This window comes from Trachurus trachurus (genome assembly GCF_905171665.1).
Source record: "Trachurus trachurus genome assembly, chromosome: 20".
NCBI classification, from domain to species: domain Eukaryota; kingdom Metazoa; phylum Chordata; class Actinopteri; order Carangiformes; family Carangidae; genus Trachurus; species Trachurus trachurus.
In genome coordinates this window covers 6,925,283-6,997,371 of record NC_139911.1, presented here as the reverse complement: position 1 = coordinate 6,997,371, position 72,089 = coordinate 6,925,283, and the positions used below count along the sequence as shown (strand labels likewise).

The window sequence follows — 72,089 nt, the reverse complement described above, 5'->3', positions numbered from 1 at the left end:
ATGCAATATTTCTAGAATCAGTCTCAAGGACAATTTCATCTGCCCTTCCGTTCCTCCTTATTCCACCCAACATCACTGAAGTATCTCTGACTCGCACCGGTTTCTCCTGCGTTAATTCTCAAATGTACAGTACAGCTCCCAGCAAAATGAACTGAGTAATTGAGGCTGCAGAATGGCACACTGCTTCCATGTGCTTATCTCCCATTATAACTCACTCACACACATGCAGACAGACAGGGAAGGTGAGTGAACAGGAAAAAGCCTCAAATATGGCAACTAAAACAAAGCGTGAAACAATGGTCACAGCCTTGGACATCACTTTACTCTCTCTGCAGGTTCCCACAACGTTTCCACTGGTGAGATGGCTCAACCTCTTTTACCCTGCTGGCCATCCTGTGACATTTCCCTGTGTTACTAATGAGACAGGCTTGGCGAGGAAAGCCTGTGCTGAGACCAGCAACCTGGCAGAGTTTGGCCCCAAGGGCCTCTCACTGGACCCTGATTCCTATTTACCCCTGTGAAATATTCTGCTGCTGTTTTATTACATAAAGGTAAAAAGCCTGCTTCACACTCGCCGCAGGTCATCAGCACTGTAGTTAAAAATTAAAAACAACAAAAAAGAATTGGTGTGTCAAAAAAAACAAAGCTTGTATTCAGCTCATTCCATGTTAAAGGAGAATTACGGTCATTTTCTAAGTAGCGCTCTACAGCTGAGTGTTACCATAGGAAAAAATCCAAGAAAAATATGGATTTAGGAGGAAAAACATGATTTTGGATGGGGGAAAAAAAGCAGTTATATTCATATTGCTGCTTTTATTTCCATCCAAAATCTTTTTTTTCTCCTCCTAAATCCATGTTTTCCTCACGTTTTTGTCTTTGATGATATGGAAAAAGTCCCGAACTCGACAGTCGACTAGTAAGGTAGCTAGAGTAAACAGAGGTACGTGATAAAGAGTTATGCACACTCAGTGTTGTGTGGTAAGGAACTGGTGGATGTTGCAAAGCATGTGTTGTGATATTTTGAGCATTATATAAAGGCCAAGTCACGTTTAGAAGAACTGCCCCCATTACTTTGCTTTATAACCGCAGTGTAGTGCAGCTAGCAGGAGGAGAGCTAGGTCCGGTCTGCACATATATTTCTCAGATCTTTTCCTATGGTCGAACTCTGGGTCCTAGAGCGTTACTTAGAAAATGACCGGAATTCTCCTTTAACTGTCTTTTAATGTGTCATATGCATCAGTCCTCAACACACAGTGGCTTCTTATCGAGACCTATACAATTCAGATATTTGTCCACAAACAGTACCAAGAATTTCAGCAAAATGTCTTTAGTATCTGAGCATCTGAATATCGGAGACATCTCACTGGTGTAAGTGCTCTTGGCTCGGGGAAGTGACAGTTTGCTGAGCAGCAGAGGAGGAGTGATAATGGTGGTTAAATCAATCTGTGAGAGAGAAAAGAAGAAGAAGGGTCGAGAGGGAACGTTTAATGCTTCAGCTAAATCCGATCACTACAGTACAAGCGGACAGACACACAACGGTGAAACGACACACACTGTAAAATTCTTTGTAAATCTGTTTCTGCTCTTTGATACTAATGATCATATAGGTTTCAAACAACACATGAGGCACGATAAAAGCACTTCCTTTCCCTTTATCTTTCATGATCTTGTCTTTGGCATGAGGCGTGAAATCTCCATTGAAGGAGCAGACACCTAACAAATGTCTGCATTCGGTTGCATCAGCCTTATTTCCACTTCAAGTGTTTGTGCGAGCATGTGTGTGTGTGTGTGTGTGTGTGTGGATGTCTGTCAGGAGCATGCCACTGAATAATTATATCACCCTTGTGTGGCTACATTGTGTTTTAATATCCTATATGATCTCATGTGTGTGCCTATGATCCATCCTGACGATGCATATTTACATGCGTGGTCACGTGTAACAGAGCCATCGGTGACTCAGCGTGCCGAATGGAAGGGGTTAACCGGACTTCTCCTTTTCCAGGTGGACGCAACCTGTCTGCTTCTCATTCCTCTCAGTCACAGAACATCCTATAATGTCTAAGAACGTCTCTCCACACCCTCGCGGCTGTGACTCGGGGCCAGCACATTTTCTCTGGACACAGCGCAGCCACAGGGAGACATCAGAAGTCGCGGTTCGCCCCCCCCCCTTGGCTCGCCTGTGTGTGCTGATAGCTCTGTGTGTGTGCCCAGCATGTTTCTCTTGGACCGTCGGAGTTATTGTGACTCTGACAGGAATCCGGGTGGGAAGGGGAGGAAGGGAGGAGGGGAGTGGGAGGGAGAGACCTCTACCATGCAGTCAGACTATTCTACCACCTCGGAGGGGGCATGTTCGCGGGAAGAAAAGAGAGAACAGCCCATGGCACTCAAGCTGCGGGGTACGATGGAGCTGGAGCTGCGGATATAAAGGCCATGATCGATTTTTCAACACTCTCTCCTGTAATGTTTTACTTCTCATCCGACTTCACGGTTTTGTTGTGGATCTGTTTAAAGTGCAGTGACCTGTTCCCCCTCAATTGTTAATATTTTCAGTGTGTGTGTGTGTGTTTGGGTGTGTGTTGCATCACAGCAGCTGCAGGTTAGAGGAGCTTTACTTGAAATGAAGATACTGTGGTTTTAAAGGTGAGCTGTCTGCATAGTTTTAATCAGCTTAGCAAACCCACCCTTTATTTCTGCTTTTTTTTTTACTTGTTATGCATCTGTGGAATACTAATGAGGTGTTTAAACCCAAACACCTACGTCTCAAATCTGCAGGTGATAGTACAGAGTTCTTCAGAGTTCAGCCCTGTGCAGCAGATTCACTTTATTTCACAGTATTTTGTTATTTGGTGGAAAGATTGAATTCAAAATTCATGTTTCAAGTCACAGTAATTAGATTAAATTCCAAAAAATGACACTCAAAGCAGCGAGGTGTTAACACGCTGCTTTGATGCTGGACCCTCTTCACCTCAGCTTTCATCGGCGCCCCGTGTCATTTGGTGCCGGTCCTGGAGAGTGAATCAGCTCATCAGTCTGAAGTGACCACTTTCACCGGCCTGGAGAAGAGATAGTAGCAACCAGCAGGTAAACTGTGGATATAAAAGCCTGCAAGGACGCTTTTCACTACAAACATAACAAAAGTCAGTCATGTCATGCTGCACCATTACGCACCGAATGGGGAAAGTGAAGATGTTTTTCTGAAATGACAGAAAGATTTTGATTTTCTCATCATTGTGTTTCCATTTATGTCTCAGGGACAACGGGATAATGCTCATTGATCTGCATAAATAAAAACTGGTTAGAATAAGAAGAAATTAGCTGATGTTACACATTGGTGACATATGTAAGTTAATATACATCCACCATTTTAACATTTTTTGCTGATTAAGGCAATGGGCTGGATCTAAGTGCTCTCTGCTGAAGGACATGGTTTCTTGAGGCGCTGGTGATCGTGGCTCGCTAACACCTTCACACATACTGTAGAGTTTATAATTCTCTGAGCAGCTCGAACTTGACTCTACAGGGAATTGCTGTCATAAGACAGATGTTTTGGCCTGACCACGGCTAGCTGATTAGCATGCTAACTTCAGAAGAACCTCAGAGGAAGCAAAATAAGAGTCCAGGTTGATGCTTTACTCTTGGCAAGTGGGGAAGGGAAGTTCTAAAGAGCCTCAAATGCTATAAAAATATCTCCTTTAAACTTAAACCTGTAATCATCTGTTTGGGTTAACACCTGAACATGTGGAACAAAAATCTTCTCTTTTAGCATCGCAAGTTACCTATGACAACATTTGTGGACCATGTAAACCTCACTAAACTGCATCAAACTGGCCTGCAATCAGTTCTCTGCCACTAGCTGTGCTTCTAGTCAAAACTACAAAAACATCTTGAGTGTGATAGAATAATGAAGCCGATTATTCAATTCTCACTGTTTCTGCTTCCTGGCTTTATCCATCAGACATTAGGTTTCATAAGATGTGTTCAGGTGCCACAATTTGATTGTGGTGCAACAAATAAACTGGTAAAATACTATAATACTGTTGCTCAGTGTGGAACAGCTCCACTACAGAGTACTACCCCATACTCCATGTGTTTTCATTTGTAGAAACCGTGTACTGTAATTTATTCTCCGTGAGGGCAATGGTCAGATTTTCATTTCTAGTTGAACTGAGGTGTTGCACACCACGGTCGAGTTTCACCGTTTCTAAATGTTACCGTTTCCACAGTTTGGAAATATTTCCAGATATTTTAAAAATAATGTGAAGAAATGACTTATCCGTCGTGTCAAACTATTTCCACTCCTGGCTCACTTCCTCCTACTCCGCTGTCAGAATCCTTTAATCATCTTTAGTCATCCACATGCATGCATACGTCAGATATTCAATTATTTAATGGCTTGTGGAAATAGATGATTATTCAGTCTATAAATTCAGTTTGATTAGTAAAGCTGCTGCGGTTACAAATGATCGGCTGCAGGTTTCAGTGCAGCGTAAAAGCTTTATTAGCGCTCGTCGTGCAGTATTTGTATCGGGTAAATAAAACAGGAACACATTGATTTTTGGTTTACAGAATGTGCCCTCTTTATTGCCGTACTGTCTGTTTAACGGATCTGGATCTGATGTAGGGGAGAAAAAAGGAAAACGCATGCAGCTCTCTGCCTCTGTGGTCCAGTGACTGATAAACAGTGGCCTCCAGTGCACAAATGAATATCTATTCCCTTGTGAATTGTCATCTGTGCCTGTAACTGTCACTTGAGAACAGGAGGCAACACATCACCTAAACAAGTTCAACTACATGAATAACTGATGAGCTGCAGAGTTATCATGAAACCTTTCAGTTTAGATCACAGTGACCTTGAGGCCATATAATTACCCCACCATGAGGCCCGCGTTGTGCTTGCATGATAAATACCTCGCGCAGTAAATCGTGGGAACTCTTTTCCGCTCAGGCAGACAATGAGAGGGACCTTTTCCGCGCATAAAGCTCCGGTCAGCGGCGCCATAATTGCTTTTCATACGGCAAATTTGCTTTTACTTTCTCTCAGTTAATGAAATTAAACCAGAACATTCTTCGCACAATCAGCGGCACAGTAGACCTAAATGTCAGTGGCTCCTGGATTTCTTCATTCAATTTGAGCAAACACCCAGGAGAGAGAGAGAGAGAGAGAGAGAGAGAGAGGGTATATGGCATGAATTGATTGACAGAGTTCCATTACAAGGGCTTATCAGACCCCTGTCTGCAATTATCCAGGTTCAGTGTGGCAGTGGGATTTGATTTGTGCCGGGATTATAGTCGCTAAGATGTGTGCAGAAAGGGGTACGGCTCCACATCGTGACCCCTTCCATAATTTTCATTACCATGTTCTCCCTAGTGAACGCCCGGGCGACGCTCGCTGCCAGCTCTCGGTTTTGTCATGTATTTTTTCTGGCTTGAATCGTATCGTTTTTTTTTTCTTTCCCACAGACCTTTTTAGGTCAATTTTGATATTTATATTTGACATTTGCTTCATGGTTTTGTTGTCTTTATGCAACCTTTGGCTGTGAAAAGTGTACTGCCCGGGTGGTTAGCAAATAGCGGCGCATGAGCAGAGCAGAGCGGGCTGCAGTCAGCAGAGGCACAGTGGCCAACTAAAACAGAACACATAGAATTGTTCTCTGTAGCGCTGCGAACATGAAAGAAAATCCTATTTTTGTTCTTCTTGAATTAGTCATAACTCAGCTACCCCCTGCAGTGCAAAATTAATGCCACTTTGAATAGTTTCCCAATTATAAAAGACCTCTGGTCACCTGGTCGACTGCTACAAACACTTGCTCCTAATGTGGAGTTTTGTTCTTTTACTTTCCCTTTAAATCATCCGTTAGATTTCAGCAGGTACATGCCAAGTCATCAGCTCTAAAATTAAACTAAACATAACATGTGAAGCTCCCTGAAAGAAGGAAAAAGCACAGTGTTCTCTACTTGACCTCCCGTGTACAGGTAAAACACAAGAAGCTGAATATCATTGGACCAAAATAGAGATAGATAGAGAAATGAACTCAAATATAACACAGTGAGACTGGTTAACTGTTAATATGTCTGGTCAGAAAACCAGCAGACTCACTGCACTGCAGCTTCTATCCAGTCCAGGCTAAACAAAGCAGACAGCTCCTGACCGTCAGCCACAGGAGCCTTCATTATCAGTTTAAAGTCAGTATGAAAGAGCGGCTTTCACAGCTTAATGCTACTGCACTTGGGAACATCTTACACAGACACGGACGGCCCAAATGGCAGCGGATAGGTGTGTGTCTGAATTTTGAAAACTTCATTATGCAGAAGCGATCGTGTTGATAAGTGTTCTTATTATAGCTAATTTAGGTGAGAGGTTGATGGAGTTGGAGAGGAGACGGTTAGTCCAGCTTGGTCTCTGGACTCATTATCATGCTAAATCCTGAAGTAATCGTACTGTCCTTTGGTTTGAGTGTAAGACGGAGAAGGCCGAAATCTCAGCACTGGGCCTGAGTCACGGGAATTATAGTGGTAAAACCTACAGTACTTACTGCACCTTTAAAGTAGTGCAATGTTGCATTTTGAGCTTCAATTTCTTTTCTCCTTTCTTGCTTTTCAAGTCTCAACGGTTTCTGTATATCTGCACATCCTGCAGCTGGACCTTTAAAAGAGAAAAAGGTATTTGACTTCAGTTCTTTCCCCCTTTTTTTGTCTCCTTTGCAGCTGGTGCATTTTTTTTTCCTGCAACATGTCCTGTGGTCAGCACAATTACAGCACGCTGAGGCCAGTGGCAGCTTGATAGGCTGAGGAAATAAATGCCTCCAGTCGCAGATGCAACCAGTTGTTGAAGGACGGCACGGTGCCTTGCAAATCACTCAGAGGGAGCAGGAGGGGCCGCGCTGATGTGGTTGGGTCAGCAGATAGGGGGCAAGTGTTGGGCAGCACCGGAGAGCACGGTAAGTAATAGAAAAACAAACACACAAACAAACACACACACTACTACTGTATATTCAAGAGCAGGCCCCCCGGTACACCTTTATACATTCATACATGCACAATCATACAGCAAACATTAAAGGGATAGCTCAACATTTTGGCAAATCGGCCCATTGCCATAATCGCTATAGTTTTAGCAGTAGGTTTGTTACTTTTAATTGTCAGTGCAAGTTATTTTCAGAACGGTGGAGCAGAGTCGCGAGCTGCTCAGAGCTACGCTACGGAGGCTAATGGGATTTATTGGTTTCTCTTATCAAACTCATCAAATACACAATCCAACAACTCCAAAACGCTCTGGTGGACAAGTTGTGACCTGCACATTCACCACGCTTTAGAGGTAAATTCATGCAAAACCGCTTATGTGCGTTGCCTTCAGAGACAGTTTTTCATCAAGCAGTCTCTGTATTTACCTCTAAAACAACTCAGTCTCGTAACATTCTGTTATTATCTCATAGTGTGGTGAATGTGCAGGTCACAACTTGTCCACCAGAGCGTTTTGGAGTTGTTGGATTGTGTATTTGATGAGTTTGATGAGGGAAACCAAGAAATCCCATTAGCCTCTGTAACGTAGCTCTGAGCAGCTTGCGGCTCTGCTCCGCCGATCTAAAAATAGCTTGCACCGACAACTAAAGGTAACGAACCTACTGCTAAGACTATAGCGATCATGGCAATGGGCCAATTTGCCAAAATGTTGAACTATCCCTTTAACACACACTATGTTAACAAAACACACAGAGGCTTTATGTTTACACACACAGTAACAACAAGCCAGAGGGATGCTACAACACACGCACACACATGCACACACACAGAAAGTGCAAAGATCATCTCTGGAGACCTTCAAACACAGAGAACAGGAACAGAGAGAATATAAAATGTTAATTTTTTTTGTCTCACTACATAAAAATGCAGCCAACACAGACAAAATGTATTTCCATAATGACTCTGGCTTGGTGTGCATACGGGGCGTTAGCTTCCCCCTCGGCAGGCGCCGCATGTGGAATGAGCTGCTGCTCCGGCTGCCTCTTTCATGAACTCACAGGGGGGGGGTCGGCGAGGGGGGTTTCGTCTGTCCACCAGCGCTCGCCGCTCTGACATTAAACGCAACAGCTCCGAGCCAGACAGGTGGGCAACTTCATCCAACATTCATGACGTCTGTCCGTCCCAATTTCAAGACGGCCGGCCGAGGCGTGGAGCAGAGCTGAGCACACGTGAAACATTTGTAGGAGGGAATCGCTGTGAACATTTTTTTTGTTGCTCATTTTAATTTCAGCTTTAACTTTTCAAAGTGTTTGTCTCTTTGCAGGTATTCAGTTTTTTGATCGCACCTTGATGAAACTCACTCTGTTCTTCAGTTTTTTTTAAATTGAGCTCTCTAGCTTCTGTTTGCTTTCTCTTAACCAAACAGATTTTTCTTGCGTCCCCCAAAGGCATCAGAGTGAATATAGCTCTCACCCAAGCAGCTGCCACTTATAAATTATAATGAATATATTATGAAAAGAATAGGCTTCCTCTGTTTTATGTCTCTCACTCTAAGTCTAAGTTTGATTATATACAGCCGACTGAGTTCAGGGTTTGCGAGGTTGTCTCGTCTAATTTGATGTTTAATTGTGCTGGAATATTCAAGCTGATGGTAAACTGACACAGGCTGGATCTCGTGACTACTGCCACAGAAATGCTGCTTTATAATTCCTGCTTTACTGGAAAAGTCAATAGTGTTGCTTTGCTCATCAATAAAGTCATTTCCACCAGGCCTGCAGCTTTCCTTACACAGAATGGCGACTAATTATCTGAGGTTGATAATATCGACAAGACAGTTTCCCTGCAAATGATACAGACACATGAGAAAAGTGAAACAAGATATTTCTCAATAATCAACTGACTCTTATTTTTAATACCTCCCCCTCCCCCACCTGTTGCCCCCCACCTCCTTCCATCAGCATTATCTTTGCACTGAAACACTAATTCCCAGCCCCTCCTCATGTGATATATATATATATATTTTTTTTTTTTTAATTGTTCTTAACTGATTTGATGCTTTCTGGCATTTAAATGTTTATGGGTGTTTTATGGCCGTTGCATCACTTTGCTATTCTCAGTTTCCCGTTACACATGGGAAATAAACAGCTCAGCAAAGATTCACACAGAGGTGCAGAACTTGGCAGAGGAGCTGGGGAGGGAGGAAGATGCGAAGGGAAAAAAAAGTGTTCTTCAAATAAACCCCGCTAATGAGCTGGCGAGAGATTTACATAGCCTGATGACTAAGGATCCTGGGTAATTACCCGCGTGCACCTCAAGGTTTAATGTGTGATGAGTCTGGGTCTGGTGACAATGCCAGCCAATCAATCCCTGTCTCGCGAGGTCAACGAGAACAGCACCTTCCCTGGTTTAACATGAGCTATCTGTTGACTTATACAGCACTGCTAGAGATCACCACTGGCTTTATGAATAATTCCTTCATTAGCTCTCCGAGGACAGACAGCATTAATGCAGATGTACCTCGTCTTTGTTAGCGAGGACGATAATAAAATGGCCAAGCAGGAACACCTGAATTAATCCAACATTTCAATGCAGGAAGTGTTGAAAGTCTCAGAATGGGGCCTCGGTCCACCTCGGGATGGGGCTGCTGTGAAAACAGGAATTTCATGACACGCTCTAGGAAACTCAGTCAGTGGCATTAAACTGGCTTCCAAACTCCTGCATCGGCATAATTAAGGTGTATTTTTGGACTCGTTTGGCTACACGTGGGTTTTGGAGTCAATCACATCACGACAAAATCAAATCAAATGTTGTTAAATAGATTGTTAGCATTGTGAAATATCCAAATGCATTTCAAAAAGGCCCAGTTGGCTTATTTGAGCCTTTTTCAGACATATCAGTGTCAGCATATGCACTAGCCAAGGAGAGCACTTTTTTATGCCATCAAAATTTGCAGAAGGACAACAGACTGTCTCGTTTTAATGTCCTTGCATTGGTCGATCAACTAGAGAAAAATTATATTTGTATGATGTTTATTCAGACTGTGGTTCTCTCCCTCACTACACTGAAGGAGTGATGGGGGCTTGTGAAATGCTGTGCCTCCAATTACAGTAATATTTGTCATAGATGTTTGAAACGTGTTTTGGGGATTATAGCAAAAAAATGGGTGTTAATGTAAACATGAGGAATATCAACCAATTAATCAGTAATCTGAATTTTTTACTCACCAATATTGGTATTGGTAGGGCTGCCTGTCACAATCGGAAATTTTTTGTTGAGACGATTAATTGCCATACAAATAATTGTGATTAACAATTAAATTGTCTTTTTCTGATAATTTAATGACCTTATTATAGTATAAGCCTAGACATAGTTTAATAATACACATACACCTATATGAAGAAGAGCCATTTATCGGCATTAAATATTGGAACATATAAATAAAAACTGCATTTCTATTTCACTTTAGGCTTTGCAACTAAATCCATGATGCTAATGTCAGTAGATGCTCATCATAATGCAGTCGTCGAATATTAGAAATTAAGCGCCTTCAGATAAACAGTTTGTGGCACTTCACTCATGTGCGACTAAACCATAGCAGAAGGAGAGGGCACAACGTGAAGATGTCGTTAGAAGAGGACCAGTCAAACCTCAAACGGTTGAAAACGATGCGGAACTAAAGATGGAAATGTGACATTTCTGTTAGTTTCATCCAGCTGTTTTTATACAGATGAATGAAAACCATTCTACAATTATGCAAAATAATTGCAATTAGCTCAAATAATTGGGACCAGGCGATTATGTAATAATTGTGACAGGCATCAGGCCCAAAAATCCCATATTAATCAATCAGGCCCTAAAAACAGGAGTGGGGGAAGGGCCTCTGAAACTGGTCACGTGACAGAGCTGTGGAAACTTTCCTCCCAGCTGTTTGCATGAAGTCATTCGGCAGCTCAAGATAAAGGTGCACCATATGTGTCCTTTAAATCACTTCATCATAACGGTTCCTACTTGAAATCCATACACAGCGTATTGTTTCCTCACATTAGAGGCTAAACATGCAGTCAACTCCCAAACCAGTGCATGTTTTCCATGACATTACTAAAGCCATTCAAGGACTTGACTTCATTTCCAGTGAAAGCATGTCAGATTTGATTGATTGGAATGATATAATGCTTGCCCTGGGTACTACACGACTGTCATGGAAATAGGTTGACAGCTGGGGCAGATACTTTATCAGACTTATACAAACGGATTTATCTGTGGCGCCGAGCTCATGATTGTATTAAAATATGTATCGAAGCTCTGAAAGACCCCAGTGTTGAGAGTGGAGAGATCCACGTTTGTCTCCAAGTGTGACGGCGCCGAGATGAAACTTCTGAAGAAGCTTGAGACACATGGGTTGCCTGGAGATGTGCATGCGCCGTGTGCAAAAAAAAAGAAAAAGAAAAAAATTATACTGGAGTTCAATTTAAGGGCAGAACTTAAAGTTGTAAGAAGTCCTCAGCCCTGTGATCAGATCTTGAAAGAGGAGGCAAATGATGACTGGTAGTCAAATGAATAATAATGCAATCTAGAATGAGCGCTTCAATTATTTCTCTAATTACAAATCGATTCAACGACAACAAGCTACAGTAGTGCAGCGTTTTAGTGTTTTAGGAACATTAATCATGGATAATTATGAATTGCAAGGTTCACAGTTCTCGGTTCAGATTTTAAAACAAGTAAAATTCACACAGCAGGCTGCGGCTGCCCTGATGCTCTGTGTTCAGTTCACCTCACTGATTTCAATATAGATTTCTGGTAGCACAGGTTGTTGGGAGGCTCTGTCACACAGAGGCCCAGTTATCTTTATGCTTGGTTAAAAGTACACAGCAAGTCCATATCTTTCCATCAAGCTTACTGTCATTCACTGGAACATGGACAAACACATCCGCACATGTCGGCCGATGGAAAAATTAATATTCACCAAATCAGGATCACAGCACACGGGACTGTTATTAGTGATGACAGGATCTGCTTATTCAGCAGCCACTCTCTGTATGACTGCTCCAGTTTTCATTCTCTCAACTTTAAAGGAGACATTATTCCCACAAATTCCACAAATTAAAATAGTTCCCAGGTGTCTTAAAGACATGTCTGTGACATGCTTCGGTCAAAATATCCCAAGGATCAAACATCACAGCTCTTTTTATCTTCTCAAAACAGCTCTGTTCAGAACGACTGGTTTCAGTGCCTGTCCCTTTAAATGCAAATGAACCACTGCTTGCCCCGCCCCTTCTACTGGTACCAGGTAGGGGTGATATTATGCAAATTCGAAAGCTAGTTACATCGCTGGAAGACAATTGAGGGAACAGCTCGTAAAACCACGTGGATTTCAACCGAGGGAGCCTGAAAATTACAGATTTTTTTGACAATTCCCACATTTTGGGAGCCAGAGGGCAAGACAAACACCCAAATATATGGTAAAGAGCTTTCAAATAGTGATATTTCCATAATATGTCCCCTTCAAAATTTGTAACATAGTACCACTACAGTATCAGGGGCTGTCTAATTTGAGGAGCTTCATAAAGGAGAATGAGCCATTCACAAGAAAAGACAGAGCAGAATTCAGTGCAGACTACTCCCCCTTCCTGAAAGCATCAACGCAGGCCTTGTATAACCTCCTCCGCTCTGGGTGCGACTGCTCTGTTTTGATTCTTCCTTTCCAGTGGTGATGAAAGACCCACATGTGATCACAATTCCACGAGTAAAGCCATCAATAATTCATAGCTACACATCCGTGCAACCAGTGGTGCTCTACAAGTCAGTTGCTTCTCCCAACTATCCCAACATCACCCTCCCTTTCTTCCTCCCTCCCTCCCATCCCCCCCTTGAGTCTACAGCACATCAATCCGTCCTCTGACCTCCACTGTAAATCTCCGAGCCCAACACTGACACCAGGCGGTGTAGGCGGGTCACTGGGTGATGAGAGGGAAATAAAACAACAGCTTTTTATGGCTCCGGAGGATGCAGCAGTCAGCCTCAGAAAGCCCTGCACTTTATTGGAGTAAGTCACATTTACTGACCACTGATCTCCCACTCCATTAGCTGCAGTACATAAAGGCCATTAATCCAATGCACCTCCAAGCAGGCCGTCCTGACAGACACACAATCCCACAACACACCGACACAGGCATCACACACCGAGGGAAACACCTGCAGGACGATGTAACACAACACATCTGTTTATTAGATTTATATATACCTAATAGATTAATAATTGTAACCACACATTGAATTAGTTAGTCCATTCAGATATTGTATAAGATTTATTGTACAATTTAATATGTTTAGTTGATTCGGTGAAATAAATATTTGAATTATGTTTGTTTTTCCATTTTCAAGCAGAAATTCTCAACATTTTTTGATGTTTTCTTAGTTTTTCTTTTTTCTTTATTGCGTTCATCTTTAGATTTTGTATGAATGGTTGAATAAAATTGTCATAATGATAAAAAATAAAAAATAAAAAATTTTATTTGGGTATAGCTCAGTGGGTTGAGCAGGTGTCCCATATGCAGAGACTAGTTCGAATTGGCCCCCGGTTCGAATTCTGGTCTCTCTCAACTATCCTATCAATTAAAGGCAAAAAGCCTCAAAAATATACTTGATAAAAGAAAAAAGAAAATTAATTGATACTAGAAATAATAATCAGCTGCAGGCCAAATCTGAACCACTGTATTTTGGGCAAAACTGAAGTACAGTAAGTATGGATAAGATCTCAATTCAATTCAAGTCCAGTCCCATCAATCATGTCAGTGTCATCACTCAAACAGGCAGAGCTGTGTCACCCTACAAGGGTTATGATTTTCCCGGATGCTTTGCAGCCACTATGAAACAGCAGAGCTGCACATGGAGGGAGGCTTAACCTCCGCCTGATGGAGGACCCTTGAAGCTGAACACATGGAGCCGAGCCGAGCACGGAGCCTATGCGGAAAGTGAACACTGTGCCACCAGCCAGACAAGCGGTGACCTGGAGGGCTGGTGTGCGAGACTGGATGGAGTCGTGGATATATAGTGCGTGACAGTCAAAGACTCAAGACAACCCAACAGCCGGTGCGTCATCTATCAAAGCGACAAGCAGCGTCTTGAAGAATGGATGGCTGCAGCAACCTTGGAGCCCGTGTAAAAGCCTGACAAACACACATGATGAATCTACGGGGGCGTCGGCTCGAGGGGGGGTTGGGGGGGGGGGGGCTGAGCCTATGTCAGTCTGTGGGCAAAGATCTCATCCCCGTGAACACAGCGGGAAACAGAAACACACAGCGAGTGCAGATCTCTGGTGCTATCGGGCTGACGGGTCTGGTCTGGATCAAGCTGCATGGTCAAAAGACGTATTACTGTACATACTGGTCCTGTTACATAACAAGTCACTGCAGCTTTAATGGTGCAGCTGCATCCAGGGTGTGGCCACATCACTTCTGTTAGTTCAACTGTGTCAAGCTACTTTTCATTAAAGCCATAAAAACATTCAATCTTGCTCATATTGCCACTTTAAGATCATTTACCCTGCTAAATGGGCCCGTGTGGTGATTGTGTGCACATCCTGAATTTCACGGCGTAATGTCGACAGTTATCTGACCTCATGATCAATCTGTTGACACGCGAGAAAAGAAAATTATTTATCGACACCAAACTTCTTTTTTGAGACGATTGGTGTAACTCTCACCCACACCCCACACCCCTCGCCCGCCCAGAGTGTGCAATTATTTTATAACACCAGATATTGTTCAAACACAAATGATGATCAATACCGAGTCACAAGGCAACAAAGATACCCCTGACTGTGTCCAAACAGAAAAGCTGGATTCCTGAGTGATACACACACAGCACAAACACACACACACACACACACAGTACATTTAGTGCCTTGCAGCGTCCATAATCCGGAGGCTGCTTTGAACTGTTAGTCCTGCAGGCTCCTTCCTTAACTGACTGTACAAAGCAGAAAGCTGCAGGGAGGAAGGAGGAGGAGGAGGAGGAGGAGAAGGAGGGGGTGGAGGAGGAGGGGGTGGGGTGGCTAATTGAAACCTGAGTTAGATCAGAGATGACTCTTTGATTCCCAACGACGTGGAGTTATGCATCAGGGTTGCTACTGGGCGATGATGGGATTTGCAGGAAGTGGATGATACTCCCGACTCAGCAGAGCTGGGGCCTGTGTGTCCTTGACAAGTGCACTTAATTAAACTCACAATCATCTGTTGACTGCCACCCCCCCGCCTCATCAATAAAGCAATTGAACCTTCATGCTGGAGCCACTACCTCCTCATGTTAACTCCTCTGTCTGCTCATTTATCACTGAAAACCCTGTTAACAAAACACTGCTCTAAAAATTAAAAGTATTTTTAACCAACAGACCCAATTCTCATTTCCACTAAATTATCTCCACTGATACAGAAGGTAAGAAAGCGTTTGGTACAAAGGACGATGATACAAGAAGCAGTCTGCACTAGGGATGTCACAATGACTTGTTTTCACAATTAATCGCGGTAATAAACGCCACAATTAATTTATCGTAAAGATTCTTTAATACTGTCACTTTCCAAAAAAGATTATGTTGGAAACACAGAGGCAGATGTGCACAAAAGTTATGGTAAATGTAAGAAATACTGGTCCATTTACCTAACGTAACACACGATTGGTAGGAATTTAAATTTTAGCTTCTCATTTGTGATAAAAAACAAACAATTAAAATAAACTTGAACGTTTGGTATAGATCACAATTAATGATTTGAATATTTAAAACACTTCCCCTGGAGGATTAATAATTGGTTATATATGAAAAGTAGATACTTAGAATATTTAGTGTAAAAATGTGTTATGTAATTATATTTTGACACATTGATTTTACACATTCATATGTTGTGAAATTAATTAATGCATAATAATCGCGATAATCGTAATACCGTGATTATTACTCTGACAATAATCGTACAAAGAAAATGTATAATCGTGACATCCGTAGTCTGCACCGTCAGCTCTCCACCAATCATATGTTGTAAAAGGTCGACAATTCGTGTTGTAAAAGTTTACCAATCACACATCAGAGGAAGGTTGTTGTTTTTTTTTCTGCAAAATCAAGAAAAGTTTTTCCACGTACACAAAGTGTGTCGTGCAGTCAGTCTGGTGCCGATCCCGGTGTCATTCATCAAAACTCCACGAGAACATTTAATGGCGTAATTATATAAACAATGATTGGCAGCCTAAATAACATCATATTTCTGGAGAACCTTTCAAAAGGGTGTACATTTGCATAAGCAACATGGATTAATGTGACAGCCGAGCAGCTGCTCTCACTGGGAGGCCCGCACAATAACAACTTTCGGTGATTTGGCGTAATCAGTAAAAAAAGAAAAACTTTGTGTTGTGGGGTGAAATTTGCGAGGATGTGAGAGGAGGTGGGACGAGGTGGAGAGGAGAAGGTTAAGACACGAGAGACGCTCCTGCCAATTTACACCCGCTGAATAAAAGAATACCGTTTGGCTTGTTAACAGGTCTGTGAGCCTTCAGCCTGTGAGGGAGAGCGGAAGGTGTGAAGCATTGAAATGTGATCGACACTCATGGTGAGTATTCTCATTCCTCACAGTACAGTATGTTTTTGTCTTAATGCTAATAATAACAGCAGCAGCTCTGATAAGGCTGATGATAACAGATGTTATTTTAGGTTTTCGGTTGCTCAGCACCATGAAAAATATCATTTTGCTTTTGCTCTTAATAGCACAGAGTCGTGCTGTAAATCTGACAATATCATCCCCTGTCATTTTTTATGTTACATTAAAGCAGTTTTATCACTGCGCTGACCTGGTAACAGATATTTCCTGTTCAACTACAACGTGTTTATTGCGATTTATAGAAAACTGGTCGATTGGAGACTCAAATCATTGGTTACAGCCAGCTTTGGAGAAAAAAAAAAAAAAAAAAGCAATAACAAACACTCCAGCTGGACATTTTTCCAGCTCCCTGGAGAATCACACACAACAGAAAGGTGAAGGTAAATAGATTTCTAGCTCAGTAGTATTTCTCAACCACACCTTGGACAAAGCGGGAGGAGATGTTTGTGAGACTAAAGTCAAACTGTAATGAGTGATCAGAAAAAAACTAATTCTAACAAATATTTGAATTTCATGAAACTTAAAATTTTCTTTGAATCCCAACTTATAAAGAAAAAATGTAAAGACACGGCTCTTTAAGTCGAAATGTAGATTTCCATCTACTCTGTCTTTGTGTCGGAGCGCCCCGGCAAAGCTCACATCACACCTTTTTTGAAAGACTGTTGGAGTGAAACCCGCAGCCCTCCAGCCTACACGAGTATTAGACCTGTAAAATGTCTGACACGTTTCTATTTGACAGTTTCCTCCTTTCTTTGGCATTTCTAATTTGAACCAACTGAAGCAGGTGTCACTCTCTGCCAATCCCGACTCTCGGCCTGGCTTTTCATTACAGGGCCCCGGATTGCACTAAGGTGTGAGATAAATTGGTTATGTCTAAAGTCAAATTATATCCAGGTCTTTGCAATTCAATTCACTTATCGGAAAGAGGAGGAGGGGGGGGGGGTAAAAAAGAGCTAAAAAGGAATGTTCCGTGTTGCCGCTTTCACTCAAAGACAGATTCACAAAGATGGGACTCGCAGCAGATTGCCTGCCAATTTCTGGTCTTGACGTGAGTGTGGAGTTCTTTCACTGCCATTCATGTGATGCTTGACGGAAAAAGGCATGGTTTCAAAATAGAAAAGTCAAGTCCCTCTCAGCAATTATTTGACAACTATAAAGCTGCTGTTGAATGGAATGAAACCTGCAGGCCCATGTGGAGTGGCATTGTAATTTTCTAGTTGTGCTATTCAAGCACTTTGGCTGAACACTCACACCCATCTGCACAGTTTGATTATATTATGGTGGATTTCCTGGCGTTTTCATTATAGGTACGTTTGTCTTTTCATCTCCTGACCCAGATTAGATTTTAATAAGACTGTTATTTTCTTTGTTCTATTTTAAGACATTAGAAGAAGTGCGGCGTTCTCCGATTCAACTGGTCATTGGGAGTTTCATTAACAGAAACATAAAGGGGGATTCTGCGTGTCCAATATGGTGATGGGTGCAGTAAAGAAATTAAAATAACACTTGAATTGAAAATGAAGTTGACTTTAATTTGAAGTGATGGTTGTTCGGGTGAGTGAAAACTCGTTTTATTCTGCTGCCAGAGGAGCAGCATCCAAAAAAAGTGAGCGCAGAAGCCAAATGATATAAAAACAGAGAGCAAAACAGGTTTCCTTGTGTCTCATGCACCAGAACTGTAGTATATGATATTTTAGTTTATACAACTGCATTTAACTACAGCGTTTAAGATTTTGTTTTATTTAAATATTTTTTACAAACCTGCCAAATAACATAAAACTGAATTTTCAGTCCTTTACCAAAGTGATGGATCAACTAACCAGCATGCCGACCAGTTGTCCATCCATTGCTGTGAATGTGGTTCTTTCCCTGCAAATCATGAGTAATATAGAGGAAATATCATGAATCATACCGACTCCTTCCGCACCCATTGTTCTAACTTGTTAATTTCATCAGCAGAAAAATGTTAGTCGTACAATTTAGCATAGTAAAATATTTGATTAATATGACAGAGTTTATGATTAATGTCCCACATTAGGTTGTTTGGTCAGCAAAGCAATTGCATTATTGGTGTATTCAGTGCAGGCCGGGCAGCCGATGCAGTGTTTGTTGTAGCAACAAATGAAATCAATGGCCGAGAGCCACAGTCAACACAGGACAGAGAGAGCAAACACGTCATATTAACGCAAAATCCTCTCCACTCGTACTGTAAAATCGACGCAAAACTATCAAATGAATTTCTTCCACTGCCGTCACATCTCAGTGTCCTCAACTGGAGCGTGTTACTGTATCTTGACAGAGCTCTATCCCTCTCACTAGTGAACATCATACTGCACTGTACTACACAGCTGATGCTTTACTTCAGCAGCTGCAAGCTGTGTTTCACTTGTGTGTGTGTGTGTGTGCCGATCAGTCATGGAGGACGACTGTCTCCGGGGCACGAGTGAAGGAAAGCTGACAGAAAACTTCCTCATCTCCTGCCAGTTCATGACTCATCATCATGACCCGCTCACACTTTCGGCCCTCAATGAGTTTTGCGGGCCGAGCCGAGCGGTCCCTAAAAGGATTTGGTAAATGATTGAGTCATGCCTGCCTGGGGTTGGAGGAGGAGGAGGAGGACGGGGCAGAGCTTCAACAAGGTGATGGGAGTGGGTTGGGGGGGGGGGTGGACTTCCAGCAGAGGAAGGCTTTTTGCTCAGCTTAGCCTTATAAGCTCCACCTCCAGACTGTCATGTATTGTCAGAGCCGGGGCGGCGTATTGACGAGGCCATCGATTTCCTGATTAATGGACCTCTCCGCCATCGGCATTCACCGCTGCCGACATCATTTTAATGTGTGGTTGATCAATAGCTCCATCAACACTGAGAATATCCTGCCGTCAAGCTATGGGGGATTTGTCTGGGCATATGTTTCCATCAGGCCAATCATGGTGAGGTCCAATAGGGCATGGTCTGTGTCAGGTGGGGGGGTTGTTAACGCTGTTCCAGTGGAAATAAGGACGACGGTGACAGTTTGAACTCGTTTCATCTTTCTCACTGCCTCCGCAAGTAGAAGATAATAAAGTAGTGAGGGACGCTGCAGCTGTTGCGGCGGATGCCATGTAAACAGAGTGGTGAGCTTTCTTACCACTGTGTCCTGATTCAGTAATTGTTATGTTGTGCAACTGTTAGCAGGTGTAGGAGAGGTGTCAAAGGGAAAAAGGGAAAAGCCTCCGATGCAGCGATTTGCCCTCTATTCATATGCTGATGGATGCTGTGGCTGCAGCGAGCACTCAGTGTTCAGCTAAAGATGTTCTAACACAAACAGCATATAAAAGATGTTCCCACCCAGAGGGATTTCTACTGTATTCTTACAGGCTCCATCTTCTCTCCTTCTATCTTCCTGACAGCTGACTTGTATTTTTTTATTTTTTTTTATTGTGCAAAAGCAACTTTGAGTTTCAGGGTTTTAGAGTCAAGTGGAGTCGGTCATGTGTGCGATTCAAATTCAATTTCAAAGTTAAGAATATAATAACCTAGCCTTGAGATCTTGATATTTCAATACTAGATAGAACATACAATAGAAATACATTGGAAAGCCTGTATTACATAAATACAACAAAACTGAGAGTCCAACTCCATGGTGCCATTAAAAACACAGACGCATACATTCATTCAACATCTCATATGTTACGAATATATATAAAACTTGGTTCATTCTAAGGAGAAAGTGAGAACAGTTTATTTTAATGACCTGTATAAACCTGCCAGGTTTTCTCAGACTGGCACAGAGCCGGAAATTAGACCCAAAAAAAAGCCAAGGAAGAGTAGAGATCTGCTTTGTTCCTTGGAGACGTACAGCTAATTTGTATTGTCTCCACAAAAAGTTTTTCTACTATCTTTTCATACTACACTTGTAAAACAATTGTTTTTCTTATGAAAACATTATGAAAACATACCAATTTAATGTGTTTATGGTTTATCAGACAGACAGAGCTAGATCCCAGAGTTTCATAATCATAATCATTCAATTCTATTAATTATTATGATACAATACAAACTGATATAGATAGATCATAGATCAAGTATTAGTGTCAGTGAGAGTATAACTAAAAGCAGTATTGTCATCATTGTTGGTGCACTGGATCCCACAACAAGAGAAGAGGGTAGTTTATTCTTTAACATCGTTGGTTTCAATGTTTGTTGGTAGTTTATTCCAGTGCGAGGCCTGATGACCTATTAGTCAGGCTGACATAAGCATTTCTCTTGGGGAGATCCAGTGAATACATATACATAATGATCATTTTCGATTATGTCGCACAAAGAGGTAGAAAGGCTCTGGATTTGCATGGTGACAGGGGCAAAGGAAGGAGTAGAAATTGTAATAAATAAATAAAAATAAAACAATAAAAAAAACCTGAGGCCTTTCCATCAATATTTTATGCCCAGCAGGAGCAGATTGGGTCATATATTGAGAACGGAGCAGGAGGGGAACCAGACCCGGGATAATAACCTCCTGAAGGCAGTGGTCAAGCCGCCCCTCCCTCCTCAACTCCTGCTGCAGTTGTCAAGAAGCCATACTGTGTGTGTGTGTTTGTGTGTGTCGCTAACAGTGAAACAATGCAGTGACAGAAAAGACAACTTTTATAGCTGAAGCAGTGCTGGGTGTTTACTTGTTGCTTGTTTTACGACTTCCTTTAAGCACAGCGTTATGACGTTTTTATTGTGTTTATTGCTCTTTCAGCCTTGAGGAACTCACTTTGCCATTTTAAATCTCCATAATAAATATTCCAAACCTCGCTCACTGAAGGAGATATCACAGCGTTACTGTATTGACCTTCAGTGCCTGGGAAACTTTTGAAACTCTCAAGTTATGAGATTTTTTTTTCTGACGGGCTCAAAGAGCATGATAATACTGTGTGGCATAAATGCTAGGCACCAACATAATCTAAATAAAAAAGATGACCTTGCCTCCAAAGTATGATGTGTGATGGTAATTTTAAATAATTTTTTATTAAAGGAATATATTTATTATGTGGGAGCGGCAATATCTGCTGCTGTCAGTCATCTACTTGAATGTCACAAAGTTTTGGCATCAAGTATTAACAACAATAACTACAGCATCTTTTATTAAACTAGTTTAAATTACCTCAGGAGATGATGTCATTACCTTAACTCCAACATATTTATTAGGAAATAACACAAAGCATAGCTGAGGCTCACCTTTAGATGGGTATCTGAATGTTTTTCTGCCAAACTTCAGTTACACATTAACAGACAAAAACATACTCACAACTACAGGGGATTTGGAGTCTCACATTTCACCTCACACACACACACGTCTGTGGACACACGGTTTGCTCTAGGGCACCTGGAGCATTTAAAATCACTGCAACTCTAAATAGATCGTCAGCCTGAGCCAGCATTTATCTCGCACATCACGTGCTGTAAATCCAATAATATAAGCTCTACACATCAATGTTAGCCAGGGAAAAAATAAAATAGATCCACATCTCGGCTGTCACTGGTCAGACCTCCTGCGTCTTTGCATTTACATCAAAAGGACTGGACGTTTAAAACCACATCATCCACAGAGATCTATGTTTTGAGCACACAGATGCTGGTATCATAGCGCCATACATCACAAATAACACGCTAGCTTGCAATATAGTCTGGCTCGAGCCGTAGGCCGAGCTGCTGCGGTGACAAATGAGGGAGTGAGCAGTTTGAATGTGCAGATGAATGATCCTGCTGATTGCCCCGGACTGTAATAAAACACTATGTCAACTCTAATGCTGTTACCGTTCCACTGGTCTGCGGGGTGAGATGCTCCTCGACCTGTCTGAGTGCTCGGATTTCATTTTAAAAGAAATATCTGGACGGCGGTTTACTTTGCTCGAGTCGAGAAAAGTTGCGAGCGAGCACACGCAGTCGCCGCATGAGGCATTTTAACAAAACCGCAGAAAAGTGATCTGATATTGAACAAAGGAATACATTGTCCTAATGCAGGTTAAAATACCATTTCCATGGAAACAGCACCATTCAAAAATATACTTGAGGGCAGAATTTTTTGGTGTGTGTAGCTGTGCCGCTGTAGGAGGGAGGAGACCGTGCATTTGTTTATTTTTAGGCCACGCTTGAACTGTAATATTTGCACATTTGTAAACTTTGATGCATTTTAACAGGTACAAATAAAGTAATATCTGTGTGCTTGTGTGTCTTTGTGCGTGCTACAGTTTGTTTCACAGTTATTACCCTGTCATAAATTTAGGCACCGTCATCGATCAGGATAAAAAATTCGAGACAGTTTCCTGGCCGATTCCGACTGTCCTGTGATTTATATGTGATTAAAGAGACAAACCAGAAGTGACGGGCAGCACACAGTAATACCACAAATTCATATTTACTTCTCTAATTGCTGCCATGTAATTTGTCCGTGTGTTTCTCTGGGTTGTGCAGATGCTGAGATACCGCACAGCACATGTTCCTGTGCATCATGCTGCATTGTTCTGGCTTTCATTTGATGCAACAGGGCTCCTTCAGCCTCCCTGAGGGTTTGACATTATCCCAAATTTCACTTGACTTCTAATATCAGTTGTTAACGGCATCGAAGAATTTCACTTTTTGTCAGTTTAAATCCTTCTCCTTTTCTGCACTTCATCCCCAGTGTGCTACTGGTTCTACCCTTTTATATTGATTTTAAGCTGAGTAACTAAAAAAGGTCTTTATGCAGGCGGCCTATGGTGGGAAGCCAACTCGGTTCCCATTCGTAGAAAGCTTTTGAAGCCCAAGGAGAGGCTCCCTTGAAGCAGCCAGGGTTGTTGAGCTAAGCGTTCGTAGGGGCCTGTGCCTGAGGCCATTCCTCTCAACAGCTCTCATCTGTGCTTCCAGAGAACGAGGGAACGGGGGGGGGCTGACGGAAAGCTTCCAGGTGACAACGGTGGGGGGGTGGGGGCGGGAGGGGGGGGACAGACCCAGAGTCTCACCTGCTGAGACTTCTCCCTCCATCCTGCACTTTACCTTGTATTTATTCCCCAGTCTCTGGAAGCAGCATGTTAAATACTGCAGCACTTGACTCACTCAGCAGCATTATGATGAAGAGAAAGGTGTCTAATAAGAGTGTTAGCTAATGGGACGTTATGAAGAAAATCTAGTTATAATAAGTCTACACCTGAGGACTGTGGCTTATTAAGTTACCACTGAATCGACACCTATTTTCCATTGTCTAAACATAAGATTAAAAGACATTTGCTGCATGTATATTTGATTGCATTGGATTTAACATGTTATAACTTCATGTTATTGACCCCATATGCACTGTGTACACTGAACACTACTGAGGAACTACACTATTACCACTACTACTACACTTCCATCATGTGAAGACCAGGCCCAGGTCACTCAGAGAAACCAGGTCAGCCTGACCCAAACACACCAACACATCTAATCGGTCAATTAAAATCCCTCAAACCTTCTTTTCTTCCGATGCAAAGTGATGAACATGTCTTTTTCTATTCCTGTTCCTACGACGCAGTACGCCGGCAAAGAACCTCTTCTTTGAGTGCACGGCCAAAAGGTGTTTGTTGTGTTTGAAAATATTCAACCAGTTGCTGGACTTCCTCCTCACAACATGACCTGCTCCCCGTGCTTGCTCATCATTGCAACATCCTGAATCACAACATGGCCGAGAGCACAAGCTGTAACAGCAGCATGCGCAGAATGTGTAAACTTGGCTGTTCTCTCAGCAGTCTGACAGCTACATCTCACACTCTGACCTAGTTTCTGGAGACTCAGACTTCAGTGTCTTTAGCGTGTTTATATAACCACATCACATTCATGATCATGTTTTCCTAGTTAATTTGAGCTGCACAAAGAATCCAAAATTGACTGGCTTCTCTACAGCAAACAGATTCAGCTGCATCACTGACTGGGCCTGTTATGGTGAACACCTCCTCCTCCTCCTCCTCCTCCTCATCCTCCTACTATTGGAACGGCCATGCAAAGGTTTCATTAACAAAGCAGGCATCCGCTCAGAGTTTAATCAAACAGGAGATGGCACATCCCATGTTTACCCATCCACACAGCCAGCACTGCTCTCCCAGCAGCCTTCACTTCACCCATACCCAAAACTAGTTGCATTAACTCTCTGTTGTCCCCATGCTCCAAGACAGAACAGATGCATTGGTACTTCTGCATCTTATGTAGCTTGATACAGTTTCCTCATGTGAATTACAAAGTGAATTCCTCCTCGGTGTGAAAGTGAGTGAATATTAGACCTGTAAGGGCCTGCTGACCTGTCCAAGGTGCCGTCCTTCAGTCCTCCACCCTCCGGTTCACGGCCAGATAAGGACATCTCTGAAAAGAACAAGCGTGTGTTAAAAAACAAACCAACAAAAAAAAAAAAAAAAAAAACAGTTGGATGTGCTGCCAATGTTCTGGCAGCATCCAGATCGATGGCAGTTTGCACTTCTGTCTGGTTCTCTACTGCACATTTCACTCCACCTGCCTCCTGGCTCTTCTCTGGACCATGGGAGGAAATATTCAGAACATACAAACTCACAGAAAAACAAAACAAACCTCCAAATGAGCTAAAATTATCATGCGATGTATACACGACAGGGATTTTTTTATGTTTGCTATCAATCGAGCTGAAAATGTAAAATGTATGAAGTCTCCGAAACGTAAACAGGCTTGCTGCACATTAATAATCTCGATGCTCGACCAATGTAAACTTGACCCTGGTGTGACAGTGTTTCTGTAAACATTTTCTGAAATAGAAGAGTGGGCAGCACATTTCATACATGCTTCATCAAGCTTCATTTGTTCTGTTTTCCTCTGCTGTCGATTCAATTGGCAAAAAGAACATTAAAAACAAAAGAGCAGGGAGCAAAAGGTGCAGCAGCAGCGATAGAGAAGCTGATTGTACTTGGTATAAAATTATGTAACTACATATCAGTTCATGTTACGACAGACAGTATGGCTTGTACAGCCACACACACACACACACACACAGCTCATCCTTTTAATTAGAGTCACTCTGGCTGCCTTCCAGCCTAATGTAAATTCTGCTGTTGTCAGTGACTGTCTATAGGAGCGGATCTTTACCCTGCAAGCATGCGAAGAATGAGGTTGGGAAGGATCCATAGTTTCCATTAAGAGTAATTTCTTGTCTGATCATTTGCTGAGTAAACATGTGATCCTTCCAAGTAGCCCATTATGAACAAAGACAATGCCAACTGTGTAAAATCAATTCATCAAAATATTTGAATGTAAAGCAAGTTAGTTTTGCTGGCAACAAACATGCATAGTACAGATTTTACTATTAAAATGCTTAACAACATTTCTACCATGTTTTTTTATTACTTTTCTAGGATGCAAGTTTGATACAGGAAGCACGTTTGAAAACCAGATTTTTCAGTATTCACAACTTTTAGTTTCAGTTTCTGCGTGCACTTTTTTACTAAATTCTAAATTTCCTTGGGTCTCAGGTTCAGCGCCACAGCTAACTGGTGTTTCCTGCCACGTCCAGCGCGCAGCCTCTCCTGCCAGATTCCCGAGCTTTCGCCAGCTGCCCTCCGCACGTGGACTTAATTCAACACCTGGACTCCAGCCACACACCAACCTGCCAGCTCCATCTCCGAGCCTGAAGAACTGAAACTGTCACTAAAATCACGGAAATCTGACTGTATTCCTCCTGTGAACCTGGGACCTGCACACCACACACATAAAGTTTTGTTTTATATAAAGAACTACACAAACAGCAGGGGAGTATGCATATACCTCCTCAGACACAAGAATGGATGCCATTCTCTAATTTACCTGAGGTTGATGACCTGGAAGCTGCCAGTATTAATCAGAATCAATGCCCGGGCAAACTTTCTTAATGGTCGGTCCACGTGTCACAGTCTGATTGTCGATGGTACCACAGAGACTGAGAATGAGCCTCGAGTCTTTAGGCACAACATGCATGATCATTAAACTGCTGCAGAGTAATTAATTAAAAGTCCCTGCTAAAGTTAAAGGATACTTAGCTCCCATAAAAGTCTTTAAGTACAAATGCAATTATTGGTAAAAATGTGCTGTAAATTAAAAATGATTTTGCACCTTGTGGATCTGAGTTTGTGATCTTAGAGTTTTTTTTATTTTTTATTTTGTTTCCTTTGATGTTGTTGGTGCCCTTTCCTTCACCTCTCAGCTGTCACACTGAGAACAAAGTTCTGCTGCAACTTCACCCTTCAGCTTCAGCATCCTGTAATATAATAGTCACGTGGGATTTCAGCTCCTCCCTTCATGTTTTAATTCTTCAGTGTGTCCATTTGATGCCTCGGACTAAATAAAATAAAAAATTTGGCATTTGACCTATTTTTTTTAGAAAGGTCAGTGACATCCAGCATGAATAAGCAGCTGTGAAAATAATGGAAATAATAATTTATTTTGGTGAGCAATTATTGTTTTTCTTATTTATGATCACATGATTTAAAAGACTGATATTCTGAGATTACCTCCAGTCTGACATGTTTGTACATGTTCACAGCACTGACTGTCACCGTCTGCACTGACGCCCTGAAAATGTATTTGTGAGTTATTTATATTCACATGAAAGACGTATGAAACAAGCTGTAGAATTCTTACAACATATTTCCCTCCTTACAACAGAGCTGAATTATAAAGCTGTGGTTGGTTTCTACCATTAATGTCATAGCTGATTGGTTGCCAGCTATTTGGCCTAATGGCTGCATGACATGGTTTATACCCCTTAATTATAGTTAGATTATTGCCTGCCTCGGCTGTTCTGCAGAAAGCCAGGGGTGCGGACGAGCGCTGTCAGCTCTTTCTGCCCCAAGTCTCAGAATCGCAGCTTCATTGGTTGTTAAGCGTAACATATGGAATGCCTCTCCCTGCCCGCGGACTTCTCCCGGTAGGATAATCAAGCTATTCGCAGAAAGTCGAGACTGTGTCTGCCCATCACTGTAAATTGCGCAGTCTGCTCATTGTTGCTGATAAAAATAGACCATCAGTGGTTTGTTTCAACATACAGCAGCACAGGTGCTCATGACGCTGTGACACCAAGCGATGGGCTGTGAAATCGTTATTTATTTGAGTTCCTTCCTTATCAAAAGGATGGAGTGAATATGCTGCATCCTCCTGATTAATGCACAACTCCCGTGGATGTTGCTAAATAAAAAGGTGTTGTGCATATTTAACAATTTGAGAAGTTCCATGGAGACAATAAAAGTCAGATGAATTGGCTGTATTTCTATTTTATAAACATTGTTTTGCAACCGAACCTGAACAAAAAACAAGATGTGACGCCCCGGCCGATACCCACTGCTCTTGCAAAATGCCGGCGGAGGCCTTGTATGTATTCAAGGTTGATTCCTCTCCTTGGGGACCATTAGTAACAACCTTTCAGAGGTACTGATTGGAAAGAGAGGTGCTCTGCATATCAACAGGAAGTAGCATCCCCAGAGGTTGTCAGTCTGGTCACAAAAGGTGTAAAGAGGAGCTGACTAAGGGAGGAGGCGGCGAAAATGAATGAGAGGAAAAGGCGAGGACACAAGGAGGAAGAGAGGAGGGGAGAGCCACAGAGGAGTGGTAATTAAGATGCATTTAAGCTAAAAAAAATCAGTGTGGACAAGAGGGATGACTGTGAAGGATATAAAAAAGAAGAAACAAGAGGTAACTGGTTCTTCAAGGCTTTAAACTAAACTGACACATGCAAACTACTAAAACAAATCTAGTGTTTCCTCATTTATGTTTAAGATTAAAGGGACAACAAGGAGTTTGTATTTGGTTATAAAAAAGTCTCATATTAATGTGAATGAATCTACGTTACCCACACTTCTTAATGGGTCCATTTTCAATAAATATATTGTTTTGTCTTTATCGTTATTTTGTTATTATTATTAGTGGTCGGCACGCCCGGCGGGTCATGGGAATAACGCCGCCGAATCACCATTTATGGTCGGAACTACGACGGTATCTGATCGTCTTCAAACCTCCGACTTTCAGTCTTGATCAATGAAAACATTCTTGGCAAATGTTTTCGCTTTCCGAATGGGAAATGTAGTTTGAAAACACTTCGCTTTCCAAAACTCCTCGTTGTCCCTTTAATAAACTCTCTCAATATCCTTTAAATCAATAGAAACCAGTTACCAGTTAGAAAACAAGCATCATTGTCGTGATATATGACACGTCATACTGACATATCATTAAATTATATAGATTTTACATCATAGATGTCAAACTGGGCAGACAAAGCAGGTCTCTGCTGTGCACAAGTTCACACAGAGGGGAGAGGTGGTGAACTTTAAGTAAAAACAGCTATTCCTGTGTGTAAAGGTAAAGTAAATACCCACTAAAATATATATTAAAAAGATACTTAATAGGTAAGAAATGGCAGGTTTCCATTAAAATAGCACCATACTGAAAGCGTTAAAAGCTTCATGATGTTTGCAGTCGCTCTGCTTTCAGATATTTTTCTTCCACTGATACAGAGGAATGCATTATTTTAATGAAGTCACTGTGCAACAGACGCTGTTTGATCACTGTGCTTCCTGATTTACCCCAACACCTCTGACACAACCCTGCTCCCTGTTGTCTATAGTACAGATAACACACTATTAGCTTGTCACAAGACACGTTCCACTGAAGATCTCTATGGCACTGAAACAATGAAGAGCAAAGAGCTGCGACACAGCCTTTAGTTCTGCAGTCGGAAAAATAAGGGAGAAAAGATAGAGATGTAACCTAATGAAGACATCCACAGCCAGACACCGGCGCTGCTGCGGCGCTGCGTCACAGCAGAAGGGTGAAATATCACTTCAGCAGGAGAAAAGTGAATCAAACACCACACACAGCAAAGCTAAGGTAAAAAGAGTTTGGAGTGTATTGGCTCATCTATCAACAGCATCTCTCTCTTCAAGGCGGAGCAGGCAGGAAAACCATCAGTCACATTTTTAAACAATAGTCTCTCCATCTTTGTCATGTGGCGCCGGCGGAACGACTTTACTTCAAATGTCTGGAGAGAGATCTGTGGAGAGGAGCTGGATTTCTGGGGTCAGTCTTAGAAAACGGCTGGACAGGCTGTCTTGGAGGATTCACTTCAAGAGTCGGGGTCCCTCGGCCCCCTCCTCCATCCCAACCCCTGCTGTGTGATGGTGAATTCTGAGACCCGCGGTAACTGTAATAGTCAACACAAAGAAGAGCGTCAACATATTGATGGCGTGGTGGCTCGCTAGAAGGCATTGATTCGAAGAGTGTGAAGACTTCTATGTGAAAAGAGCCTTTTATGAAAGTGCCATGAGTCATCGAGGTTATCTCATCGCTTTCAGTCTGTGCAAACACACTGTGGCAGAGCCGAGGGTACACGGGGGTACACGCAGTACCGCCAACTCTTTCATGGTGTATATAAAGCCCACAAGGATACAGCCAGAAACTTAATTTCTACTGGCATTGGAAAAATGTGGCAATAGATCCCGTCTCCTTCAGAACTATTAGATTTCCTCTGCTTTTGTCATCTCTGGATAAACAATGGTGGGAAACACTGACATGCAGTGACTTTCTGATACAACATGCTGGATAATTTCCAAAAACAGGGTTAGGGTCAGTATAGAAATATAGAAATATATGAAGCACATTAAAACACAACTAAAAATGTCCCATATAGATGTGGAAGAATTAAAAAATGGCTGATTCTTTGGCCTCATGCAGCACCAGGCTGTAAAGAGAAATCCTCCATGTCAGCAGAAAAACATGTTCCAATTCCAAACTCCTTCAAAAAGTTCTTGCATCTTTTGGCATTAATCATTAGACTGACTTTACCTGGTTATTGATCCAGTGGTGATGAAGTGCAAGTGGACTTTCAATAAAAATAACTCCTTCTGAAGGAAACTGAGGTTAAACATAATCTAATCAAAATCACAGCATGGCCAAATCATCAAATCATATTCTACAGATGTAAAGGGATCCGTTTATTTGGTACAAAACCTGAATCATATCATCATTTTTTTTAAGTGAACATGAAAAGAAAAAATGACGATTAAACTGAAATCACATATTGCAATTGTAATATCTGCCCATATAATTGCTGCTCGATGCTTTTTGCATATTATGCAGCCATCAAATAAACTTTCTAATTAATATTAATTAAAAAAACTTTTGTAAAAGCCACTACCACATCGTTAGCATGCACTGAACGGTATGGTTAGTATCAAAGACTGGCCAGATGTTCATCCTGCATAAAAATCAAGCATAGTGTGGATTTATATATTTTATTCAAGTCAATCCACTGGATCACTAAACACCTGAACCGCTCCATCCACTGCTCAGGGTTTGTGGCTAAAACCTTGAAGCAGTTAAGGTCGCAAATCCTCCAAAGGCACCAAGTTGAAAAGACACCCACTGTTCTCCCTCAGCTCCACTGGACAACGTGACGGGGGCGGCTGACAGCCCAGAATTAATTGACATGCCTCCGAGAGGTTGTTCTCTAATAACATATTGATCCAGCAGGCCTGATATGCAAAGCATCTGCCAGCGAGTGTCGCTGGCGAGGTGAGACAAATGCCCTCCGAATACCTTCCACCAAGCTGTGTTGATTAAAGGAGGTATTAGAGCTCATGATCACATAGAAGCAGCGTGTCAGGTGTTCCACACTGAACCATGTCAGAGCCCGTCCTCATTAGCAGATAACACATTCCACAAAGCTAAAAGCTGCCACAGATTCTCATTAAACTTTCATAAATTACAAGAATTTGAAGACAGATTTCAGGTTTTTTGACACTGTGCTTCGGAGTCTCAACAGAATACTAGCATGTTCACTTTGCTGCATGAAATGTTGCCTTTTTTTTCCAAATCCTGAAGCTGGAGTAGCCAAGGTTTGAAAGAGAAAACACAGTTTCATTGGACGAAATCCCAAGGTAAAAGATTATTTTGTGTAGAAAGCAAAGAAGAGCAGATGTATTGTTATTTTGTACAAAGGACAAGTTTGAACAACTTTTCGTGAAGGACTGAAGATTGGCTCTGAAGATGCTAACGCCAAGTCATTTGTGATATATAAATTGCCCTTTAAATGGGGCTGTTCTGAAGGTGCACTTGCACTTGGATTTAACATTAAAATACCCATTTGTTTCCAAAAGCTCTGTATAAATTGGGTTTTCTTGGGCTTGTTGTCTTCTCAGTGGAATTCCTCAGAGAAAGAGCTTCTTGCTTTCCCGACCGAAGCAGCTGAAACACTTTAAGTGGTCCATGAAAACCAGCACTGACAGGGACATTCCTTACTACAGCAAGGTCCCCACAAAAGGTCAAGACGAGACACTCTACTTTAAATAAGGCCAAGGTGGCTCAGGGTGAGGGCTCGCTCAGGCGAGGCAGAGGAACTGTTTTGGTGAAGTCGACGGCTGGGCCCTGTCTAATCATGCACCACTCTTTATACTGGAGCAAACCCCAGCCACAGACATGCACTTTACAATAAACTAAGCAATTTATCATGCAAGTAATTTCACACATGCATGAAATGGTGTTAGATGAATACATTTGTTTGCATGTTGTTGACTGGTGATGACTATTATTTTACTGGTGTCATCTAGAGAGCAGTCTGGGTGTAAGAAACAGTGTTTTATGCTTTTGTCTCCCCGAGCAGAAAGAACAGGTGCTTCGCCGACGAGCACAGATACACAGAGAGAGACAGTAACAGTCTCAAAATATTACGCAACATTAGCCTACATTTGGTGTTCAAAATCTACACGACTGTGTTTCTGCAGCAGCTGTTTTCCATGCTTGGAGAGGCTGAAGTGTGTTGTCTACAGCTGAGTACAGTCTGCAGTCACATAACAGTGTAAAAGGAAACTAATCATTCTCCTGTACCTCAGTAAGTAAAACAACAGCACTGGAGACAGTTATACATCATATCATTTGTGTGTTTGCCTTACAAATTTGGAATTATTTTTCATTAATTTATATGAAGCCAAATATCTCAGTTGCATAAATGTAGGACAGTGAAAATCAATAGGCTCTATACACAGCTCCACTACTTCCTGAACTTAAACAAGCTCCTTTATTTCCTGTCTTACATTATTGGCCAAACTGATTAATCCAGGTGTTTCTGACCATTGTTGTGACTACTGAGGTCAGACAGGAAATAAGTAGTGGAGCTGTGCATAAAGCCTATTAAAACAATTCTTTATTATAAAAGAATATGCTACTGTATTCATAATAGATACTAAGAAAGAGTTAACACACTCAGCTGAGAAGCAGCAGTAAAATACTAACAACCACTACTGTGTAGAGGAACAGCACATTTACAGAACACCACAGCTGTGAATCTATGACTGTTTGCTAGCTACAGTACTGCTTGTTTGCGTGTGATAGATCGAGCCTGACACCAAGGAGGAAAAATAAAGTCTTTTCTAAAACCCCAAAGCTCTTTATCTCGGGAACCTATAGTTTCACAAAACTAGTTCCCTCTTTAAAATCACTCCTCAAACCTTTCACAGGAAGGATTTTACTAGTTATTATCCTTCTCTGTGTAACTTTTACTCACTTTGTTCTATCAGGTTTTTGTTCCATATCTGTTTCTCTTGTTTTTTATCCACTTCTAAAAAGCACTTGTGTTCCCTGTGAATCATTAAGATGGAAAACAATTAAAACTGGTATCTTATTTGCTTGTCTATGCCCAGAACAAGGTCCTTCATGCAGTATTAGGGAATGGACTGCCCAACAGTAACACAGGGAGGGGGGAATCTATTTTGTGCTGTCCATAGTTTCTTCTTGTAAAGTTGGTTGGAAGCAATTTGTCCATCAAGCTTTTGCTAACTGCACTATATTACCCATAATTCAAATGGTTGTGTTTTCAGTTCTTGGTTTATATTGCTATGATGACAAGAAAGAGCAAGCAGCCAATCTGCTGTTCCTGGCTGAGATACAAAGCCCACTAATTAAAAGTCTGTCCGGTCTGTAGTCCTCCCTTTGCAGACAACTCTTATTGGATAGGAGAGCTCACAGCCCTCTGTTTTGCATTTTGATGTCTTCATCATTGTAATTGCTGGTTAAGTCGCCCTGCATTATTGATGAGCCCATACGGTAAAAACAAACCAAACAATATGCATGCTAAACAAATGCCCTCCAGTGCACAATGTTCACACAGGCCTTCACAGACTAATCATTTTCACTCGCAGCGTCTCCAAGTTATGCACACGAGCAGTTGCCTTTGGGTGTTTCATAGTTTCTGACTGGAAAAATGCCCGCAGGATGGAACAGGGAGGCAATTATACACTGTGTCTACAACTGCGTGTTCCTGCTCCCTTTTGTGGCATATCCAAAATGGCACATGCTGTACATAATGCCTTTATCTATGAAGTGAATATATTGGAATACACTACATCTGTGTCCTCAGCACCGCAGCGAGTCTCCGAGCCCAACTTTGTGACTCACTCTTGAGGTTGGAGCATCGTGACTGGCGGCTCGAGGAGCAGCAAGGTGTCTCCAAAAGTGGAAGTTTTCGCTCACTTCCTTCTCATTACTGCCAACCACCCAGTGGATTTTTAAAAAAAGGGGAAGGACAAGCAACGTGTGTGTGTGATTGAAATGAGAAAAGCATCTCAACTGGTCGTCGTCCTGCAGGAAAAACTCTCTGCTTCGTGTGACGAGACTATACACCAATCACAAGCGTTAGATGTCGGCCCGTTAATGCTGAAATGATGGTTTCTGACTCCAGCAATCTCTCATCTAAAGGTCAGTCGCCCTGCTAGCAGGCGGGTCAGGCAGCTGTAATGAGATGCTAACCTGAAAAGTTATTCCATCAGTCTGGGTTCCAGTGGAGAGTTTCAGTATCTGTGCTGGTCTTAATACTGTTTCAAAAGGCCTCCTCACCCCGACAAGAGTTATATTCTAGGGGACACACTTATTACACCCACCAACACTGATGTGGACCACAACTACTGACACTCCATTTGTGTCAAACTGTTGCCAAGGATTTGAGGCCCTGATGTAAAGTTACTTGTCATGCCTCATCTTAGGCTCTGTCTGCCAAGTCAAATATTATTAGTCATAAAAGTAAAAAAAAAAAAAGTGACAGCACCGCGTTTCGCAAACTGCATGAGAAACTCTTATTTATGCGGAACAGTGGATTAGAGCTGATTGATAATTGTTTATGCCCTTGGCAGTGGTGGATGTGTGTATTTCAGGAAAAATTCACCAAAGCCAGGACTACAAAGAGGAGGAGGGGTGGTAGCCAGCGTGCAGGAGTGGGTGGTGAGTTCAGAGACGCATCTGACACAGACTGTTTTGGTAGACACAGATTGTTTGGTAGACACACTGTAGCACCTTCTCCCATCTCCGCTCCGCAGAGAGATCACGCGTTGGGCTGCAGTGTAAAAGCACACACACACACACAAACACACAAACAACATGGCACCAGTCTTAACCTTCACAGAGAATACTGGTTATTACCAATCAGAGGGAACACAAAGCATGCAATTATTATTTTTTCTAGTTTTCCTCTTTTTTTTCCAAATTAATGAGTCTTTTAAAGAAATTATGAATATTTGGGGTTAAACTAATTTCTCATTTGCAATTTCCTGCGTCTTTGAAGTAAGAATCTATAAGAAATATCTGATATTTACTTTTTTTTTTCAATTAACATAATGGCCTCATTTGAGAGTGGTGACAGGTTTGTGAAACAGCAGATAAGGCTGTTTGCAGTTTACTGCTCATTTAGCCAGCAAGAAAAAAAAAAAGGCTTATTAGAAAAACTAACATCAAAGAAGGTTTTCTGAAGCACAAAGCAGTGAATTAGCTCTGTAAAAGCTGTTGTATGTTTGCATACGTTTGTCATTCGGGTTTGTACTGTATGAAGTTGTTTTTGTGTTATTCAAGTTTTCACCTCAGAGCCTCACAACTAACAACTATGAGTAAAATGTGTGTATGTGTGTTAAAACTGTAAGCTGTGTGAGGTCATGCAGTTTATATAATTTTCTCATCAGGACAGGGTTACATTAATAATAAATAATATTATTTTCATCCACAGTGTCTATTGTGTTTTGTTTTTGTTTTTTACCAAGGGGGTCAACTGTGGCTCTATACAGACTGTGCAGCCTCTCCGGACTGATGACCAAGGGTAAAGCATGTATTCACATGAATGAATATTATCTTTATTTATACTTTAGAAACGATAGAAAAGGTTTTGTCCATGTTTGTGCTTTGGTAGAACCGGCATTGCTGACACTGAGACACAAAATGGGGTAATGGGTAAAACCAGAAGTAATGAAAAGTAATTTATTCTATTTTCCATTCCCTTTTCATTCCATGTTCATTTCTTTCAAGGACTTTTGTGATTATTTTATGAGATATTGCAAAGTAAGGTATTATGTAGGCTACAATTTTTGCATTGCACTTTTGTTAGGACTTGTACCAAACAATCACGTTCCCAGGCCCGACACTGTGGTCACATTTAACCAAAAGGTGTTGCAGCTCCTGTAATTTGGACACTTATACTTCTCTCATCGGCCCAAGTTTAAATGCTCAGCTCCAGTAGGAGGGTTCAGTAACACCTAAAAGATGCAGGTTGGTTAATAAAGCAAACAGCAACAGAGTGTTTTGCTGTTTGTACACAAGGAACCGCAGGATTTTCAATGTGCATTGAATCATTCATTATAAAATTTGCATAATAGCATATCCACATCAGCCACACTGACTTATTCATCTTCTCCCTCTCTCTTTCAGACAACAGATTAAATGGTGAGTCACTTTTGTGATAGTGGATGTAGAAATCAACCAGCGAGGGACTAAAGATCTTCAAATATAGAACACAGAGTAACACATAAGCCTGCGTGATATATCAGAGTCTATGCCAGCGATGCTGTGGCACCTCTCTGTGTCTGCACCATGTTGTACACAGGCTGATATCACTTATTGAAAAATGACAATTTCCAGTGGTGAAGAAACCGTATCTGCTCCTCTATCAATAGCTCGGTCTGATACCAACCTCAAAGGTCACGAGTTGACTCCAAACGTCTTGGCCCCCGTAGGCCTCGGTCGTACCTTTAGACCAGGCCACCAGGAAACTGTATACCCAGCTCCACCGCTGATCAATGCCTTTTCAGTGTGCCCCCACCCGGCACAGAAACCACATGTGGGCGTCCAACTGCCTGCCCCCAATCCATATCTCTCCGTTTCGGTATTTACAGCAAATGAAACATTCAGACGGAAAGACGGCTGCTATCGATTGGCTTGTGGGTACACTATTTTGAGTGACATTTCATAAATGGAGCCGCCTCGTGAAATAGTAATGAGCCGATGGCGATTAGCATTCAAGTTTAATATGGCGTGATTGATTAGATATTCAAATTTCACTGGGACCAAGGTTAAATATTGAAGACAGGCATGTGAAAATCCCACAAACAATGCGTAAACTATTGGATATTTTTTGCCTTTTATACAATTCTTTGGTCAATGAAAAACCATGTCATAAACCCACTGAGCCTCCCTGCTGATGGATCATTGTAAAAAGAAATGTGCAGTAATGAACTGAGGTCGCTTTCCTTTGTGTTTCCCACCTCAAGTACCGATTAGAGAGACAGCGAGACAGCCACACACAAATAACCTTGCTGCACAGTGGAGTTAGCTACATTTCCCTTCATGGTGGTAGCTTTTTCTTTTAGTTTGCACATAAAGAAACATCTGGACTTGTATACATTTGTGGAATGAGACCAGAAATATTAACTTTTCTAAAGCGATTGTGAGTCTGTGCATTGGTCACATCATATCTGTGCTGATAATGTTTTGCCCTGGGTGCACATGTTGCTTTGGAGAAAGAAAAAAAAACAAGGACACGGTGTAGGTAGTACACACTTAGTATTCCAGCCCTGCATGCAGAGAGAGATTGCACCTGTACAGGCTGTTTGGTAATGTCTGTGTCACTTGGATGACCAGTATCTGTAGCCAAGCATTTCCTTGAGGTATGGAATTGGTTGTCTCGGGAAAATCTGATTAGTCACCGCTGACAATGCAGAGACAAGGAAATTACTTTCTTGTGCATATCATTAAAGAAAAATCAATATGACGAATGTGGTGGGGGCCCGAGCTATTTATTGTGGCTGAACTAAGGGCAAGGCAGGCACTCTTTGCATTGGCCTCATGTTATTGCATTTAATTTGTTTTCAGGATGAAAAACACAGAGTAGTTCAGCGAGCGGCTCGAGGTGCATCCTGCCGTTTCCTCCCTTTACCGAAATGACTGTAAACGCCACAGAATGATGCGCGCCCGTCACCTAATTGCCTCAAAATAAATTGGCTCGTGGGAAAAGACAAGTGGTAGATCAAGGTGAGACCTCCTTTTGCTTGTCTCCTTAGTGCTCTCATTATCTGCAGGGACTTTAATTCAAGTGTTGCACAACGACGCTGCAAAACAGACAAACAGGAAATTGAACTAAACACTCATTCACTTTCGCTTTTGTGGGTCAAGCTACTCAGTAACCTTCACTTTTGCAAATGAAATGTGTTTTGTGGATGAAGCTTCACATCAAGACCAGGTGAGTATAATCCCATCAAGAGTCAGAGAGGTGTTGATAATTTGATGTCGAGACCTCTTTGAAGTAACTGCGCTGAAATACTGTAGCACATTAGAGGATTTCTGCCTTTAAAAAGTCAAGCTTTAAGATTGATTAAGTTAGGTTTTTATTAACCTGGGGTTTTGTGAGTCGATCATGTATAGTCTATTTGTCTGCAGTAGATTCTAATCAATACACATCCCCAGTGAGGAGATCCAACTGGGACTACTGGTAGACTCCTGTGCATGGGGCCTGTGGTAACATTAGCTGTAGCTCAAGATGCTTTGCAGCAATTTGCTACTTGCCGTGGGCGCGGCAGCAACATCACTGGAGAGAAGCATGACAGTGAATACTTTAATTCCTTTTTTATAACTCTGATGTGCAGCAGCTCTTTCACATCATTAGTGACTTTCCTGTAACAATGATGTGTGATGTTCTCACATCAGTCTGCTTCACTGCCATTCAAGCCTCCATCCATCCATTCTGCCATATACTGTAGTGGATTTTTTTTTTTTACTTTTTAACATCCTGCTTTTACTTCATTGCATCTCAGTGTGAAAATATCATCATGACAAGTGTGACACCAGACCAGAGTAATGAGCGAGAAGTGAGATATTCAAACTCCGGTTCAGACTTCAGACTTACTTATTGGCAGAGGACGATCTTAAAACTGAGCTGGAGAACAGGATTGAATTTCCTGAAATCTGCATTATTCACTATATGTACTGCAGCAACATTTTACACCTGTATTTCCTTTACATCTAAGCTATATCTATTCAGTATTGACCATGCCCCCATTAACAGCGGATGGTCTGGAAATAGAGCCGGTGACTTGGGTTTAGTTTCCTGAAATCCGCGTTTTGAAATACTTCATGTGCCCTACCGCAACACCTTCCCACTGCATTTCCTCTTTTCCTTTCCAAGTTGAATTCAGGCTGGCTCCATCCTTGAGCAATAGATCACTTAGAATAAACAGTTTGATGGATGCGACGTGTGAAACAAATGCAACAAAAACTTTGCGACGCTGCAGCCCAGACACTCGTCTCAAACATGCTGTGCTTTTATTCCCACTGCACCCGGTAGGCGACAGACTCACAGGCCTCAAAGCCCCGTCATTCAGCTGAAACGCTGGCGTTTCATCAAGTTCACATCCACACAAACCTGCCGTTATCCACACTGAAGGTGGCACTGAGGCTACAGGGGGTAAGAAACTGACTGGGATCAGCTGTATATGTGTCAGTGACAAAGAAATGTCTATTTTCATTCATTGTATGCAATTTTCAGAGAATGGCTTGTTGAAATGAAATGAGTCAATCAATGAAATTGACCATATTAATTTGTAATAGACTTGATCATTTCTGGTCAAATAACGATTGTTTATGTAATTATAAAGCAAGGTTATAAAATTGTAGCCTTGGTTTTTTATTTGTTTTGTTTTATTTTGTTCTATGTATTTAAAGCAGAAGTGAGTGATATATTTGTGTTAATATAAGTCTTAAATAGTTATATCTTCCGACAGCAATCACTTACATAGAGTGTTTGGACTGAAACACGGGTCTCTCAGTCCCTCTGCTCTGCTCTGAGCCGAAGAGAAAACATTTATCGTATCCTACAGTTTTTATCCAATGAGGAGAGAGAACGGCATGCAGGGCTGTGTGTGCAGCCAAGGAACGCCGTGAATGTGGTGACATAGCGACGAGGACTGTTATGGTGCGTTCAAGGAAACTCGTATTTTTCCGACCGTGAAGTGGTACCAGTTCGATCTGGTACGAGTTCACCGGTCGGAAGTTACGAGTGGCCGTTATAGTGACTTTCACCGGTAAAACAGGTCGGAAAAACACGAGTGGGTTGCCTGGAACGCTACAAAGTCGTAAGTTGTGACTTGAAGCTGTAATTTACGATTTCAAAAGCCTGCCTGGAACGCAGCATTAGCGAAAACGACCGGATCACTCACTTCTGCTTTAAGTAATATTATGTATGGGTTATTGAAGTTTCTAATAGTATATTTGTATTTATTTTTTGTATGTTATCATTTTGAGTCTGATGTAGAGGATTTAAATCCTGTATCAGATGTATTTTCATTAAATTTCATTAAATCTATCTGTCAATAGAAAATGGCTATATACTATACTACTGTATTATACATTTTACACACTAGATATACATCCATGCACAGGTTTGCCTTTATGAAATGCATGCAAAGGTACTGTATGCCATCTTGTAGGATGAAGATGATATCATAGACAAGACAGGGAAATTCTGTCAGAAGGACAACTGACTATAATAGAGAGCTTGTTAGTGGGAAAGGGAAAGAGTTCATCCTAAAGATTAATTGGTTTGAGAGAAAGGCTCCATGTTCCTGAGTTCAAGGTACGACATTTAGAGCCAACAGGGGAGTGAACTTCATTATAAAGATGTATGAAAATAATTCAGGTAGAAAATTCCATTCAGTTTCCTATTATTAATTCGGTCTTAAAAGCAAACTGAATTAAGTGGTGCATTATTCTCTCTAATTATGATGTCCATATTAGTTCTTTTTTAAAAAGCGATTGAAGCTGAATAAAAGAGATGCCGAGGAGCACTCTAACCTGACCAAATGGAAAATGAATCAGCTTTGTACTGGTAACGCTTTGTTGTTATATAGCACATAACGGAAGAAGGAAGCTCAGGCTATAGACTTATCTTTCTCAGCACAGTCTTGTTTATTTCTGTAAAGCCAGCTTTGGCCATTAGTACACAGGGGAGATGAGGAGATATTGAACCGTTATTGATTGCACACTAGAAAAGTCTAGTGATTTATACATATTGTCCTTTCCCAAGGTAAGCAACCAATAAGTACCAGAATGGCTGAATTCTCCACTTCTGTGTTGGTAATTATGACACTTTTCTCATTTCCTTACTTTTGGAGATCGCATTTCAGCAGTAACAAGAAGAAGGATAAGACAATAAACAACTTCTGGGGCACTCAGCAGATCTGCACCAAGGCCAAGCTCAAGCAAACAAGACACCAGACCTCAGAGAAAAGAAAAAGAATCAGACGATCTGCAGCACCAGCCGCAAAATTCAAAGTTTCTCCATCCCCATCACTTCAGTTTGTCTAAAAATGAGCAAAAACATAAAATTCTCTTGTAAAAACCCATATGACATTGATTTAATATCCACACACACACACACACACACACACACACACACACACACACACACACACACACACACACACACACACACACACACACACACACACACTATACAGTCTGACTGACCTTATATCCGCTATTATCAAAGACACAACCAGTAATGTCTATAGCATAGTCATGGTGGCGGCAATTAAAACCAGGTAACATTGCTTCCTGGAGATTTGAGTGTGTATAATAATGTTTCAGGATGTCAAAGCCCCACACCAGCAATATTTTCTGTGAGACCCTATTCAATAAAAGGAGCCAAAATTAACTTAGATTCATTTCGGGCCATATTTCCCTTAATTTGCCATCTGTGCTCGTTTAGATGGAGGTATCTGGACTCGGATGAGAGCAATTACAAATCTTCCTCAAAGTCCTGCTTTCAAAGTGCTGGAAGGCCCAGAGAGGACCGGCATGTGAGGGGTTTCATGTGCAAGAAATTTCCATTCACACAAGAGTGAGCATGGCACTCCTTTGTGCACTGCTTTCCTCTCCTGACTTGACTGCTGTTTAACAGTTGATATCACTGTAACTGCTCATCAACAGTCAGTTTTTCCACCAGATATTTCTCTATTTATCATTTAGCAGCTCCGTGCATCCAGTGACTCAATGCCTGACCTTCTAAGGTTTGACAAAAACAGGAGATTCTTCCAATTATCTCATTTATCACAAAACACACCCGCACGCAAACAGAAAGCATTGACAAAAAGGTCTGTGCTGAGGAACTGACTGGTTTCTATTTTCAAGTTTCAAGGTGAGCACTGTCATGGAGACATCAGGCTTCTTATTACTTGGCTAAGCAGGCTCCCTTATTAAGGATTCTGGTTGGACGCATCTTCTCGAAGAATCCTAATTAGTGTGACTTTAACAAAAGACACAGGATTGTGCCATCTGCCTCACATAATGAGGATTCCTCACTAATTAAAAACACCTAGGAGAGCAGTTAGGAAGTAATACCTGGTTAGGTTTGTAAGGTTAGGGAGATCTAATGAACATGAAAACGAGTAATACAGCTATAAGTTCTTCCTTTAGAACAGCAGGCATTGTCCCTTTAGGGAAACAAATCTCTGCATAACAACCACATTTCTGTTCGTGCTGGGTTGTTGGATGGCCTGAATTAAAATAACACGACAGAATATTATGCAGATGTTCAGCACACTAATCAATGTGATTTTAAATACTAATAGTTTTAGTCCAGTATTCAGTTTCCATATAGTAAATGTTACAGGTTGGTATAGATCTTAACATAAAAAGATAAGTGGTTTGATTTTTTGTAGCTTCACTTCTTCAGTGCATGCCAATGCGTTTGCTAAATTCACATTATGCAGCTGTTCCCAAAAAAGTAAATCTTACATTTACAAGAATTATTAATTTAATCTATTAACTTCTATAGAAATAGGAGCTGGAGAAGGCATAACACATCAGATAGGTGTAGTTCTATCTTCCACTTATAGAGTATATCATCTATACACCCTCTTATTATATTTGCATATTACATTACATACAGTACATCTATATGATACCATATTAAAAGCCATTTTCTTTGAGTATTTTATTCTAGCTTAAAGCTACGTGAATTGCTGTTCCCAACACACACACGTATTTACACACACCCTCAGTCTCTCTCACGCACACAAACGCACGCATGCACTCAAGCGCACACACACACACACACATTTCTACCATACACTGCAAATGCCCTCCAGACACAGGTTTCATTTGAGCACATTCATTACCTTTTAATTGCCTCTAAATTGCAATGTGACCCATCACATCAATAACACTATCTTTGTAACAGGAGAAATGAACCGCAGCGGGATTACGCCGAGCGTGTATGTGGATCTGTGTTTGTGTGCGAATGCTTGCATACAAATAACTGTATACAATGATGATGATGATGACGATGGTGTTGGTGTGTGGGATTGGTGTTTTTATAGGGTGTAGGTTCTGGGGGTGGACAAAAAAAAGAGGGCAAAGAGTGTGCAGGGTGCAAACAGCAGCTGATGCTGTGAGTCGTCAGCGTGTTTTGAAAGGAGCAGATATTACCACGATGAAGGTGAATCAAAATGTGTTTCAATTTAATCCCCTCTGATTACACAGCGTTGTGCCCTCACCTAAGCTTGCCAGCGCTGCTGATCTCAGACATTCCCTGTGACCTTCAGTCTGCACAGAGGTGGCATTCTGCTGGCTCAAACCCCCTTACACAATAACAGATGATTAAAACACTATTACCAATCACCGGGAATTTACCATCATCATATTTGGCATTTTCTGACCCAGATTCCAGAAATTACGTAAAATGCTTCTTTTGCAGAGTTTGTACCTGAGTGGAGGAGGAGGCACACACACACACACACACACACACTGCTGGAAAACAAACAAGCAATAGAAACAGCACAATGTTATTTCCACATGAGGGAGGCTCTGATATGCAAGTTAAATCTGCATATAAACTCTTCAGGCAAAAACAGCTTGGAATTGCTATTACTGTAGATGGATCTGCTGATTAAAATGGCCAGGTTATACAACAACAACCACTGAGGCCTGGTGGTTACTAGTGCAACTAGTGTGTGGTTAGCACAGTTAGCACCACTGCCATGGGCCTTTCTGACACAGGTGTAAAAAAAATAATGATGGCTGAAATCCACATTAGTACTCTAAAACTTTCTCTGGGTTACATCAATTCAAAAATAAAAGAACAACCACAACTTCCTATTGCCATATGTCCTTGCTTGTTTTTGGTCATTTGTTTGGTTACCAGCCTCTTCTCTACACTGAAAAAAGTATAACCTTGCTCAAACTAAAAAAAATGATGTCCAGATATCACATCTAAAATATTTGACTTCACAGAATCTAAATTGAGTAACTTCATATGACCTAATTATTTTATGTTGATGTAAACAATAATACTGCACTTGACTCAACCTTAATTTTTTGCCTTGATCCAAATTATTTTCTTCACTTTTAGTTATTGAACCAAACTAATAAATTGAAATTGAACCAACCTAATGTATTCACTTTTAACTGATTTAACTTGAATTGTTTGCATTGACACCAGTTAATTAATTTACATATATCCAAACTATATTTTTTACATTTTATTTGACCCAAAAATAATTTGTTTCCCACCTTATAAACTCTATAAAAAAAGACACTTCACCAACAGATTACATTAAATGTATTTATTAATCTTAAACATATTAACCATATGCAACATATTAACATTATGCAATCGGCCTTCATTTTTTTTAATCTAAAAGAGGGCAGATATGTGTGTAACCCTGGACTATGACTAAACCTGGATGCTGACTAAAATGATACACTATAGCATCCCTAAAGGCACTGCAAGGTGGCAAGGGGAGGAGACGGTGGAGAGAAGAGGAGAAAGGCTGGAGAGGGTGATGTGGAGCCAATTGAAAATTAAATAAAACACAGATGCTTCAACAAAGGGTGAGATCCCTGTTGATATTGTTGTCATTTCCCTGTAATGCCTGGGATTAAACATCCAGACATAAAGTTACTTATTTTTTATTTGTATGTGAAATCATACAAGGCAGGAGAGAGAGCAGGACAGGGCCAGGGGAGGATATACTGTTAACACACAGGAATAACAGTGAATTGTTTTTGAGAAAACATGCCGTTTTATCACCCTCTGGCAACTGGAATCTCCCTTTGAACTGGGCAGTCTTTATCAATATTGTCAGATAAAAAAATAGATTAGCAAATGAACCAGGACAAACACACACGTGGTAATAGGCCTATACACAGGCTCTATACAATCTGAACTGTAATAACCGGTAAATGAAATTACATGAAATATTATTCAAAACACTCACTCAAAGCCCAACAATATAACATAGCCTGAAATGGCTACAGCACCCTTGGCTAGGTGCAACTAAGTGCAGCTGAGGTTCTCCCCCTCATCAAGTGCTGACTTGTGGTTACTACAGGCTACCTCAATATAAATGCAACATCTACTGTGTGTGTGTAAACACACAAGCATGTGTACGCATGTCACACATACTACTGTGCAGTCTGGAGTTCACCATTCAGTTTGCGAATCTTGGAGCTCATCTTGTTGGAACCAAGCTCCATCAGGATCTTCTGAAGAGCCTCAAAGGTGAACCTGAACCCCTGTGGATATTCCATGTTAAGAGCATAACAGAGTCCAAAGAGCATTACCACTCCAGCTGCCACAGAAGGCAACTCACTGAGAACTTCCACACCATCAATGATGATCCCGATCTCTTTTGGCTGTTGTAGAAGGCTGGAGTTCTCTCTAAAGACGAAGACCGCCATGGTGGTACTCTCCAGCTCGGCTTGATCTTTCTGGGACATCTGAGGTCAAATATAGGACAAAATGTACAAGTGAACAACTGATTATTAATCACCACATCCAATAGCAGGGCTTTCTCAAGCTTCCCCCAGGATTATTAAAGTTGCATCTCATCACTGAGAGACAACAGATTTGGACATACCGTGTAGTATTCTTTTATCAGGTCCTCAACACATTCTCCCAGGTATGTGATGAGAGATTTGAGGACACACTCCCTTCTGAGATCAGCATCAGCATCCTGCAGGGACAGTGAAAAGGGGTTACTATGCAGTGTGGAGGATAGGCAAGCTTTTGAATTTCCAGCTCTACCACAAACAGTCGGTGCTTGTACGAGTGGATCCATAGCACAATTAATTGAAATCAGAGCGTTACAGGATATGTCAGAGACCACTGACAGTCTCTCTTACAAGAGAGATGACTGGATGTCTCTTTGCCAGGTCAGGCCAATCCTGTCTTTTACAGCGCTCTCTCAAGACCTGCCAGTGGTCATTGACATGTTCTCATCCTGGATGTCTCTGCTTTCACTAATTTGTGCTGTGGATGAAATGTGGATTTGAGCTGGAATCAAGGTATTGTGCAAGCATCTCGCTGGTTTGTGGAAGAGCTGGTATTTGCACTGGTCACTTCACAAATACAACAATGGCAGTAGCTCCCCACCAAGGGAGAAGGCCACAGCAAGGTGAGGAGAGCAGTTCCTTCCTTGCTTGACACACACACACACACACACACACACACACACACACACACACACACACACACACACACACACACACACACACACACACACACACACACACACACACACACACACACACACACACACACACACACACACACACACACACACACACACACACACACACACACACACACACACACACACACACACACACACACACACACACACACACACACTTTAAAAAGCAGCATTTTTCAAATGACCATAACCATAATCACTGAAATAAAAATGGAAAAGGATACCTATCCCCATCAGACAAGGGTTAAAATGCTAACTGTTGTTAGTGGTTCATTATATCATACCTGATCAAGAAAATCCAGGATCATGGCAGTTTTTGCTTTGGTTGCCCCTCCTCTCTTTTTGATGATCTTCAGTAGCTGCGTGGAGTACTTGTCCAGCTGGGCCATAAATCTCGGCAGCAGGGGAACTGCAGTAACCCGCAGAAACTCTGCATTGATCTGTACATGAGGAAGCAGTGCACAATATATTTTAATAATTTTTATTGAAGACAAACTTCGCACAAGCATTCATTCCCCACCTCCAAAGTATGAGTTGTATGTAGTCTCTCCTTTACTAAATTGTCAATTATCAAAATGTATAATTCTTCATACACTAATACCCCTCAATGATCATTTAGGTCCCACTGTGTGGTCTATAACAATCATGTAACAATTGTTCCCAAATTGTTTGTGTTTTGGTTATGATTTGTTGTTGTTCATTGTTACTTCTGTCAAAATTTAGTTAGTTTCATTTATTGTCCACGGTGTGGAAATTTGTTTTTGGTCTCATAAAAACAACAAGCAGGGCAACAACAACACTTACACACTTAGTAGTAATTTCAAACTAAATATAATTTTTGATGAAAAAGCAATACTATTACTAGTCTTCACAAAGCCCTGTGGATGTATTATTTCTGAAAAAATGTTTGTTATAATTAGTATGAAAGAGGTTAAGAAAGGTACACCTCTTCCACCTGAAATAGAGCTGGCCATCTTTCCATGAGGTTCTCGATGGAAGGGTTCTGATCTACAACCTCTTGCCTCCTAAACTCGAAGGTCCTGGCCATCTTCTCCCGTATGGTTTTCTCATTGTTTCTCTTCTTTACTTCAGTCAGAAGCAATGTTCTTTCTTGTTCCAGGCTTTCTGGAGTCTCAATGCTGGGCTGAGGATAATAATTGGCCTCACCTCTTCTTGCCTTTTTGTTGTTCTTTGCTGAGCGGGGAAGGGGATCTTCTCGTGACTTGGATTTGAGTGTGTTCACCACGAGCTCAGATGCAAGTCCATGTGACTTCAACTGAGTGCGATAATTGCACATCTTATTCTTGAGTCTCATTTTCCATCCATAGCTCTCATTGAAGGAGTCTGGTTGCCTAAGGCAGGGATGCTTCCTTGTGAGAGCCTCTGCGACATCACTCAGGTCTGCATCATTGGGGTACGCCTTGTAGGAGAAAATCTTCTCTGCCAATCTTTCCAGAATGTCTGACAGCATTTTAGACGTAGGGGTCAGTCTAGTTTGGTTCTTTGTGTATTCAGCATTCCCTTTCTCGAGTTGACCTTCTGTTTCAAAGGAGAAGGTTGGGATGTTGAACTCTTTCGGCCAGGGCTTTGTTCGAAGTCTCTCAGAAGAGCTGCTGCTGAGTATGATTGTGTCATCTGAATCAGTGTGTGTCGATAAGGAGCTTGAATCTAGGTCACTCAAATCAGTTGGGGCACTGTCTATGAATTCAAGAATGAGATCAGTATCAGGAACAGTCGGTATGACCTTGATGGTGGTAAGATCCTTGATCAAGGAGGTTGAGCTTAAGTTAACAAATGCTCCTCCAAAGTCAGTATCTTTGTATTGCAGCCTGATGCCTCTAGTAAGTTTGTATGCTTCTTTGACCTGTTCAATGAGCTCTTCAACAGTGTCTGGCACCAGTGGTAGATCCATCCTCTCGGAGCCGTCGTCACTCAACAAGATGAGGAGTCGTATGGGATTTGCCATATTGACGGATCAAGGGTCCAGGAAGCTGCTTCAATACCAACTAAAATAACAAAGGACAGGGACACACAAAAGACTTGGCATCAGCTCCCACTGCAGGTTTCTACAGATGAATAAAAACATTTGTTCTCAACGGTAGCCTATCTGATCTATCGGGTAATGCTTCAACTAATATTATAGATAATACCACAATACAACATAAGTTGATTTTACCCCCAAATTGTGGACAGGCTCCTCTAGGAAGCCCACACAACAATCATGGTTTGAGTTTGAGTAGGCTTCACCAGGTGAGGGGGGTCAGGTTGAGGACTGTTATTACCTGGATGTGTTCAAGAAGTTGAATGTAGATGGTGATGCCCAGGCAACCGATGAAGTGCAGGGTGGGGTCAAAAAACGTCCTGTCTTTACACTGGGGAAGAGACATGAGAGACAACAGGACTCAGTCAGATACAGACACATATGATGAAGAATACTGAACCTCAGCAGGAGAAAGATTCCGGAGACCGACGAGTGAGCGAGAGAGAGACCCAGGTTAGGAGTTGGGGTCACAACTCATTCTTACCTGGGCGTGTTGAAAAAGGTGTTGGTGTAGATTTTGATGCCCTGACGGCGTGTGTAGTGCAGGAGACTGGAGTCAAACCATGTCCTGGGTGTCTGGAGAAAAAGAAAACAGGAGAGACAAAGGGGGAGAGGGAAAGCATTAATTTACATTCAAAACAACCTTGTGTGGGCATAAAGATGACAGGTTAGAGTTGTAATAATGTTTCAGTGTCCCTTTAACTTAGTCCACCATTACAACAGGACTCAGAGACAGATACATGTGATGCAGAATACTGAACCCCAGCAGCAGAGAAATGAGGATTCCTAGAGCGGGAAAGAGGGAGAACCAGGTTGGGGTCAAGGTCAGAACCGTCATTCTTACCTGGGTGTGTTGAGAGGGGTTGACAGATTGTGAGCAAACAGATGTAGTGCAGTAAGCTTGTGTAAAAACACGTCCTGGATGGGTGTGGAGAACAGGAGAGGGGGAAGCAAAGCATTATTTCACATTCACAATCACATTGTGTGAGCATAAAGATGACAGGTTAGAATTGTAATAAGTGCAGTGTCAAATTACCTCAGTGGCAATTAAGTGCCCATTTAACATTTCTAGTAGAATGAATTATATGCAAATATGATGTTTTGATGAAAATGCAGACCTTAAACTTGAATATGTCTCTTCAGGGTAATCAAACGCAATCCTCCCACAGTGTAATCCACCAGCGGATATGGATCCGTCAGTTCATCTGGCGCCACGAGTATTATGTCTTTGGTGGGGCTCACTTTAAGTTCAAAGGCCCTGAAGTGTTCCCAGTGCCATGCACTCAGCTTCCGAACAATGAAAAAAGGTTTGTCCTTCAGAAACAACATGTGGATGATTTCAGTGAATTCAGGGATCCCTGCCAAAGATCCATAATGCAAGGATCATTCTGCGATCTCCTCTTTCAACACATCGAGAGAAAGAGTTGAAACATTTGACACTTCCAGAAGAGATTTTTGAGGGTACATAAATACCTGCTGTGCCATATGAAATTGGTGTCGCTCTGCCAAAGACAACAACACATTATTGAAAGATCTTATATATCGAACAACTCTTTAAAAAAAAACTGTTTTTGGCTTCAAATCTTAAAGTCCAAAGACAAACTAATGGTCTAATAGTCAGGGTGATTTGTGAAATGGTTAAAAAGGCTATGTGCAGTGTAGATGCAACATGTTACCTGCTCAGGTTGGATTGAGATATAGGCTACAGCCAGGGAGCTGAAGAGAGCGGCCTTGTGTTTCTGAAAGCATACAAGATAAAATAAACAATTACTACTCTCTGAAGACCACATAATACAGAACCAAGAGGTAAACCTTTATGGGTGGAGAGAGCCAGCGTTTTCTCACCAGCAACAGAGCTCAGCCGCAGAGTAATAGCCACACTAGCTGGATGTTAGCAAGTGCTAGAACGTTTCTCTTTCTCTCTCTTGCAGCACCACAAAGGAAAAATGCAGTCTGAGTGACGCGCTGGAGCCGCGAACGGACGATATCTAACGTTAACTAAAGCCTGGAATGTAGTCAACAAGTATGAGAGCCGTTGTAGTGAGCTAGCTCGATGCTAACTTCGACTAGCGTTAGCGGTTAGCATCCGCCGCTAACACCCCCATCCCAACTCAGCACAACGGCTCTCCTGCTCGGTAACTTATACCAAAACACTGGAGGCTGCCGTTGTTATCGGCCCACGTCTCCAGTGCTTCACTACCGTATTTCCTTACCTTTACGGACCTGACAACTGTTGCTGTCAGGGGCAGGAGGCTACACAATTGAGCCCGAGAGGACGGGCCCAGTCTGCAATATCTATTTAGCCTGGAATGTAGCCTTTTGGCTAACGTTAGCTTACATTACCGACACTTGTAAAGAGTTAGAAAATATATTTATTATTATTCACGGTCATAGCTGCTACTGCCAACTAGCTAGCCAGCTAACGTTACTGCCAGCTAACGTTACAATCATGCCAGGTAACTTATCGCCCCATATAGGCTAAGTACTTAAATTGGGCTATTCTTTGCAATTTTAACAACACAAAACACTAAAACATTAATTATCAGCAACGTCTTTGCTACTTACGTTTATTTTTCGACGAAATCCACCCAGGACGTAAAGGATATCAAGATGTCCAGCGTCTGGTCAGCATGCCGAGAGGGAGCTACCGGACATTAACATGTGCGCTGACTGAGCAGTGTGCAATGCGCATGCGCAGTTCATTTGACTCAACCTAAAAATATTACCTGCAGGTCATGATGGAAAAAAAATAAATTGAGAGAAATCAAAAACTTTGTTTTGGGTCCTTTGGACGTATATTTAGTTCAGTATAAATCAAACTTGATGTATCTAAATGCAAAAAGAATGAGTTTTACAATCAAATCAATAATTTTATCCTGTTTCAAATGGCAGTTATTAGTTTGAATGAACAACTGCATGTTACACTTTTTTCAGTGTATGTGCATCAATAACAATTATTATTCAGCTTAAGGTGCCTGACAGAGAACTCAATAAATCAATATTATGAAGCAGACTAACCAGCAGAAAGATGTGGATTAAAAAAAATAGTATTAGTGGCTCTTATTGGTAACAAGGCGTAGAAAAACTAATTTGGTTTTTATTTATTTTGCAGTGTCCCTGTGAGCTGACATCAGTAAGCTACACAGAACACACTCATGTTTACCAGCCCTGTTTATCTGTAACCAAAGAGGCAAAATAAAATTTTTAAAAACGCAGTGGTAGTGAGCCAAGCTTTGACTCGTTTAAGAGACGCTCTGGATTTCCCTGTGAAGCTGTAATTCATTGGTTCTTGTGGGAGGAAAGTGTTCATACCCACCAGCAGACTCTCATCTGGCCAACCAGAAGTTGTAGTGTTTCAATTAGTGGAGATGTGATGCTCCTCTCTGCGGTAATGTAATCTAAAATCATCCCAATCGAGAAGCGCAATTAGTCTCATGCAGCTCAGTTAGTGTATATAGAAACAACTAACTGAACATAAACATACAAACAGGGAACAAACTAAACCACTGCAAGTCTCTCATCTGACACGGATGCAGCACAGGCCACAGATTTCTGGGGTTAGAAATGGAGAATGCTGGAGGAGAACCTGCTCTACACATACAGAACCAGGACTAGTAACAGTGTTCACTACTGGGCCAAACCACAACCAGGCCTACACACTAGACTAGAGCTGAGCCTGAATCCAAATAGTTACAAGTAAGGCAAGGCAAGGCAAGGCAATTTTATTTGTATAGCCCGTTTTTACAAACAGTTTGTCTCAAAGGGCTTTACATGGCATCGTAACAACATCCTCTATCCTTAGACCCTCACATCGACTGAGGAAAAACTCCATGGAAAACCCTTTTAATAGGGAAAAATCAGAGTTTTCATATCTGCAGTCAGTTGGTGGTTTGTTTTCAGTTTGTCTTGGTATCTCAGCATAGTCCAGCTCTGTCTGAAAGCAGTGACAGTCTAATGTTTGTTAAACTTTATATTGGAATGAAGCTTAAATTTTCATAGGTTTTGATGAAAAGTACAGTATGAGACGGTAGAAAATATATTTCATAATCATTTATGCTTATATGCATGATAATTTGATGCTTTGAAGACCTCTGCACTGCAATAAATAACATAAATGACTTTGATAATGTTCCTTTGTAGTTTTATTTTCATCTGAAACAATAATTGTTGTCAAAAATTCTGGTTGAAATCTGAATACAGATACTGATAAAAGTATTTTTGGGGTAAAACATACAGATAAGAGCATCTCTGCACATCACATACATTTGTGAAGGAAGCTCTCGTCTACAGTAATTGCTTGTGATCTAAAAAGTCACAGGGAAACAGAAAAATGTCCCTAGCAGCATTTAATAAATGCAGCTAAGCTCTGCTCCTACAGCCAAACGTGGCTCTGAGTTGACAGTCCCTCCAGTATTCCCTCAAATTGAGCTCCTGCACTGCCCAACACCACACATCCACTCTGAACTCTTGCCATGTTATTCATTACAGCTCTGCAGACCCGTGCTGTGAGTTGCATACATACATCACCATTACCTTTGAGTAGTGTGGCCACAGAATTAATTAAAGTCTAATACAGCCTTGTGTGGGGGATGTGGTGGTCTGAGGGGTTGCTAAAAAGCAAATCAAAACCTGAGCTCCCGGCTGGACCTGAGAAAATGACTCTTAACTGTGAGGTGCAATTAAGTGGGAGAGGAGAGTTTCGTGGTATTGAGGGAAATCTTAAATTAATCTACACTTTTCCACTCAGTCTGTCAGTGGCCAAGTCTGACACAGTGGTAACAAGGCCGTCGTTCAGGTGAGGTTTTACCAGGGACTACTTCTGACACTGTGATGAACAAACAGGATCAACTGTAGCGCCCTGTAGCTGTAAACCCACAGCTTTTATACCCGGTACCTCGGTGCTGTCACTTCCTGGTTCCGGCAGGATGTTTCCTGGGGGAAGACCTGCTCAACAACTGAGGGACGGCTTCGTGTCTATCTGTCAAAGCATTGGGCAAATTTGTGTTGCACCTTTCATTCAATTTGCGCTCCCACACTGCATGTAATTAGCACCTGATTTACTAAGGCAGCAGGTAATTACGCAGTCAGCAGGAGGAATCTGTGTAAAATATGCAAATTGAGAGAAGAAATGATAGTGATGCTGAAATAATGAAATGACAGATTCCAAAGCATTTACTGTGGCTGCAATTCAGATTTGCCTCGGATCAATTATTTGGGAATAGTTTAGTTCATAAATTTGAATAATAGTCTCTATTGATAGAAGGATTTGTGAAAATTAATGCAACAGGACTCATTAAAGGAAATGAAAAACAGATGGAATGACATAATAAGATGCATAAAACAAAATATAATCCAGCAGAAGCTCAGGCTGCAGCAGGTGGAGGACATGGAGGAAGTAACACAGCTGACGTGTCCCTGCGGCCAAATACTCACCAGGAATGGTCCATCAAAAAGTCAAAACTAAAACAGCCTAGTGAGGCTGAGGTTAAACTTTAACACAGCACCACACCACTTCTCTCTTAAATTATGCTGTTAACTTAATGTTTTTATGTATTCTGAAGTTATTCAGGCCAGCTGCTATGTACTGTATATGCTGCACTCTGTCCACTGCATGTCACAGAGGGACTGTTTTCTGCTTTCTCTCTGCAAGTCTGGTCACTTTTCCTCTGTTTTGCTAACCCTCCTCCTGGACATGTGCATTTGTTTTCAACGAAGCCGGCCAGAAAGCAATCCATGGAGCGGTGGATGACATTATTTATCATATGCGTATGATAAATGTGTCATGGTGCTGCAGAGACGAGAGCTGGGACACTAGGTCTTACAAGGTTGGTTTTCAGCCAGGAGACACCAGGTGAAAGGCAAAGAGCCTCCATTCTCCCTGGAACAAGTTACAAGTCATTTATTTAACCATCACAATTAGGGGTGGGACGATATGGGTAACTCACGATTCGATACTGTGGCGATATTTGGCCCACGATAATGATAATATCACGATACACGATATCTGCGATATTCGATATATTGCAAGAAATTTCATCAACGATATATCACGATATATGTGAATGGAAAAAAAAAACAAAAAGGAAAAAGTCTCATGCATTTATTCCAAAACTTTGTACAATGTACAAATGAATAAACACTGTACAGCTGGAGACATTAAAGTGCATGAACATTAATAACATGTCTTATGTAAACCAAGACAGTGCTTTATGATACTGAAAAGTCAGTAGCAACTTGTTTTATGTAATTTTCCATTCATGGTATTTAAAAATCATTTTCTGTAACATTATAAGACAGCGCCGCCCCCATTTTATACAAGTGCAAGTTACAACAACATATTTCAATTGGATTTAGGTCTGAAACATGATTTATTATTTGAAAAAAAAATTGAAATTTTTTTTTTTTTGAAAAAAAAAAATCGATATTTAAATATTGAATATCGATATCGTATCGCGGTATAACGTATCGCGATATATTGCCATATCGATATTTTTGCCCACCCCTAATCACAATTACTCCAAAGCTGTTTAGTTAAAGCAGAAGTAAGCAATCCGGTCGTTTTGGCTAACTTTCTGTCAGCCGATGGAGTTAGCAGTCCCCGCCCTCGTCCCTACGTCACCACATCCACGCGCATCCCTTGGCTGCACACACAGAGAGGACTGCCCCTTTATGCCGTTCTCTCTCCTCATTGGATAAAGGTTGTAGGACACAAGGGAAGTTTTCTCCTCGGCTTACAGCAGAGCAGAGTGACTGACAGACCCGTGTTTCAGACCAAACACTCTATATAAGTGATTGCTGTCGGAAGATATAACTATTTAAGACTTATATTAACACAAACATTCCGCTTACTTCTGCTTTAAGGTAAAAATGTAGCATAGGTAAAAAATTAGACCTGCATAAGCAAAATGTCCGATGTGTGATGATGATATAAACAAGCAAATATCCAGGTGTGCATATTAAACATATGTGTCTTTCTGAAAACGACCCAATCTTGCATAGTTCCTCTTTAAGATATCACTGAAATATTGTGACAAAGACTTAGGACCAACCATCAATCGTGCAAACACTTGAACACATCCATGAGTGCTGAGATGACTAAGAAAAAAAACTTGAGATTTGATAAAGCCCTTATAGTGACAACAGTTTGCAACATTAGGATACTTGACGATCAGGTATTGTTGTGCTTAGTTTTTGCCAGCAAGAACACAACAAAGCATATTCAAAACCTGCTCACATTCACTAAGTGCTGACAAAGAGGGATGTAGATCTGATGACAAACAAAACACAAGACGTTAAGAGAGCTGAATCAAAAGTTTGCAGTTTTCTAATAAAAACTAGAGACAGGAAAACTGATGCGCCGCCATGCTTATCTCTGAATTATCAGACACTTCTGACCATGTGAATTACCGGCTCTATGATTAACCTCATGCTAATATGTCATTCCCAATCCCAACAATCATATCTTAAGACCTGCAATAACCAGACGGCCTCCGAGGATGAAAGAAAATAATTGTGGAGGCATCTATTTTAATAAAAAGATAATACCACTGTCTTACTTCCACAGATTAGACCTTGAAATATAGTAAGGCATCAAAAGTCACATGTCATACGTAGTGATTTCATTTCTCGAGTCCAAGCCACTTCACTTGGCTCAGTCTCTCCTCCAGGAGCTGATTACCAGTTCGGGAAGGACTTTGTCTTCCTTGGAGCGAGTAAAGGCCACGGCCCTGTCGATCCAAGAGGAAGAGGAAGTGGACTCATCAAAGCCTTCCAGGCCCCTTTGATGGTACCGTGTCCAGTCCATCCCAATCCTTTGCAAGATGCAGCACTAAGAGCGAGATAAAAAGGAATGGGTTTCAATAATCTCCCTCCTCTATGAAACACAGCAGCCGACACCGGCAGCAGGAATTTAGCTATCTGTGACTAGATCGAGACTGATCTGGAAAATGTATCGAGTACAATACAACAATATAATACAATCATCAAAGCCTTTGACTGTCTTTAAAAATGATATGTGACTGGATGTGGATGTGGTGTTTGTTGGCTTGATGGGAGTGAGTCATCTGTCTGGGACGACGTCACAGAGAAGACTGAGAATTTCAGCTCAGACACCACCACCACTACCACCCCGCCATGTGGAGGTGTTGATTACCTTAGCACTCAGCTCCTGTTAGTATGTAATTCATTTTTGTCTGGCCCTCAGGTATTAAGAGGATTGTCTAATATTTCCATCTTTACTGCTTCAGCCTCTTGCACAATTAATCTCTCCAGGCACCGGTGCCTTTCTGTATCCATCCACATCTTAAAGTGACTCTGAAATCACAATTTGGCTGCCTTTGCCTCTGCCTGAACTATGTTTAGCTACAGTTCACTGGTTATTTATGGGTACTTACATGATAGCCCCCACTCTCACTCTCTCTCACACACACACAATGACTAAGTAGGCAGATGAATATTTTATTCTCAACAATTCTTCTCATCATGTAAGTCTGGAGGAAAAAAATGCACTGCCGGAATCAGGAATCATCCATGATCCTGGGAAGAAAAAAAAAGAGGCTATATATAGATGATGAATTACTATCCCAGGGAAAAACAGCTTTTTGAATATTTCATGGGACAGACTTTCACTGGGGCGGAGAGACAGAAGAATTCCCTTACTTCTTCAACATACTGTATCAAGATCAGTTATACAGTTTATCCTCCAGATAATGTACCTACTATACATCCATTTACTCAATAGAGCCGCCCACACACTGTTCCATCTCCTATTTTATTATTTTTTCAGTATCCTTGCATGGTCCTCACTTAGAAGGAGTCTCTCCACTCTGCAGACTGAAATGGCTGCAAGTTTGTGGCAAAACATCAAAAGCAAACAGGTGTTTATAAATCTGCTGCCTCTTGGCTCGGTGCCTAATTTCCATAAAATGATGCATTAACATTTTCACTGAATATTCAGCCCCATTTTTCTACAAACGCCTGCTTGGTCGGTCTTGTTAGTCATTCAAATGAAATTATAAAAAATGCAGGATGGTTCTGCGTCCAACAGACAAGCGCGGTGTCCTACACGTCTCCGGCATATGGTAGTGGGAATACCGTTCATTCAAGTGGTTGATTGATTGGCGCTCCATTGCTATCCGGCTGTCAATCACACTTTTGCTCCATTGAATGAGACCACCAGACTCAAAACAATTGTAAAACATAAATATTCATGACAGCCTCCTGTTTTTCTTCAGCGTTTTTTTTTTTTTTTTTTCTCATGTTGCCTTTGTTCTGCACCGCACGGACTGTTTGGGTTTCATGTGAATCTCTGGGTAACTTACAGTTTGACTCTTTTGTACTGCAAGATACTAATCTGAAAGTTGTTTGTTTCTGTTCGTGCCATTGTAATTCATCCTTGTTTCCTCATTTGTACTCCACCAACAGTGCAGAGCTGCACAGGAACATATAGCGTGTATACTGACTGAATGCCGCCGTATGGTAGTCGTATACTTCTGTTTATCAAGTGTTTTCCAAAATATCGCTGCCTGTGTGATTATCAGGCTGCATGTTTGATGCCACACAGGAACACAACACACCTGATGCAAATTCTCAGGATCAGTCTCACATGTGTGCAGGCTCGTGTGTACGCAGCATGGCAAGTGGTAATCTGTGACAGCAACAAAGCCCCCGTCAGCTCCCATGACTACATAGGACTGCGATAATGCCTCCGTCTGTCCTCAGTTCAACTGCAGCAACAAACTGCGGAATACAATAAAGATTAGTTGACAAGAAAAGACTCTACTCTCTTCCTTCGCTGCCCTGTTGTGCCGGGAGAAGACATTTTTGCAGTTCAGCCAGTGGGCAACAGCTGGAGGGGCTGTTTGATTAAAACAGCTCCATACCTCTGCTACAAACCCCCACCCCACCCCTCTGTGAATATACCGCCCCCACCCACCCTGTGTGTGGTGGTGAACATATGGGCCACACTCTGGCTTTTATGATACAGCATGCGGTAACCTGTGAAAGCCCATGCACTCCCCAGTCATTCTGCGGAAATTACAGTCACGTCATCGTGCTCTGCACTTTCAGTGTGTGAAATGAGGTGAAGATTGAATATAAACTGCATTTTTCATAAATAACATTAAGGCCCCCAAAAGGCTGCATCTCTTGCCAGTCACAGATTAACCATCACTCAAGAGACATTTATCATTATCCATAACAGGATTTATCGCGCTTAAAGCTGCATGACAGCCAAATGTGGCTCAATTCTGTTTTAGATTTAACTGAGCAGGAAAAAAAACTTTGATAAGGAAATTATGATGTTGTCAAATTGTTAGTTTGTTCAAAAATACCAAATAAAGAGGCTAATAAAGTCAATTACACACATGCATATACAATCCATCGTCCAGCATTAAAGGCAGAAGATGACCCAATGCGGAAAAAACACACTCTGTTGTCGACTGTGGAAGGAGTTGATAGAATCATCCAGGCCGAACTATTCAGAAATGTATTTTGAGTGCTCTTGGACACTACAGTTTGTATCAAGAGGGAAGCTCCAAATCAATACTGTTCCCCTGAGTAAGAACTATGTGATGTTGTTTCTGTTGCCTCAACACAACGGCTTTTGAAATGATACAAAAAGGTGACAGTGTATGAATACAAATAAACCAGAGATAGATTTTCTGGTTCCAAAACGTTCAAACCTTCAGAAAATAATGATTCACAAATGAGCCACACAAATTCAGCCTCTCATTAATTGTCAGAAGGCTGCTTGTACATCTCGGTTGCATCACACATCAAAGTCTTGGCTGTCTGCTCTCTGGCTTTGAATGAAAGTTGTTCAAGTCTACAAATACAGATTTGAAAAGACAAAATGACACGTCGTCTCTAAAGCTGGGTGGTTATCGGTCTTTAATATCTCACAGAGGCTGCATGCACACTGCCACTGTTTCACAGCTCTACTAGAAAGCAAGCTTTAGAAAAAATTATGCTAGAAATGGAATTAAGATTTTTTTTTTTTTTTTTTGCAGCGCTCCATTATTTCCACCTCCCCCTCTCCTGATGGTAGGGAATCTACTTCTTCCACTGTGTTGAGGTTTTATTTTACCGAACATCTTTGCCAACAGAAAAAAGCCAAGAACATTTGGAGGGAAAAGTACTGCCGCCTCGAATGGTTAACATGGGAATTGCCTGAAGAACTGCAAAGACAAATGTTATCCATCACATTGATTAAATTCCTCTTAGCTGGTGTCCTTGGCCTAGTAAGTTTGTGTGAGTGGCTGTGGTGCTAGCAGCACCTCCATGGAGAGATACTGTACTGTATTAATTAGAGTTGTACCAAATGGCCGGTTTTGTAAAAAGAAGTCAATCTGCTCCCAGTTATATGTCATATGTCACCTTTTCCACCTGTGCCTCCTTCATTGTTTTAATATCAGTATGTAATTTGGTAAACAGCCTGTTTCAGTATCTGGTATACTGTTTGTTTCTCTGTTTTTAATTTGCTATTTAGGAAAACTGTGGGGGAAAAAAGTGTCTTTATTTGTCATCATAGGGAGCTTGCTAGTGAAAATGGCACTAGGAATTATGACCTTTATCAACCTCTATTTGTAGACAGTAGTAAGTACAACATCTGTGGACCTTACCCCAGACACACAACACACACACAACACACACACACCTCCCTGGACATGTTTCTGCAAAGCTTTTAGAAATGCAACTGCTTTCAAACTCTCTGGCCAAGCAATTGCTGAGTCACTGTTGCTGATCTACAATCTCCCAAAGATATTACGGTCATTTTGTTCAATTGTGGCCTGAAATACTGTTTTTCCACCCCCTCTGAGTTACCATTTTATTGCTTTTTTAAAATATTTATCTACCTGGCGAGAGGTCTGCTGCTGAGCATGCAGCCTGATTTTAGTACTACAAAGTAACACGGTGCATACGCTGACACACATTCACCACTGAATGAATCCAGGTACATTACTGTCCAACAAGCTCAGCAGAACATGATAATGACATCAATGTTCATTATCCAAGATGTAAAAAATGTGTCAAACTCTAAAATATTTCCAAAGACTGACATGTGATTCATATAAAAAGGGAGTTTTGTTGTTGTTTCTTTGTTTTTTTCAAAGTCTTGCTACAACACACAAGCATTGCTCTGGCACGAGTCCTGTGGTGGCATGCAATCTGCTGCCGTTAATTCAACGTATTCATATTCTCCGGAAGGGTTCAAAGCAAAGATTTCCTTTACACGATTAGTCTTCAGTGGGTGTGCCAACTCTGTGCTAGTTTTCCAAAGGCACATCTTATCACAACCCCAATCTCCATATAAAGTGCCCTCAGGTTACGTTCATATTGAATTAGCTCACATCAAAGCCATTCCATACGACAAGCCTTTTAAGATTAAATGCTCTTTTAATTCTCTGATTACAAACTATTTACTCCATTGGGACACTGTTCCACAGACGCAAAAAGATAAAGATCCTATTTACCACTGAAAGGATATTACAGGAAAACAACACATATGAATAGGATGAAGGATTAAAGATGAAGATGAGGCTGTGTCAGATGTATGTGAGTGAAAGAATTTAACCAAGAACATCATCTGTTGCCGTTTAAAACAGATGGTAAAGCCTCGGCAAATAGCAGACATTAAGCGCACTGCAAATATGTTCCTAAAAAAAAAATGCTTTGTGGGCACACTGCTTTATAAAAAAGTACCTCAGGTGTAGGAGTTTCAGTGACAGTTGGATGGAGTTAGAAGGAAAAGTCAGGCAAAGAGACACACAAAAAAGGGTCGGCATCAAAGACAACACCAAAGCTTGAAAACTGTCCCAGTGATCCCTCCTCGTTTTGATTTAGGACTGTAAATAGTGAGGATTTATAGAAAACCATGAGCTAACAGCCCTTCTCAAAAGGCTAATGCTGTTAACTGCCTATGAGAAACAAATGCAGATGGATGCTAACATGACTGTCGGTATTGTCTTCAGAAGATGGATCACTCAGCTGTCTAATCAGCGGTTTGGTATGAGCCTTGGTTGTTTGTCAGAGTTGGTTATACCAGGAGTCACTTGGACAGTCGGCATCAGTCGTTGGAGGCATTCAGTGAGATTGATTCTTTTAAGGGAGAATTGGGCTCCACCAGTCACCTAATCTTGATGGATGTGACAGTTCTGTGCAAGCTGAAGAAAAGCGCCCAGACAGATTATTATGGATGAATATTTTTCTGTTGCCGCTTTATAGCAGACCAACAACAGCACTCACACACTTACATTATACGAACAAAAACTTCCGTCGGATAAGCTAAAGCGCATAAAATGCCCCGTCTCCGTTAGCTATTCTCCTCCCCCGCCGTCATCAAGCTGCCAATTAGAGTTAGGTAGCGGCCCGGGATCCAATCAATCAGGCTGATTGGGAGTGTCAGGAAGTAGCTGCAATAAGCAGCCAGAGGTTGTGCCTGTTGCAAACACCATTCAACCAACACAGTGTGTTTAGCCAGCATGATAATTAGGACAAAGTCCTTGCTCATCTCTCCTCTTAAGCCTCAGACTCAGTGTAAGTCAAACTGCAAATGGCACAAACAACGGTGCAACTAACACGGCTTCAAATGGCGACACTGATACTGTACTTTGATACTCCCAGTTCAGTTCATTCTGAACCTGACAATACTCACATTAATATCCTACATCTTACTGCTGTCAGGTGAAACTGGATAGACACAAAGTGTTATATCACCAAGATCTGAACAGATTGGTCTGCTTTTTCCAGTACATATCATATGTATAAAGATGGCACATATATCTCAAAGTGTGGATCAGATTTTGCCAAACTATTTGTGAGGTGTAGATTTCCATCACCATGCTAAAACAATAATTTTAACTTATGAGCAAAGATGTCTGTGTGTATGTGTCTGCAAAGAGCCACAGCTGCTTTAGGAGAAAGCTAAAGCAGTAGTTTAATATATTGAAAAATGATTATTCCTACATAGAGCAAAGCTAGCTGCTGACAGATGGTTGCACGATGGAAATGTGGCCTCTAAAAGAGCCAGTCTTTATATAATACATATGCCTTACACAGACCACAAGTGCCGTCAACCCACGATACAAGATCTGAAGAGAGTACAAGTGACAACACCATACAGGAGAAGCTTTTACAGTATGTTTCACAGGCACATGGCACAACTCTGAAGAGCCATTTCCTCCAGCCAGGACAATCTTAAGGACAGGAAGGCACTCGTATAAGAACAGGGATGTACACATTTTTCAGCATCGTCAAAAACTTCACTCAAGCAAGGCCAGGAACTTTAAAGAGGTCAAAGAGACACATTGTACATTATGACTTCACCAGCCACTTTAAAAATGTCTAGGCCTTTTTTTTCCTCACATTGAGGGGAAGACTTCCTGACAACGCTACTGTCAGCATCTTAATATGAAGTGGCAAAGCTAATTGCTCAATTTAGGCAATCCAGTACAATAACACAACTTCACATCCGTCCTGAAGCAGATGCTACATTTTAACTACACAAAGGAGAGTCCCTTTCTCTCTGACAATACCACCGAATACCACCACAACACGCTTTTTACTATTCACAGAATATGGACATTCACTAAAAGTTGCTCTGGACATGTTTGCCGAATATAGACGTGACAGGAAGCACCATGAAAATATGCTGCTATGCTCAATTACAATACAACAAATACAAATCTGTATGCATCTATCTGTACAAATCTTCAATGGTAAATGCAGCCTTGTTCTCCATATAGATACACATCCACCCATTTCACTCAGTAAGAATAAAGCCATAATCAAATGAAAGATCAACTACCTGAGCACTGTTTCTGTTTAGAAATTAAACCTTTTGCTTCTCTGAATTTTCTTTGAGCCAACAGTATGAGTTTAGCATACCTACATTGAATAGAAGATTCACATTGCACATTAGCTCAATTTGGTCCATCTTGAGGTTATGAAAACACCAATCCAGCAAAGGGAATGCTGACCACTGCTACTGCTGCTGCATTTACCTCTGTACAAGATAAATGGTCGAAAAATGCATTGCTTCACAGATTCATCATGTATCTATAGAAACACCATCACACCATAAAAAAGGATTCGAACATGAAAACATAATAAAAACATATTTAAAATGCTGTCTGAGGCTTTCTTCTCCTCTCTTCTCAAGATTAAGGTGTTGATAGTTTCATAACTGCAGAGCAGGTGCTGATTATAATAACACCAACGTTATGAACAGAGCTTACAGCCAGAGAGGGAGCAGGTTTGCATTGATTACCACACAGTCCAGTTTGAGCCGAAAATATGGCCGAAGCCCCAAAGCCTTCGCTCCATCAGCCCTCCCTCCCACCTCAGCGAAACCAGTGCTGTCTGTCTCCCTGAGCTGTCAATACTGCCTGATGGGCCTTTTAGAGACTTATCAATATTTAACCAGCCTCCCCCATTGACTCAGCAATTACTGCCTAATTGATTTGAGATTGATTATCATCAGCACCATAATGGCAGTGCGGGTCAGCGACAAGTGCTGATAAAAAATCCTTGGTGTAAAATTAAATTATCTTTTTATGCAACCAGTGTGTAAAGTGGAGCGTGTGTGTGTGTGTGTGTAAAGAATTAAAAGCGACTGTACCATGTCAAGGTGCAAGCCTCCAGCTATCGGCTCAGCTCGGTGTGGACACACTCTGGATGTGTTTTGCCTCTCACCGTTGGCAGGTCTGGGGGGGGAAAAAAGAAATTCATGAGAAAGGTGCTGCATAAATGTACCTACTCAGGTTAAGTGAGACTGTTACTGTGAAATACAAGGCTTTCAGGTCATTTGTATGTTCTTCATCTAAGGACACACAGTTCACTGCATTTCTTCACTTAAAACCAAGATTTCTAAATTTCTAAACGTTCATGTCTGTGCCATTTTTGATTGATGATGTCAAAAATGTCCTGTAAGCAAGTTAACAATTGTGCTTATATGCATATTTTGTCTTCCTAGAAGGTCACATTGGTATTAAATGCAACTTGGCTAAATTAGCATGTGTGTAATTTAGACCCAGTTCCAACCTGGTATTAATATTATGCATCAGAAGATCACCCAGTTGTAGTAGGTGGTCTGGGCCAAATGTGGTTCCTTTAGCAGCATGAATGCGAGTGTCAAGTCATAAAGTAGTTCATTATAGTATTAAGTGGGAGAGAGAAACATTTTTAAATGCTCACATTCAGAAATCCTTCACTTCCCATAATGATCTCAAGTGTATTCCTCATAGATTTGGGATCTCTGCTACTAAATGAAAAAGTGATAAACATATTATTTCCCATCCAACATCATTACAGAACAGAGTGATCCGACCATGAACCATATTCAAATGGCCAAGCTGTATCACATCCTTTCACAGAAAACCACTGCCTGTTTCACTCAGAGCTGTGAGACAGCGTTTGCTTTTAGGCCAAAATACTTTATAGTTGATTCCAGAAACAGAGCTGAACCACAGAGGGCGATCCAACTTCTGACTAATCAAAGCTTTTTTTCTGCTGTGTGTGTGTGTGTGTGTGTGTTTGTTATGTATGATCGAACAGCAAGGGATGAGGCTTTCCAGGAAGTGCAGCCATCAGATTCATTCAGCTCTGGCCAAAGCTTTAGATGCATCTCTGATGTTCCCTAAGAAATCTTTCTGGACATCGTGACTGCTTACGTTCGTCATTTCAGCATAAATAGCTTTTCGCTTCCCAAGTTCTTTATAAAATGCTGTCAACGCAAATGTAGGATGACTGAATAAGTTGTGCAATGTATAAAAACTCTGTGTTAACGCACTCATTTATTTTCTTTATTCCTGACACCTGGGAAACATTCACTGATTGCAGCCTTGTTCACAAATGAAGAGCTGTGCATTAAAAAAAATCCTGACAAAGTGAAACTAAGTCCAGTTGCTTTCGATTTAACCTCCTTTGAAATACTATGACCTGGACAAATGAGAATATGCACCGGCTGAAGAGAAGCAGAACAATCAGCATAGATGTATTATCTGTTTATGTCTCATGGACATCATAACAGAAAATATTACACAAAACAATCAACTTCCTCTTTGGTAGTGCCCATACTTTACCTTAATGATACATTACAGACATGTGGTAAAATCTTTCTTAACCATTTAATACAATAACATGTTGGATAATTAAGTATGCTGAATCCTCCATAGGCATCTACTGTTTGATCTACACCATTGCAGTTGACAGATTACAATAAACATATTCAAAACTAAGGAAAACTTAAAAACGTGTTGAGTTCTGTCTATAGTGGCACTTAACTCTATTAACCCCATTTCTACTCCTTAAAAAAAAAAAAGGCGCGATGACCGACATGGCTCAGATTGGCATCAGTGTAAAGACACAACCTGGTTGTGAACCCGCTACTTGACACCAATTCTCTGCACAGATATTGGAAACACACCTGTCACCTGGTGTAATAAACATAAACACCAGCTCACTCCTCTCCCCCCTTGACTCTGTGTGCTCTGCTCTCTAAAGTTGAGTATAAGGTCCAAACATAAATAACAGGGTATAAGTAGCTGCATTTACCTACTCTAATTTAAAGTCTATTAAACCTGGCGGTTCATGTGGCGGATGAGGAGGAGGAGGCTTGGTTTAGGCCTATATGGCGCCGTTTATTAGGCTACCTGAACATGTAGGCTACTGTAACTGCAGACTGGTCAGTTATGCAGCTGGCTAGCAACAGGTGACTCACATATCACACAGTGTCAACTCAACTCTCCCATTAACATGCAAAGCCACGATACAGTATCATATCACGTAGCCTACAATAAAATGAAAAACATTGCTTACCTGAGCAGGAACAGAACTACAGTATGTAGCAACTGGTCGGTCGAGGCTCCCACGTGGTAACTCCACAGAATAGGAAGGTATCCAGTCGTAACTCTTCTAATGAACTTTTCCAGAACTAAATTCCATACACATGACGCTAATATACAATATTTACACACCTGTCTGAATTTGGCTAATCATCATAGACTGTATCGCTAATCACGTCGGGCTGACGATGCTGCAAGCAGTTTACGCGACAGCGCCATCTAGCAACTAGGAGGGTGGAAGTTGATTTCAGGACGATATTTCTAGGATCCTAGACAGCAAGAATTGCTATAAAGGCTAATTCCACTCAAATACTAACCCTTGTATATTCATTAGCCTACTAATTTCTCACAATATTTGCCTAGTACTTCTATGCCCTTATTGTTAACAAATGGCACATAGGCCTACCGGTATGCACATTTTGTAGTTATTAGTAGGCCTAATTGATCAATTTAATTAAATAAATAGCTACTTCACTATACTTTATGAAGAAAAGCCTATTGTTGATATTTATAAGAGCACTTTGATTGTCATCCTGCACACTTTGCAACAGTGTCATGAAAAGCTGTAGGGTCTTGAAAATGCAGACTCCGATTCTGCATCAGGCACATGATAATGTCTCAAAGCTGCCAGTGGTAGGCTATATCACCTTATCCTCACAGATATATAAATATAAAGTCACGGTAAGTAGGCTACAGCAAGTGGAATCACATTTCATATAAACTCATTTACATACATTTGCTGTGTCACTTACGGCTTATTTTCAGTGGAGCTCAGAGCTAATGATACAGTTTCATATGTAATACTAGGCTACATAGTTAGGCTGCTGTGTGTCAAAATAAGAGGATTTTTGACAGAAAGAGCAGCAATCAGGTGCTCGTGGTTTGAAGAGCAGCAGTGAAAATCACAGGTGGCAGTAATAAATTTAATTATCTCTCTATTATAATTAGCCCTGCAGGTACAGAAGTACTCACCGAGGTTCTGAGACATGTACTACTTTCAAAAATGTCTTCTACTTCATCCCTCAACTCCATTACATTTCAGACAGAAAAATGTTCCTTCCAACTGTCTGACTGCTGCAGTGTAGTCGTATTTTGCAGTTTCATATCTATATAAAATACAGTTTAATGCTTATGTTAATGAATTGAACTCATGACATGTTAACAATGATAATCTAACGCTATGATGGGCCATTAGGCTTAAAAGTTCCTTTTCTTTTGATATAACATTGGATCTCTTTTCTTGTGAAATAATACTTTTACATTGTGGCATTACTAGGAAGACGGTTTGAATACTTCCAGCTTCAATTAACCACCATGAACACAAGACTCTGAAATAACACCTATGCATTTTTCAGTATCTTTATTTGGTACAGACCGTGATAATGAATTTTAAGACTGAAGTAAACAACAAGCAGCATAACAAGAAATGACAATGCTCGACTTGAGGGAAATTAAGTTAAAATGTTGTGGTTATTCGTGTAGCTGTTTTCATTAGCTGCTCAATTACCACCGGCATTAGCAAATTTGTCTACAGTCTGCTGATGGGATGAATATTAAAATGATCAAAACCAAGTTCATAAATCCAAACGATTTTCTAATTGTAAATCAGACAAGTTAAAGTGAAGGCGTTCCACCACAGAGATCAAATGAAAAACAGAGTCGCTGCACATGAACTTGGCAGATCCTCATATCTACACAGTACTGGCGAGCTTTAAAGGCCCAAATAACTCTCTGCACATGAACACATGCTGGGCTGAGCTGAGTTTGCTTCATCCACAGACGAAGTATATTATATTTACCCACAGAGCAAGAGGTTAGGAACAAAGTAAGTGCTCCTCACTGCTCCTCTTTGAACGCGACAGCTTAGCAGAAGAGGGTGGAAGTGAGGACCAATGCAGGTCATTAGCTCGCTGAAATACCTTCAGCTTAATTTATTTCTGAAGTGATTATGACTGCACGATAGGCTAATTAGGAACTCTGCTTAACATTTTACACATACTGTTTGTAAAGCATTAACTTCCACTGATTAAATACATAATCCCCGATGAGTGCTCGTTTGTGTGTTTGACAGAAAACCTCGCTTTAGCTGCATGCAAATTCAAATTCAAACACTGTATTTAGGTGTTTTATGGAATGATGAGCAGTCAAGTGCGTACGTCTCAATTAGTGTGAAAAGATCCCTCCCATAATGGGAGGAGAGAGCGGGTGTGTGCATAAAGGCGATGGGCTGTCAAGTCGGAAACCCGCAATCTTCCATCCAAAAAAAGGAAAGAAAATTATTTACGTCATGTTTGTTTATATCGTCAGCTCACATTTAGTTTCTAACCTTTTCTGCTTAACCTCTTTTCTTACACTGATTTAATTTTGTCTATCTCTGCAGCCCCCACATCCTCCGTCTTTCCCCTCCATCCTCCCTACTGTCCTTCACTTATCGTTCTTTAAAAGTCATCTCAGGTTAGCTGGAATGTCACATCGCTCAAGTGTGCCCTCTGGGGCAGCCCCTGTTATTTTAAGGGGTCATGTACATTTATCCAAGCAATGAATAAAGAAGCACCCCAAGGCTGGAAAAAAGAGGCCTGAGTCGAGACATGGCTGAAAGGACAAAAACAACATTGACTTTAGAGGAGTGGGATTAAACAAGGGACCCCTTTTTAGAGATCAAAGGTCAAAGATGGGTGCAACCTGTCATTATGTGGCCTTTGGCCTGGCTCAACGGACCTCGGTCTCTTGGCCATCCACCCAAGAAATGGCGATTTACAGTGATTTTTCAAAGAGAGGAAATCTGTCAGAGAGCCTTCAGTAACACGTCCCAACTTCCAGCCTTTTACGTGTGAGTGGGAATGTTACCACCACGAAAAACCTCTGCAGCAGCATCCACACCATCAGCGAACACCAAAAAACGCCACTGAAACTCAGACTAATGAAATTCTTTTAGGGTCAGCAGTTCCTTAAGGTGGTGTCACAGCTACTCACTCGTACGGGGAAAATCTGGAGAGACAGCTTGAAAACAGTCAGCTCTGAATACATGCCACACCGACGGGTTGTTTTCATCAGCAATTTGAACCTGATCAAATTATTTTGACAGCCAGCAATCAATTGCACAAAGTTGCATCATCTACAGTATGTAAACATTTTAATTAACTCAGATGTATGCCCGTGCATCCTCCGAGAAAAGCAAGCAAGAGAAAGTGCAGCTTCTCTGACCATTAGCTGCTGCCTGGAATGCTTGCAGTGGGTGTAGTGCTCATTAAGCAGTGATATAAAGCACAATCTCATAATGACTTAAGATCTGTTGTCTGGTAAGCACTAACAAAACGATTGATTCGTAAGCAGAGGAAGAGATGAAGCCAGGAGGAAAGGGAGAAAATTATAATGAGAGTGTGAGAGAGGGAGGGAAGGAGGGAGAGGCATTTAGTTGGCAGACAGTTTCCTGATTCAGCCAGGCTGGAGAGCAGGGGTAGCTGTCTTCTTCCATGTACCTCATCTATCACTGCCTATTTCTAGGAGACTCACCCGTTTCCTCCACCACACACACAGATGGAAGGGAGTGAGAATTCAATCTTTCCTTGCCTCACAGTCATCTGCAGAAATGCATTTGTTCACCCTTTGCGGCAGGGCCCCAAAACCTGCCAATAATCGTCCACCAGGGTGGGAAAAAAAATCACTGCAGGTAACCGAGCTTTCTTCGTGTGATCTATTTCCAATCTGTAAAGTCCCACAGGTAGATTAGTGGACAAGTAGAAATGGGCTTTAAGGGGTAAAGGTGGTCTTTGACGCTCGGGGATCCAGTGGCACCTGAAGAAAACATACAAAAATACACCAGTCAGGAGCACATACACACTTTTATCACATTCATAGTAAACAATTTCTGTCATTTTTCCTTCTTCTCTTTTAGCCCAGAAAAATGGACGTCAAGCTAAACGGCTCAAATGGGGAAAAAGGTAAAATTTTGGTTCCTGTGAAAGTGGAGACACAAAATTAAAAGAGCCAAAGAGATGAGCCTATTAGAGAAGAAGAGTGGAAAGGAAAATTACTTCTACACACCAGTACCACTACATCAGTGTATCTTCAATATTTGAAATGTGGATCACTGTACCAGATCCACAGCCTCCAGAGGAACTCTGCCAAGAGATCAAGAGTAAGAGGAGACGGGGGTTACATAGAAAAATGATTTAATATGCTGAGAGTAAGAGATAATTTACAGTCAGTATAGTTTGATTAACTTTGGAAAAGTAATTGGAGGTTGATTGTTTTACAGAAATGTTACAATGTATGTGTCAACAATTATTAATAATAATGATTATTAATAATAATGTTAGAGGCTGATGATAGACACATAGTTTATGATGTTTTTTTTAATACTGAAGCACCAGAGAGGCTGATGAAGGTGATAGAATAATAAGTGTCATAGATGTCCTAGTGAAGAATGGGTTATAGCCAGATTTGGACATGTTGTGAACTGAATTTACACGCTGTTAATTTACATGTGTTGTCAGATTAATGAAGATGCTCTCAGAATTTGCTGTGCACTTTTGTTCTTGCATGTGTTTTCTTAAGTCACAGTAATAGGGCCACTGTAGTTATTCACTAGTAGTGTGTGCAACAGAGGGGACCAGGACAGTAAAGTGGCTGGAGAATCAAAACGATGAAATGAAAAACTTTAAAATGTGTCACTGGGATAGTTCAACATTTTGGCAAATTGGCCCTTTGCCATAATCCCCATAGTTTTAGAAGGGGGTTTGTTACCTTTAATTGTCAGTGCAAGCTATTTTTAGAACGGCGGAGCAGAGCCGCGAGCTGCTCAGAGCTACGCTACGGAGGCTCATGGGATTTCTTGGTTCCCCTCATCAAACTCATCAAATACACAATCCAACAACTCCAAAACGCGCTTGTGGACAAGTTGTGACCTGCACATTCACCACGCTATGAGATAATAACGGAACGTTAAGAGACTGAGTTGCTTTCGAGGTAAATTCATGCAAAACCACTGATGCTTGTTTTCCGACAAGGAGTCTCTGCTTTTGCCTCGAAAACAACTCCATCTCGTAATGTTCCGTTATTATCTAATAGTGTGGTGAATGTGCAGGTCACAACTTGTCCACAAGAGTGTTTTGGAGTTGTTGGATTGTGTATTTGATGAGTTTGATGAGAATTACAATTAAAGGTAACGAACCTACTCCTAAAACTATAGGGGTTATGGCAATGGGCCAATTTGCCAAAATGTTGAACTATCCCTTTAAGATAAAATGTGGATCACAGCCACTTTAATTCACTATGGGAAGAAATTAGTGTCAGTTTATTTATTGATGGAATAAATCCCAGTTAACATTTAGGACAATGTGCACCTGCATTGAAAAGCCATGAGCACACAGTGTAATGAAACCCAATGTGTTACTATTAATAATGAGAAACTAGAGCTGTTTACTGATACTTGCTCACATGTCAGACTGTGTTTGAACTGATGTCCTACCACTGGTGACATTTGGAAAACTTCATCCCCCAATAAACTGTTCTGACTCTGAGATTTCATTTTGTATTTTAATTCGTGTTTGTAAACCAGTGTTTACACAGGTTTCTAATGTTGGTGCAAGCTGTCGCACAGACATCTGCTGCACGTGGAAATGTTGGCCGACTTTTCCGAAATCAACGGGCCTCAACTTCTCCACGCTGAATGTCTCTCATCAACACGTCTACATCAGGTCAGAGCGAGGCTACTACGATGATGATCAGAGCGGAGATCCAACTCTTTAAAAAAAAAACACACAACTATCTCCCTCTGGTGAAAGCCCACGCAAGTTTGCTGA

The 72,089-nt window shown here is 41.3% G+C and overlaps 1 protein-coding gene and 1 long non-coding RNA gene across 2 annotated transcripts; both read right to left on the bottom strand.

The window, feature by feature from the left end:
* Positions 1–45,331: 45,331 nt before the first annotated feature.
* LOC311003483 (uncharacterized protein) lies at positions 45,332–48,367 on the bottom strand (the record flags this gene model as incomplete). Its single annotated transcript, XM_083995251.1, has 5 exons — positions 45,332–45,442; positions 45,491–45,646; positions 45,787–45,882; positions 46,686–46,841; positions 47,348–48,367. 5 exons carry the CDS (start codon positions 48,365–48,367, stop codon positions 45,332–45,334), a joined length of 1,539 nt encoding a protein of 512 aa, XP_083851377.1.
* A 293-nt stretch (positions 48,368–48,660) lies between these two features.
* On the bottom strand, positions 48,661–49,705 carry LOC311003350. Its single transcript, XR_014596264.1, has 4 exons — positions 49,561–49,705; positions 49,287–49,360; positions 48,927–49,018; positions 48,661–48,773 (listed from the first exon to the last, which is right to left on the bottom strand). It is a non-coding gene; the product is annotated as an uncharacterized lncRNA (long non-coding RNA).
* Positions 49,706–72,089: the final 22,384 nt, after the last annotated feature.